This window comes from Salvia splendens, chromosome 22 (assembly GCF_004379255.2).
Source record: "Salvia splendens isolate huo1 chromosome 22, SspV2, whole genome shotgun sequence".
Lineage (NCBI taxonomy): Eukaryota > Viridiplantae > Streptophyta > Magnoliopsida > Lamiales > Lamiaceae > Salvia > Salvia splendens.
The window spans coordinates 22,940,619-23,001,566 of NC_056053.1; the positions used below are offsets into that span (position 1 = coordinate 22,940,619).

General features: G+C 37.6%; 4 protein-coding genes, 1 long non-coding RNA gene and 1 other non-coding gene across 6 annotated transcripts in view; 3 read left to right on the forward strand and 3 right to left on the reverse strand.

Moving 5' to 3' along the window:
• The window catches only part of LOC121786272 (protein ORANGE-LIKE, chloroplastic-like), a 2,646-nt gene extending 2,444 nt beyond the window's left edge, over positions 1–202 (forward strand). Inside the window, exon 8 of the mRNA XM_042184873.1 lies at positions 1–202. This exon is cut by the window's left edge and continues 138 nt beyond it. The gene's annotated coding sequence lies outside the window, so the exon portion shown is untranslated.
• A 666-nt stretch (positions 203–868) lies between these two features.
• Positions 869–2,969, forward strand: LOC121786273 (40S ribosomal protein S14-3). The gene is made up of 6 exons (XM_042184874.1): positions 869–967; positions 1,530–1,649; positions 1,773–1,818; positions 2,292–2,377; positions 2,474–2,603; positions 2,717–2,969. Exons 1-6 carry the CDS (start codon positions 965–967, stop codon positions 2,782–2,784), a joined length of 453 nt encoding a protein of 150 aa, XP_042040808.1. The 5' UTR covers positions 869–964; the 3' UTR covers positions 2,785–2,969.
• A 29,927-nt stretch (positions 2,970–32,896) lies between these two features.
• LOC121787041 lies at positions 32,897–33,929 on the forward strand. Its single transcript, XR_006047248.1, has 2 exons — positions 32,897–32,940; positions 33,636–33,929. It is a non-coding gene; the product is annotated as an uncharacterized LOC121787041 (long non-coding RNA).
• A 3,524-nt stretch (positions 33,930–37,453) lies between these two features.
• Positions 37,454–37,533, reverse strand: TRNAL-UAG. The gene has a single exon. It is a non-coding gene; the product is annotated as a tRNA-Leu (tRNA).
• Positions 37,534–37,815: 282 nt separating this feature from the next.
• LOC121786454 (protein trichome birefringence-like 8) lies at positions 37,816–41,319 on the reverse strand. The gene is made up of 4 exons (XM_042185100.1): positions 40,937–41,319; positions 38,828–39,217; positions 38,570–38,728; positions 37,816–38,367 (listed from the first exon to the last, which is right to left on the reverse strand). Exons 1-4 carry the CDS (start codon positions 41,287–41,289, stop codon positions 38,046–38,048), a joined length of 1,224 nt encoding a protein of 407 aa, XP_042041034.1. The 5' UTR covers positions 41,290–41,319; the 3' UTR covers positions 37,816–38,045.
• Positions 41,320–48,459: 7,140 nt separating this feature from the next.
• Positions 48,460–49,792, reverse strand: LOC121786515 (B3 domain-containing protein At2g36080-like). Its single transcript, XM_042185150.1, has 2 exons — positions 49,290–49,792; positions 48,460–48,790 (listed from the first exon to the last, which is right to left on the reverse strand). The coding sequence occupies exons 1-2, from the start codon at positions 49,741–49,743 to the stop codon at positions 48,717–48,719; spliced, it is 528 nt and encodes a 175-aa protein (XP_042041084.1). The 5' UTR covers positions 49,744–49,792; the 3' UTR covers positions 48,460–48,716.
• Positions 49,793–60,948: the final 11,156 nt, after the last annotated feature.

Genomic DNA, 60,948 nt, shown 5'->3' on the forward strand with positions numbered 1-60,948 from the left:
TGTTGTTGGTTGAAATGATATCAAGCTAACCCCATGATTCATGTATCACTGAAGTAGTGTGTTTTTGTTGCTTGCTAAAAAGTCATGTAATGAGTCCAAACATTCTCATATTAGTGACAACTACAATGAAGAAATGTGGCTAGTTTGCAATGTGGGGGTAGTTCCATCTCTTGATTTTTATTCCAAACGAGTTATTTTCGAGTTATGGATAATAGGAATATCTCAATTAAAACCTTTTTTTTGTCAATTGAATCTTACTTCGAAAAATCTACCGCTTAACAGCTTGAGTGTTTGCATCAATCACAACTAAATCAACAAACCACTTAACAAGATTATTATGGTATGAACTCAGTTTTAATATCCTTTTGTTTATCCTCTTATTCTCCCTTTATTTTATTTTATTTTTCATTAAGCTCTTGTCGATTTATACTTATCAATTTAAGGCTTATATCTATTTTTTAAGACTTCTTATTCTAGTAGTATTTTAAACAAGCGTTTGTCAAATTTAATTGATCAATTTAAGACCTATATCTATCTTTTTAAGTTTAGAAATGTGAATGGTTTCGGAAGATCCTCAAATTTACAATATTTTATAACAAGCTCTTGAAAAAAATGAAGATCACATATAATCTCTTTGATGTGAAAATATAAAAAATTTGTTCACACCGTTATTCTCTCCTTCAAATATTAATTTTACACGGTAACAAACGCAATCTATTTTGTGGTTTTATTTTATTTAAAAGATAATTATATTTTATTTTAAAAGTGATATTAACCCGAATCTAAAACATTTTGGAAATGAATAATACCGTCATGGGCAATTTGGTCATTTAAGTTGCACCCATTGTTCTAAACCCTAGAGGTATAAAATGGCGACGCTTACATCTCGACATTCTTCCCCAGCAGTCCTTCACTAGAGTTGTTCCAGAGCTTCGAAGCAGGCAAATCCACTCTTTGCGCAGCCATGGTATATCTGAAATTTGCTTTCATAATGTTGAACTCTTTTTCAATAGATGCTTTTTGATTCTTAAAGTTCTATTTAATTTCAGTTCTGCTTGTTTCGCTTGGATTTGAATGTTGCATATAAAAAACTTGTTCTTAGTGTAATCTGGATTATATAATCCAGATTTGTGTGAGCTAATGCAAAGTGTTTTTTCATGAAAACGCCTTCAATTGGATCAAAATTGCATCCATCGCTATAGTCGCTTCTGTCGTGTTACTGTTGTAATTGCCTTGATTAATTGGGGAAAAACACGGTTAGTGTACGGTGGTTAGAGTAAAATAAATGAACAAAGCAATTCTACATGTTGAATGATCTTTAGGTTTAATCTGATTTGGCTTGTTTGTTCTTGGAAAGAGTTTGTTATCCCTGATCTCCAGCTATTAGTAGTTGAATAGAATTCAAAATTTTAGCTAAATCATTCCAAATTAAGAGTTACTGCTTGTGGTTTACTTTAAATGCATTTTGTATTAGAATGAGATTTGACAGTATGTGACTTATTGTGTACTTATATATTTGGATTTTATAGTCGAAGAGAAAGACCAGGGAGCCTAAGGAAGATAATGTCACTCTTGGACCTGCTACCAGAGATGGAGAGCTCGTCTTTGGCGTGGCTCACATCTTTGCCTCGTTCAATGACACGTTTATCGTGAGTTTGTTTAACTTGAGTTTCATTTTAAATACATTTACAATTGTCTGGACTCTGAAGTATAATGTCAACTACTTAATTAGTAGTTTTTAGTATTATTAATGTGATGTATCTTATTTGCAGCATGTTACTGATTTATCTGGGAGAGAAACGATGGTTCGCATAACAGGTATTGTTTATATTGTTGAAATTTTGTTGCTTATACTGTCTTTGAGCCATTGCATTGTTACTTGCTATGCTTTTGAAAATTTTTGCATTTTTAGTTTTAATTAATGGCCCATTGTTGCGGACAGTGATAATATTTTTTTAAATCACTGTTAGCTTATGGCTCTAATTTTACTGGATCTGTATGCTTTTTACTGAAGTTAAAGTTAGACTGGTTTTGTCATCGAAGATGGCTAAATCATGCTTCTAGTTAATAAGTATCATGATTTAGCCAAAATTGAACCCTGGATGGTTGAGTTTCTTTGCGAGATTCTTTTATGTCCACTCTTTACAATGTTGTTGTAGATATTTCCTGATTTTATCAACCCACTCCTGCTATCTCTCACACACTAACTACTTATATTAGTAGGTGGTTTGGATTTGGAAAATACTTTTGGTTTTGATTCTGAATCACATTTCCCCTGTTTTTGGTTTTAGGTGGAATGAAGGTGAAGGCTGACAGGGATGAATCATCTCCCTATGCAGCTATGCTTGCTGCCCAAGATATTTCTCAGAGATGCAAGGTTCTTAGATATTCCATCTAAACTTGCTATCCACTTAACATTCCATGTCACCATATGTTTATTTACCGTTTCACTGATCCATTTGCAACATCTCAGGAACTCGGCATCAATGCTCTTCACATTAAGCTTCGTGCAACTGGTGGCAACAAAACTAAGACTCCTGGTCCTGGTGCTCAGTCTGCTCTCAGAGCTCTTGCCCGTTCTGGCATGAAGATCGGTCGCATAGGTATGTAATTTTTCCATTATCTGTGAATGTTGTGATACCTTTTTGCATCATGTTTTATTTTATTTAACTTGCATAGCAGTCGTTGACAACTGATGTGTTGTTTTACCTTGCAGAGGATGTGACTCCAATTCCGACTGACAGCACCCGCCGAAAGGGTGGTAGAAGGGGAAGGAGGCTATAATTTTGCTATTTGCACTCGCAGTTATTGTTTGTGCAATTTTATGAAGTGGATCGAGTTTGTTTTTCCTTCTAGTGTTTGAACAATTTGTAGTTCAACCAAAATTTGTTTGGTGTTTTTCTCCTCTGAAAAATTGAACAATTATGAGATAGTATATTTGCTGAAACTTGCTTAACATTTTTGCTAAACTTCTAGGTGATCTTATGTTTCCAGTTTAATTTACTTATTAATTTTGTGCACAATTTATTTGATGTCCTATCGATTTTGTGCACAATTTATTTGATTGTCCTATTTAAAGTTAGACGCCAGTTCAGTATCTTCATTCCACGATTTTGAATTCCATATTTTAATTATGCTGAGGTAATCATGTTGAAATAACATGATCAGATATAGCGATACGCCTTTATAATGAAAACTTGTGTTTGCATAATGAAACACTGATGTAATAGTAATAGTGATATAACGACGTGAATAAAATAATTAAGATATCCAGTTTGACTAATTTAAATTAAGGAATTTATGATTTTGATAATAATCATTACCTCGGGCAAAAAATATGGATCCATAAATCATATGAAATGATGTAAACTAATTTTTGCCGTTTTGAATTAATTTACTCCGTATAAATTTAATATTTAAACGTGGCTTAGTTACAACCCTTAATTTTAATTCCATGGTTCAACAACAGAATTTATATAGAGGTGTTGATTGGATTTGTGGGCTACGATTTATGCATCAAAATTAGGGAATTGTGATTGCAATTATGGCTGATGCAATTATTTCAATTCATGAAGAATATTCAGTTCTACATGATTATTTATGTTGGTAGTTGCTGCTCCTCCATTTAACACTGAACAGGGAAATATAGTGTCTAGGAGCTTCAATGGATCATGTTAGGAATTTGTCTTGGAGCTTCAATGGATCATTAATTATGGATCATAGGTTTCTTGCAGCCATAGATTGAAGCCAAAATGTTTGTTTCAGAAACTGAAAATTGATAACCTTTTTTAGATAATTATAGTTGGAGGAAATTTGATTCTTTACATAGTTGAAATCAAGCCATCTTTTGGATTTCTGCATAGATATATACAGAATTTAGTGTTGATCAGGTTCTAATGGTCACTTCCATCTGCATTACCCAGATTAAGTTGGTAATTTTTGATTGATCTTAGGTGAATAGGAGATATTCGTGCATGTGAGGTTAACTGTGATTGTTATTGTTTTGTAGGCAAATCCAAAAGTTGCACCTTATAGGAAAAGAATTACTACTATAGAGAATTGGGATGATATTTGTACTCCTTTCTCTCAAGATCGTGCAGATGGTCAAGGGTCGAAAACATTTCAAGAAAAATATTAATGAGGTTGACATTGAGGTTGATTCTCCTACCATTGGAGAATCACTTGATATGAATGTTGAAGAAGATAATGCTATGAGAGATTTGTTTATGAAGAATAGTAGTACCTTTTTTATTATTGTTCCTTTACCACTTGAGCAGGATGCAAATACTACTAATTTTATGTCTCTATGCGACCGAAGCAAAGCTAATTAAGAAAAAACAAAAAAAAAACAAAGAGCTAACAATACTAAAGGGGATGTCTTAAAAGACATAATTATGGAGGGGTATATTAGTTGATAATTAAAATGGGTCAATTTTTGTTGACAGCATCTCTGACAGCATCCACTGCACCTTGTGCCTTGGCCTGTGCTTGATTTCCAACCTGAAGCACAATTTTAATTAGTATAAAGAATAATAATACTACTAATTTATAAATTAAAATGCAAGAAAATATTAATACATCCTGAAGTGATTCCTTAGCGGATTGAGCAGCATTGCCAGCCTTCTCCAAGAGTTGGTTACCCTTTTCTTGGGCTTGGCCCTTGGCCTCACCGGCTTTGTAGCTGGCGCTCTCTGAGTTATTCATATTTTCTTGAATGAGAAGTTGTAAGAACAAAATAATATGTTATTATTGATGGTTTGATTGAGGGGGGTGTGCAACCTAGTATTTATAGGTCTTGAGATTAGCGTCAAACTCGTGGCGCCACATGTTAATATGCCAACGCCAATAATCCCAACCTTACTTCTCATTTTTGCTATCGATAGTTTGTTTTGAAAAGTCATTGTAAGGTGATCCGTGTATATATAATATATGCCAAAATTGGGGAAGGAGGTTTTGGTTAGAAATAAATGCCAAAAAAATTGAGAAAATTTTTCCAAACAGTAGATATATTTAATTTAGGTTCATAGATTATTGATTATAAAAACTATTAGTTGGGCATAATTGCAATTATATGTTGGTAGACTTTACGTATGTTACGTTAGAAACAGTCAACAGAGCCACTATGGGTTCCTACTTCCTAGTGTTTTGAATATTTCACATCGATATATAGTACTACTACAACAAATCTACAATACTACCATTAAACATTGATATTACAGATTAATAAATTATGGAAGTAGTGCACTTGATTTGGGCTCGATTCTCCTTCACACCAATTTAAGCCTTTTATTTTGATATACTCCTTCGGTCCCAAAAAATTAATAAACTAAATGTCATGGATTTTATTGTATAGTTGGTAAAGTAAGAAGGATAAAAAAAGTAAGAGAGAGGAAATGTAGTGGAATAATCGTTAGTGGGTTGTGGGTTTCACATAATAAATGACGTGTAAGATTATTATCCATTGAAAAACGTTCCATATTTAGACTTTGTCTAATTTTAGAGAACGTTCCAAAATGTGAAAACTAGTCTTTTTTTTGGGATAAAGAGAGTAATTTAACATATAGTATAACAATTTAAGTTCTTTATTCTAATATATTATAGGGGTATTAAATTACACTAGTAAAATGCAATGAATTACACATAATTTAAAATTTAACTGAAATTTGATTATATATGTTTCTCTATTTAAATAAAATTCTTGTAATTTATACTATAGAATAGCAAAAATTTAAACAAAAGGAAATAAAAGGGAATGGGCGAAATCTATAGCGTAAAACAATCGTTGAAAAAATTGATGTGGGGTCGTGTGCAAATGGAAAACAATGAGTTCTTAAACCTTGAAAAAAAAACCTTAAACCCTATTAAAATTAACACTCCACAGTCGGTCCGAGGCGCAGACATATCATATCTGATTCACTCAATTTGCGGCGGCGGCGCGTACCACAAAGTCTACCTAACATTCAGCGCGTGATTATGAATCATGAACCCTAGAAAATTGGTGCAGAATTGGGGTCAAACGGTAACCGGAATCGCACCTACACGGATAGAACTACTCGACGGAGAAGAGAGAGTGGGAGAAGAACTTAGCATTAATTCACAAGTATGAGCTTACAACTGAAATGGAAACAGCTTATATAGCCGCGTTTACCACTAACAAACTCAAATCATAGATCTAGATCTAACAAACTCTATGCTATGTGTTGATATCCAACTTCGCAACATACTTCTCTCGTGTGCATGCACCCATGCACACTCTTATTTCGTGTAACACCTCAGCATTTATTTAACACCTCCGAAACTCATGCATGATATGGAACTTTCATGTGTTTTCCCCTGTTCACGATATGATGTGTCTCCGCTTGATTTTGGGTGTTAGCGATTAGGCTTGTATATTCAGATACCGGAGTATGAAAAATTGGATACTCAAAACCCGAAATCTCTAAAATACCCTACCTGATACTGGATTAATTCGGGTATTTTACTAACTGATGCGGGTATCCGAACCCTACTAATTGGGTACCCGTAAACTTGAAATCATTGTGTTTCAAATTTATTCTGTTTTTTTAAATTATATTTGTGATGAGTATATGAGTTATTCAAATTAAAATGACACTTATTGATTATTATTCAAAGTATAAACTTCAATTTTAGTACATTAGTTTTGGTCCTTCGACCTTCGTTTGATTCCGAAGGCCGGCATATATACATATATACCCAAAACATGGAAAATCCTTACACCAATTACCCAAACTCGTTCCCGAATCCACCTGTAATTTTGGGTTTTAGATACCCAAAATCCACTGAGGTATCGAGTCGAGATCAGGTATATATACCCTAAAGCCCCAGAACTAAATTTGCAGCCCTATTCGTGATTATTTTTGAGTTTGAAGCATCCTAACGGGTAGAATAATTTTCAAGTTTGAAGCATTCCTAACGGGTAGAATATGAAGGATAAGTTAAACAAATGTGGGCTTATGTAGAATATGAAGGATATGTTAAAGGTGAGTTGGGTTTGGGCTGAAACTTCTAATATTTAAAGAAATAATATAGATCCTATAATTTTCGCATAATATAATAAAAAAAATAGACTCAGTTTTAATCAGGCAGGACTGAGTATGATTCTACGTGATAAAGGATATCACCTACACTAAATATAAATCTATTTCAATTAATTTAATAATATTAATACTCTCCCATTACCTTAAAAAAATATAAAGCTGACGGTGTTACACGGATGCCGCTACATTCGCAGAGTCCAATATGATCGGCACAGGTTCTTTATTGCTATCGCATGACAGTTTATTTCTTAATGCGTTTTCATCTTGTCAATATGGGATTCTGCCTCCCCGTGTATCTGAAGCGATAGCCATTCGCACTACGCTTCAGTATGTTTCTCAACACTGTTCTGGGCAAGGTATCATATACACAGATGCACAAGGGGTAGTCTTCTCCATTATGAACACATCACCCGATTGGTCCGAATACGGAGCCGTCATATCGGAATGTCAACAATTACTACTACAGAGACCTGATGTGGTAGTTACTACTTACTTGGATTCGTCGTTTAAACAATATGTTAGAACATATTCTAGCTCGTAACTCATTCCGGATTGTATCGTTGAATACTTTTAATCAATCCACCGTTGTTTCTTCAAAAAAAAAAAAACTATCTCTACTTTAATTTATCCTTTAAAATTATACACTTTCTATTTTAGGAAAGAGAATTTCTCTCTAATAAAGTACAACTCATTCCCTACTATATATTTGGATTATTTTTTCTTTTTATCTCACTCTTAATATATTAGTTATGTACTTAAAACTCGTTCCCTTTCAAAAGGATAGTGAGAGTATAAAATTGTAATTCTATATATCCAATTATTTATATTAAATTCAAACTAAAAAATATTACTCCCTTAGTCTCAAAATAATTGTTCACTTTGGTTCCGGCACGAGTTTTAAGAAATGTAAAGGAAAGTGAGTTGGAAAAATCAATACAATATGATCCCACTTTTGAATACTCCCTCCGTCCAATAAAAATATGTGCACTTTCCATTTTCATCTGCCCCACAAAAATATGTGCACTTTCCATTTTGACACCTCAATTTCTCCGCCAAACCTCTCCTCATTTCCAGCAGCAACGCACACCAAAAACGCCTCTTCTTCTCCGGGAACGCTTCCTCCTCGAGAACCAATCTCATCGCCACTTCTTCCTCTGCGAACAATGCCTCCACAGATTCTGCCACTCCTAGAATGTAACTGTAATTATGTCCATTTAAATGTTAAGTACAATTAAAGATCAAAGTAGGGTTTGCTATAATGTAACTGTAACATGTGATGCACAGCTGAAGGAAGAACTCAGCTTGTGCCGAATTTACACGGGACCCTATTGCCAGAGGGCGTATGGTAGGCGACGACGCACCACCACCGCAATAGTACTAATGAGGCTGCAGTGATAACAACTGATCACAATCAGCAGACTTCAGCTGTGGAAAATGGACTCAATTCGGATATGGAAATCGAATTTGAACCGTTAGATGATTCGGAAATTCGCATGTTGCTTGACTTGTTTGACATATCAAATTCTGCAATTCTGCTATAATAAGCTACTCCACTTAATTAGTAACAACAAATTAGTTGGTTGGGGATTGTTGTACTTAATTAAGTGTTTGTTTGTATTATCATTTGATCATCAAGTTTCATGCCTTCGTTTGTGAGGATTGTTTAGAGTGCGGTTTCTGATCAACTGTTGGATTAATGATGTTTGGATTCTCTTTTGATCATGTTTTTATTAGTGAGGATTGTTTGGAGTGGATATATGTTAGTAAATTGTGTTTAGTGTCAAATTAGTTATAAATGAATAAACAAGAAAAAATGTTTTGCCAGAAAGGACTTGAAATTTCATACTACTAGCTAGTTTATTTTTGTGTCCAACTCTATATCTACCATTCTTTAAAATTTGTTTGCTTTAGATAAAATTTTCCACTTATTGTCAAGAAAAATATGATACATTATTAGATACGTATAGCTTATTTTTGTAATTATTTTCCATCAGAATCGTATGAGTGGTCCGACACTGAGTGGGGTGCTTGTTGTGGATGAGAGGCCAAATTGATGGGGAAAAATTTAGAAATTGAAAACTATTTTTGTAATAACAAATTTAGAAATTTAAATTATGTCATTTTGAAGTATAATTAGTATAATTTTTTATTATTTATTTTTTGAAAATTAAAATAAATAAAATTGTTAATAATTAAAAATTATAAATTAAAATTAAGTGGTGGTATAAGTAGAGACATGAGGTTGTAGAAAATGCGGTTTCACACAAAATTTGAGAATAATCTTTTAACAGTTGATTTTACTCTTCTTCTTTTTTGTTTGTTTGAGAACAGGTAACTCATGAAAAAAGCCAATTGTTAATAAATGAGATTTTATGTAGTGTTGTTCATTTTAGGAAAAAGTTTCATTTTTAATAAGACAACGCAAAAAGAAAAATATTTCAGTTTAAATGGGATAAAAGGAAGTACTCCTTCTGTCCCATAAAAAATTGAGCATATTTAGTTATGTCAAAAGTTTTAAGAGCATCCACGTCCATGCTCTTGCCAACGAGCACGGGTGTGGGCCCGGGCCCACTTTTACTCCCTGCTCTTAGGCAAGAGCACAACACCCACATCCGTGCTCTTCCGCAAGGACAAGCTCAAGGGTCTCACTATTCTATTATTCAATTTAAATAAAAACATTTTCACAATATTAAAATTCATTAAAAATAACCGAAATAATATTACAAATTACAAAAAAATTAAAAATTACATAATTAGAATCCTAAAAAATAAAAAGTACATAATTAAAATCCTAAAATTTAAAAAGTACATAATTAAACGTCTAAAAATTAAAAATTACATAATTAAATTCATAAAATTAAAAAAACCCACTACTCGTGGTTGAATTTCACCCAAATGTGTTTGATTAGGTCTTCTTGTAGCTCAACGTGGGTTCGGGTATCGCGCATTTTGTGCCTTGTTTCGATCCTCTCACCCACCATCGTATGCACACCTCGGCGTGGGGGAGACCTCGCGGTTGAGCTTCCGGCTTCATCCTCGTCGTAAAAGCTAGCCGCCCTCGGTCCTTCGTCGGCTATAATCATGTTGTGCAAGATAATGCACGTGTACATGACGTCGACGATATTTTTCACGTACCACAGCCGAGACGGGGCCTTCACAATGTTGAATCGTGCTTGAAGGACCCCAAAAGCTCTTTCGACGTCTTTCCGAGCGGACTCTTGATGCTGCGCAAAAAGAACCCGTCTCGGGTCTTGCGGGTTGCTGAGGGTCTTCACGAAAGTTGACCACCTTGGGTAGATACCATCGGCGAGATAGTAACCCATGTGGTATGCATTTCCGTTAATGGTGAAGTCGACCGCCGGTGCTACACCATTCAACACATCATTGAAGAGTGGTGAAGAATAGAGCACGTTCAAGTCGTTGTTGGATCCGGCAACACTGAAATATGCATGCCAAATCCATAGGCGGTAGTCGGCGACCGCTTCAAGGATAAGTGTTGGGCCGTCGCCTTTGTGGCCGCTTAAGTGTTGCCCCCTCCAAGCAGTCGGACAATTCTTCCACCTCCAATGTATGCAGTCAATGCTGCCAAGCATACCGGGAAAACCATGGACTGTTTCGTGAAGACGAAGCAACCGTTGGCAATCATCGGTGGTGGGTGCCTGAAGGAATTCATCCCCGAAAGCTGAACGAACGCCCTCGCAAAAATTTTTAAGGTAAAGGGTTCCAGTGGACTCACCGACATGCAAATACTCGTCGAAGAGGTCAGCCGTTTGTCCAGTAGCAAGTTGTCAGATGGCACACGTACACTTCTGCAACGCTGAGAGACTTTGCCGACCGGCTGCGTCTGTACTTGTTTGAAAGTATTCAACACGGGCGGATAATGTGTTGACAATACGCATAAACAAACGTTTTGACATGCGAAAACGACGCCGAAAGTAATATTCCGGAAACCGCGTCTGGTCTGAAAAATAGTCGGCAATGAGCCTTTCGTTGGCTCCCTCACGGTCACGATGGTGTAGCGGCGAGTTGATCTAGTTGGTTGAGGAGGAGTGACGGGGGTATTCGATGCGACATAGGCTTCATAGGCGACACGATGTTGTTCATAATATTCTTGTTCTTCGCGCCCCGCTTCCGCAATGAGATGGGTGAAATCCATTTGAGGGTTGAAGTGAGAGATGAAGATGTAGATAAGTTGTACGAAAAAATATGAATGTGAGATGGATGAGAGATGATTTGATGTGAAAAATGGATGATGAATGTGTGTATTTATAGATGATTTTGGGGATAAAAAAATAAAAAAAATACAGAAAAACTGTCAAAAAACGGCCATTTTTTTGGGATTGTGAAAATATATTTTTTTTATTTTTTTGTATTATTTTCAATTTTTTTAAAAAAATTTGAATTTCCAACGGAAATGCTGTTGGCCAATCAGAACGCGCCACGTCAGCTGCTCGCTGGCACGGACGTGCTCGATGCATCGAGCAGCGCCGCTCCGGCGGCAAGAGCGCAGCGGCGGACAGCGGTGTCGTGCCGCTGGCACGGACGGACGGACAACATTGTGCTCTCCGCTGTGGATGCTCTAAGAAATGTAAAGAAAAGTGAGTAGAATAAGTTAGTTTAATATAAGTCCCATTTATATATATACGGTAGTTTTATAATAAAATGTGAGTGAAATAAGTTGGTGGAATGTGAGACCTACTTACCATTTATGGTAAAAGTGAAATATGACTCTTATTGTGGGACGGACTGAAATGACAAAATATGACATTGTTATTGTGGGACGGAGGGAGTACATTTTAATTAATAAGTATTAAGACAAAATTAAGGAAAAACAATAAGAGTGTGTTTGGGATCATGGAATTGGAGCTATGGAATCAAAATTCCAATTCCATTGTTTATAACACAAAATTGTATAGAATTAGAATTGAATTTTAATTGTAAAATTTTCAATTCCATGATTTTAATTCTATGGTTCAACAAAAGAATTCAAATTCCAACATTTTCAATTCCACGGAGCATCCACATCCGTGCTCTTGCCAACGAGCACAGATGTGGGTCCGGTCCCACTTTTACTCTCTGCTCTTAGGCAATAACAAAACACCCACATCCGTGCTCTTCCGCAAGGACAAGCTCAAGGGTCCCACCATTCTATTATTCACTTTAAATACAAATATTTCCACAAAATTAAAATCCATTAAAAATACCCGGAATAATATTACAAATTACAAAAAAATTAAAAATTACATAATTAAACACATAAAAAATAAAAATTACCCCCTTGGATGACTATTCTTCCGGCTCTACCCACAATGTTCTTTGGAGACCCCGTATCATCACCACAGGCGATCGAAGTTGCTCGAGGGTCATAGTTGACCTATCGGCCAAATTGAGTTAGGCCAAATCCCCCACAACGAGTTGGTGGGGGGTTGAGGTGGCACATAGGGAGCGAGAGCGGGGGCGGATGGAGTCGCGACCCGACGTCGATTGGCCGCCGCCTTCTTCCTTCCTTGCGGCCGGCGTTGGGAACTGCTCGGGCCGGCGTCGGGGCTACCCAAGTTAGCTCCGGCAAGTTGGCTAGCCACATCCTCGGAGCCGGCGTCGGATAGGGATACCGACCTCGACCGTTTGGAGGAAGAACTAGACGAGGATGATACGCCTCCCCTATACTTTAGATGTGTCCGCGTCTACTGCCAAATATTGAGGTACTTGAATGGCTTGTAGTTCATGGATTGGTAGGTCGCCAAGGCGGAACTGATGATGTCAAGCTCGCTCCGGCCGCTCCCCGCCGACCGCTCTTCCTGGAGTTAATACCCCTGGAACTTTTGGATTTCTTCGTTGGCTCTGTATATGGCATTGCGCACCATACTCTCGTTGCGCTCGATTGTTCCATCCGGCCGGTTTTGATTGTACCGGCGACAGATGCGCCACCAATAATGGTCACCGGATTGGTTCGTGCCAACCTCCGGATCTTCGGAGATTACCAAGTATGCTTTGAATAATTGCTCCATCTCCCCCGGAGTGTACATGGTGCGGACACCACGGGTAGGAAGAGGAGGAGTTTGAGAGGGGCCGCTCCCTCCCGCTCTAGGTACGGGTGGTTCGGATGTCCACTCGTATTGCCCTTCAGGGGCATCTTGGTCGTCGATCGGGTAAGGTTCGGGTGTCCACCCGTATTAGGGTCAAATTAGTTAAACGGGTCAGAATCTATCTCCTCTCTTCGCGACTGCCATTTTCTCTGTAGATTCGCCTCCTCCATCTCCGTTCAAATGATTCATCAGGTAATTATTCCCATCTAAATTCAGATTTATCACCACCTTCTTATGTTATGGTGTGTATCTTGGTGTTTCTGCTTTTGAATTTGCGAAATTGTATAATTAAATCTCCTTTTTTTAAATCTGCCAATTTTTTTTTTCAGATCTCGATTGTTAGCTACGGTTGATTGTGTTGAATTGGGCTTTATCTTAGCCGACGTTTTTTGGCTTTTGGGTTTCTATCTAGGGGTTTTCGGTTGAACTGCTGACTGTTTATACTTTTGCTTGCAATTATTTTCCTGATTTCTTGGCAATGTCTGTATACAAACCTATACTTCGGATGCGCCCGCGTCTCCTGCCAAATATTGAGGTACTTGAACGGCTTGTAGTTCATGGATTGGTAGGTCGCCAAGGCGGAACTAATGATGTCAAGCTCGCTCCGGCCGCTCCCCGCCGACCGCTCTTCCTGGAGGTAATACCCTTGGAACTTTTGGATTTCTTCGTTGGCTCAGTATATGGCATTGCGCACCATACTCTCGTTGCGCTCGATTGTTCCATCCGGCCGGTTTTGATTGTACCGGCGACATATGCGCCACCAATAATGGTCACCAGATTGGTTCGTGCCAACCTCCGGATCTTCGGAGATTGATAAATACGCTTTGAATAATTGCTCCATCTCCCCCGGAGTGTACGGGGTGCGGACACCATGAGTAGGAAGAGGAGGAGTTTGAGAGGGGTCGCTCTCTCTCGCTCTAGGTACGGGTGTCCACCCGTATTGCCCTTCGGGGGCATCTTGATCGTCGATCGGGTAAGGTCGGTAGCAACCCGGAACTTGCGAACCTTGGTTTGAGGAGGGGCCGAATATTCCGTTTCCGGACTAGGAAATGGTTGTTAACCGAACCAATCGGGATTCCAACCGTGGGAGCCGGAGGGGTGATCGCCGTTGGCCAATGGACGGCTGACACGTGGGCTGATCGTTGGCACGGACGTGCTCGATGCATCGAGCAGCGACGTGCCAGCGACAAGAGCGCAGCGACGAGCAGCGGGTGCCGCGCCGCTGGCATAGACGGATGATTTTCTCCGAATTCACTCTGCATCTATCTCCTCTCTTCGCGACTGCCATTTTCTCTGTAGATTCGCCTCCTCCATCTCCGTTCAAATGATTCATCAGGTAATTATTCCCATCAAAAATTCAGATTTATCACCATCTTCTTATGTTATGGTGTGTATCTTGGTGTTTCTGCTTTTGAATTTGCGAAATTGTATAATTAAATCTCCTTTTTTTAAATCTGCCAATTTTTTTTTTCAGATCTCGATTGTTAGCTACGGTTGATTGTGTTGAATTGGCCTTTATCTTAGCCGACGTTTTTTGGCTTTTGGGTTTCTATCTGGGGGTTTTCGGTTGAACTGCTGACTGTTTATACTTTTGCTTGCAATTATTTTCCTGATTTCTTGGCAATGTCTGTATACAAACCTATACTTCGGATGCGCCCGCGTCTCCTGCCAAATATTGAGGTAATTGAATGGATTGTAGTTCATGGATTGATAGGTCGCCAAGGCGGAACTGATGATGTCAAGCTCGCTCCGGCCGCTCCCCGCCGACCGCTCTTCCTGCAGGTAATACCCCTGGAACTTTTGGATTTCTTCGTTGGCTCAGTATATGGCATTGCGCACCATACTCTCGTTGCGCTCGATTGTTCCATCCAGCCGGTTTTGATTGTACCGGCGACACATGCGCCACCAATAATGGTCACCAGATTGGTTCGTGCCAACCTTCGGATCTTCGGAGATTGACAAGTACGCTTTGAATAATTCCCCGGAGTGTACGGGGTGCGGACACCACGAGTAGGAAGAGGAGGAGTTTGAGAGGGGCCGCTCTCTCTCGCTCTAGGTACGGGTGTCCACCCGTATTGCCCTTCGGGGGCATCTTGGTCGTCGATCGGGTAAGGTCGGTAGCAACCCGGAACTTGCGAACCTTGGTTTGAGGAGGAGCTGAAAATTCTGTTTCTGGACTAGGAAATGGTTGTGAACCGAACCAATTGAGGTTCCAACCGTGGGAGCCGGAGGGGTGATCGCCGTTGGCCAATGGACGGCTGACACGTGGGCTGCTCGTTGGCACGGACGTGCTCGATGCATCGAGCAGCGACGTGCCAGCGACAAGAGCGCAGCGGCGAGCAGCGAGTGTTGCGCCGCTGGCATAGACGGACGGACGGCTGCGCTCAACCGCGGTGGGTGCTCTTTTTAAAACACGCGGATCTATTAGGGTCAAATTAGTTACATCTGCTAATCCGAAACTGCTAGCTCCACTCGCGCGCTATCACTCATTGGCTTTCCTTTCACTAAGTTCCGAATTCTATACTGCTTGCTCACCTGGAAGATTTAATAAATGACCGGAAGAAGTTATCTAGTGCTCCATAATACTTTTAATGGCTCCATACTGTAGATCCGATCAACAAAAAGTGAAGGTAATTAGAAAAGTATGGTCTTGAATCCAGCTCATTTCACTTCACATGCGTGATATGTTTATGAATTGTTTGTGTTAGGATTGGCACACACAAGGCTTTCACACACTCAATAAGATCACACACACACTCACTGTTGTATGAGATCACACAATGCAGAAAACACACACACTCACACTTTGAGTATTGAAGATGATAATCTTGGAGAGAAAACTGGAAAACTCTTTATTGATTAAACTCTACTCTAAACTACATACACGGTGAGCTATTTAAAGCTCTATAATCAAGTAGCAACTGCTACTAACTAACTACAAGAAGAATCAAGAAAGCAAGAAGAATAACCGCTACATCTCAGCTAACTAACTGCTGCTCCAACGGCTAGTTCGGCTAGGTTGCTTCTACCTTCTCGGTTCAAGACCGAACTCCTTCCTCGGCTCAATACCGAACTCCTTCTCGGCTTACAACCGAACTCTTCCTTCTCGGCTCATTCCAGCTCAACGCCGAGCTTCCATACCGAGCTTCCATACCGAGCTTCCTTACCGCTGAGCTTACCGACTTCTGCCTTCTTCTTCTTCTCGGCTAGTTCCAGGCTAGTTCCAGCTCGGTAAGCCGAGCTTACCGAACTCCTTTCTAGCCGAGCTTCTTCCAACTGAAATGTGCACTCCATTATTACAATTCTCCACCTGAGGGCTCATCTCAGTTCTTGCACAAACATTGATCAATTTCTTGCAATGATCAAACTTGTCTCTACCTAGAGACTTTGTTAGCATGTCAGCCGGATTGTGCAAGGTGTTAATCTTAATCACCTTCACTCTCCCCTTTTCAATCTCATCTCTAATGAAATGCAACTTTATGTCTATGTGCTTGCTCCTTTCATGAAAACCCGGATGTTTAGCCAAGCACATAGCTGAGCTGCTGTCACAATGAATCACCATTGTCTTTTGGTCAAAACCAAAATCAGAAATCACTCCCTGAATCCAAAAACTCTCCTGTACAGCTGCAGTGAGAGCTATATACTCTGATTCTGTTGTTGAGAGAGCAACAACACTTTGCAACCCTGACTTCCAGCTGATTACAGTTCCAAACATGGTGAAAAGATAACCTGTTTGGGACTTTCTGTTGTCCAGGTTTGCAGCATAGTCTGCATCACAATAGCCCTGCACAACCTCCTCAGATTCACCTTCCCAGCCATTGAACACAATCCCCCAGTCCTTAGTTGACTTCATGTACCTCAATATCCACTTAAGAGCATTCCAATGCTCCTTCCCCGGGTCTGCCATGTATCTGCTAGTCACTGAGATAGCATGAGCCAAATCTGGTCTTGTACAAATCATAGTGTACATAACACTTCCAACCACACTAGCATAAGGGATAGCCTTCATCTCATCAGCCTCTTGCTTAGTTTTAGGGGCTTGTTCCTTTGATAGCTTAAAACTCTGGGACAGAGGAGTTGATGCAGCTTTTGCATTTTCCATTTTGAATCTCTGCAAAACTTTCTCAATATAGTCAGTTTGCAGCATCCACAGCTTCTTGCAGCCTCTATCTCTCTGAATATGTATGCCTAGGATCTTCCTTGACTCTCCTAGATCCTTCATTTCAAAGCTTGACTTCAGATCTTGTTTAACTTTCTGAATTTCTGTCATAGAAGGCCCTGCAAGTAGCATATCATCCACATAGAGTAATAGGTAGGCAACGGGAGTCCTGCCTGCCTTCTTGATGTAGATGCAATCATCATATTCTGACTTGGAGAAGCCAATCTTCTTCATCTGTGCATCAAACTTCTTATTCCACTGTCTAGGACTTTGCTTAAGTCCATAAAGACTTTTCTGTAACAGGCACACCTTGCCTTCTTCTCCAATCTTCACATAGCCCTCTGGCTGTTCCATGAAGATAGTTTCCTCTAGATCTCCATTGAGGAAGGCTGTCTTCACATCAAGCTGTTGTAGCTCCCAGTCAAGCTGATTCACCACAGCCAATAGAATCCTAATCGAAGTGTGCTTCACAACAGGTGCAAACACTTCATTGAAATCGATTCCCTCCTGCTGTGTAAAGCCTCTAGCCACCAGCCTTGCCTTGAACCTGATTCTGTCTTTATCAGTGGTTTCTACCTTCTTTTTAAACAACCACTTGCAACTGATCAGCTTCCTCTCCTTTCCATCTGTATTCAGCTTGGATTTGTCCACCAAAATCCATGTTTTGTTCTTGAGTAAAGACTCTATTTCCTCATTCATGGCTTCAATCCATCTTTCTCTATCTTTACTCTGCATAGCTTCTTTATATGTGAGTGGATCTGCACCATCAATACCTTCAGCTGCACACAGAGCATAATACACAACATCAGAGAACTTTGTTGGGGGCCTTGTTTCTCTTCTAACTCTGTCCCTTGCAAGCTGATAGTCTCTGATTGAGTCTGATATAGACTCACCAGCCTGGTTGCCCTGAGTTGGAGCCTCTTCTTTATCTGAATCAGACTCACTCCCTGAGTCAATAACTCCACCTGCTCCTAGACCAACCCCCACAGGCTCCACCTTGAAGAAATCACCCTCATCTTCATTGGAGTCCGGCTTATCTTTTAGGAATGGCATCTGATCCTCCAAGAACACCACATCCCTACTCACCAAGACCTTCTGCTTACCGGGCTCAATACACCAGAGCCTATACCCCTTAACACCTCTCTGATACCCCAGCAAGATACATTTCAGAGCCCTAGCTTCAAGCTTACTTTGCCTAGCATGAGCATAGGCCGCACACCCAAACACCTTGTATTTTGAGTAGTCACTATGAGCTCCATACCACATGTAATCAGGAGTTTCAGATTTCAGGGCAGTAGATGGGCATTTATTGATGAGATAGGCTGCTGTATACACAGCCTCACCCCAGAATCTGCTGCTCAAACCAGACCCAAGAAGTAGGCACCTCACCCTCTCTAGGATTGTCCTATTCATCCTTTCCACAACACCATTTTGCTGAGGATTACCAGGAACAGTCCGGTGCCTCTTCATACCCTTCTCTTTACAAAACAGATCAAACTCAGCAGACAAGAACTCTAGGCCATTGTCTGTCCTTAAGCATTTAACACTTCTACCCTTCTCTAGCTCAACCTCCTTACACCATATCTTGAACTTTGTGAGTGTTTCAGATTTTTCTTTAAGAATATATACCCACAACTTTCTTGTATAGTCATCAATGATAGCTAGATAATATTTTCCTCCACCAATTGAACACACCGGTGAAGGCCCCCAAAGATCACTATGTATGTAGTCTAAAGGGGCTGTAGAAGAGTGAATACCTGTAGGATAGGGTGCCTTCTTAGCCTTTCCAAGTATACATTGCTCACAGGGGTCCATCTTGTTGAAATCTCCAGAGATCAGACCCTTCTTGATGAGTTCTTTCAAGCTTCCTTCGGCTGGGTGGCCCAATCTCTTGTGCCATAGCATTATGGAATCATCTGACACTGCATTGCTTTCTCCATCAACAGCCTTAGCCTTCAGATAATAGAGAATATGCTCTCTGTCAGCCTCCATCATCACTGCATCTCCAGATTTCACAAACAATTTTCCTTGACTCATCAATATGGTGAACCCTTTCTGTTCCAGCATTCCCAATGAAATGAGGTTCCTCTTTACTTCTGGAATATACCTCACCCCAGTTAGGATCTTTATAGAGCCATCTTGTAGGCTTAGCTTTACCTTCCCTATTCCTTTGATCTGACAAATGTGGTTATTACCAAGAACAACCGTACCCGATGCTTCTTGAAGATCATGAAACCAGCTTCTATTGGGGCACATATAGAAGCTGCACCCCGAGTCCATTATCCACCTATGACTGACCCCACTATCACTGATATTCATGAGTTGAGCCGGGGGATCAGCACTCTCCACACAATCAGATTGATTGTGTCCCTCTGAGGCCATCTTTCTCTTCCATGCATGACAATCTTTCTTCAAATGTCCAGGTTTCTTGCACCAATAGCAGGCTCTGGTTTCCTTCTGAGCATCAGAACTTGAGGGTTTAGGGCCCTCAAACTTCTTCTTGAAGTTCTGCTTCTTGAACTTCTTCACATTCAAGGCCTCTGCAGCTTGTACATTGGAGCTTGCAGAGCCTCTGTTGGCTGTCTTCTGGAGTTCTTTGGCCATCAAGGCTGAATAGACTTCTGCATAGGTGATAGGTTTATCTCTTCCATAGATAATTGCATCACTTAGCTGGTCATACGAGCTAGGCAAGGCATTCAATGTGAGAATGGCCTTATCCTCATCTGAGATCTTGACATCAACAGATCCCAGGTCATCAATGATCTTGTTGAACTCCTCTAGCTGCTCAATGATGGACCTATCTCCAGAAAAACTATAAGCATACAGCCTCTTCTTGAGATACAGCCGGTTAGCCAAGGATTTGGCCAAGTAAACTTCATCTAACTTGTCCAAGATCTCCACCGCAGTCTTGGCTTCTTGAACTTCCCTCAAGACCTTATCTCCAAGGCACAGAATCACTGCAGAATGTGCCTTGAGCTGCATTTCCTCCATCTTTGCCTGAGCTTTTTCATCAAGCACTGGAGCCTTTCCTTTCTCCTCTGGTTTTGCAAGAACTGCCGCCAAGCCTTGTTGAATTAAAACCGCCTTCATCTTCATCTTCCACAGGCCATAATCATTCTTGCCTGTGAACTTTTCTGCATCAAGCCTTGCTGCCATCTCTGAAACCGTTTGATCCTCTGCAAATCAGTTTCAATATCCCATTCCCACAGACGGCGCCACTTGTTAGGATTGGCACACACAAGGCTTTCACACACTCAATAAGATCACACACACACTCACTGTTGTATGAGATCACACAATGCAGAAAACACACACACTCACACTTTGAGTATTGAAGATGATAATCTTGGAGAGAAAACTGGAAAACTCTTTATTGATTAAACTCTACTCTAAACTACATACACGGTGAGCTATTTAAAGCTCTATAATCAAGTAGCAACTGCTACTAACTAACTACAAGAAGAATCAAGAAAGCAAGAAGAATAACCGCTACATCTCAGCTAACTAACTGCTGCTCCAACGGCTAGTTCGGCTAGGTTGCTTCTACCTTCTCGGTTCAAGACCGAACTCCTTCCTCGGCTCAATACCGAACTCCTTCTCGGCTTACAACCGAACTCTTCCTTCTCAGCTCATTCCAGCTCAACGCCGAGCTTCCTTACCGAGCTTCCATACCGAGCTTCCATACCGAGCTTCCTTACCGCTGAGCTTACCGACTTCTGCCTTCTTCTTCTTCTCGGCTAGTTCCAGGCTAGTTCCAGCTCGGTAAGCCGAGCTTACCGAACTCCTTTCTAGCCGAGCTTCTTCCAACTGAAATGAGCACTCCATTATTACAGTTTGCTCAATTGTATATAGAGGTGTTGATTGGATTTGTGGGCTATGATCTTTTTTGATGGAGGGTTATAGGGTTGAGACGATTTATGCATCAAAATTAGGGAATTGTGATTGCAATTATGGCTGATGCAATTATTTCAATTCATGAAGAATATTCAGTTCTACATGATTATTGATGTTGATAGTTGCTGCTCCTCCATTTTCCTATTAGGTCAACACTGATGTTTGAAGTTTGAACAGGGAAATATAGTGTCTTGGAGCTTCAATGGATCATGTTAGGAATTTGTCTTGATGTTAGGAATTTGTCTTGGAGCTTCAATGGATCATTAATTATGGATCATAGGTTTCTTGCAGCCATAGATTGAAGCCAAAATGTTTGTTTCAGAAACTGAAAGTTGATAACCTTTTTTAGATAATTATAGTTGGAGGAAATTTGATTCTTTACATAGTTGAAATCAGGCCATCTTTTGGAATTCTGCATAGATATATACAGAATTTAGTGCTGATCAGGTTCTAATGGTCACTTCCATCTGCATTACCCAGATTAAGTTGGTAAATTTTGATTGATCTTAGGTGAATAGATATTCGTGCATGTGAGGTTAACTGTGATTGTTATTGTTTTGTAGGCAAATCCAAAAGTTGCAACTATAGAGAATTGGGATGATATGTGTACTCCTTTCTCTCAAGATCGTGCAGATGGTCAAGGGTCGAAAACATTTCAAGAAAAATATTAATGAGGTTGACATTGAGGTTGATTCTGCTACCATTGGAGAATCACTTGATATGAATGTTGAAGAAGATAATGCTATGAGAGATTTGTTTATGAAGAACAGTAGTACCTTTTTTATTATTGTTCCTTTACCACTTGAGCAGGATGCAAATACTACTAATTTTATGTCTCTATGCGACCGAAGCAAAGCTAATTAAGAAAAAACAAAAAAAAAACAAAGAGCTAACAATACTAAAGGGGATGTCTTAAAAGACATAATTATGGAGGGGTATATATGTTGAAAATTAAAATGGGTCAATTTTTGTTGACAGCATCTCTGACAGCATCCACTGCACCTTGTGCCTTGGCCTGTGCTTGATTTCCAACCTGAAGCACAATTTTAATTAGTATAAAGAATAATAATACTAATTTGTAAATTAAAATGCAAGAAAATATTAATACATCCTGAAGTGATTCCTTAGCGGATTGAGCAGCATTGCCAGCCTTCTCCAAGAGTTGGTTACCCTTTTCTTGGGCTTGGCCCTTGGCCTCACCGGCTCTGTAGCTGGCGCTCTCTGAGTTATTCATATTTTCTTGAATGAGAAGTTGTAAGAACAAAAGAATATGTTATTGTTGGTGGTTTGATTGAGGGGTGTGTGCAAACCAGTAGTATTTATAGGTCTTGAGATTAGCGTCAAACTCGTTGCGCCACATGTTAATATGCCAACGCCAATAATCCCAACCTTACTTCTCATTTTTGCTATCCATAGTTTGTTTTGAAAAGTCATTGTAAGGTGATCCGTGTATATATATGCCAAAATTGGGGAAGGAGGTTTTGGTTAGAAATAAATGCCAAAAAAACTGAGAAAATTTCCAAACAGTAGATATATTTAATTTAGGTTCATAGATTATTGATTAAAAAACTATTAGTTGGGCATAATTGCAATTATATGTTGGTAGACTTTACATATGTTACGTTAGAAACAGTCAACAGAGCCACTATGGGTTCCTACTTCCTAGTGTTTTGAATATTTCACATCGACATATAGTACAACTACTACTACTACTACAAATCTACAATACTACCATTAAACATTGATATTACATATTAATAAATTATGGAAGTAGTGCACTTGATTTGGGCTCGATTCTCCTTCACACCAATTTAAGCCTTTTATTTTGATATACTCCTTCGGTCCCAAAAAATTAATAAACTAAATGTCATGTATTTTATTGTATAATTGGTAAAGTAAGAGAGGTGGAAAAAGTAAGAGAGAGGAAATGTAGTGGAATAATCATTAGTGGGTTGTGGGTTTAACATAATAAATGACGTGTAAGATTATTATCCATTGAAAAAGTTCCATATTTAGACTTTGTCTAATTTTAGAGAACGTTCCAAAATGTTAAAACTAGTCTTTTTTTTGGGATAAAGAGAGTAATTTAACATATAGTATAACAATTTATGTTTTTTATTCTAATATATTATAGGAGTATTAAATTACACTAGTAAAATGCAATGAATTACACATATTTTAAAATTTAACTGAAATTTGATTATATATGTTTCTCTATTTAAATAAAATTCTTGTAATTTATACTATAGAACAGCAAAAATTTAAACAAAAGGAAATAAAAGGGAATGGGCGAAATGTATAGCGTAAAACAAGACTAAAGTCCCAATTTGGTCCTTAACATATTGCGTTTTTTTTATTTTGGTCCAAAACATTATCTTTTGAATTATTCGGTCCCTCACATTTGAAATCGGATCACATTTGGTCCATTTTGGACGGTTCCGTCAAATTTTTGACGGTTTTAATTACCGGGTCACAAATCCGTCACTAACTAGGAGAAACTGATCCGTCACAAATCCGTCACAAATCCGCCACTAATCCATCACTAAATTGTGAAACTATCCATGCGTTGTACAAAATTTACTCAATCTCGCATCGCGCGGCCAGCTCTGTGAAGTAGTTGACGCCTTGCCCTATTTATCTAAAGGAGGCGTTTTGCTCAACTACAAAACCATCGCCTCTCTTCTCCGCCGAATCGCCGATGAGAAGTCGCTCAAGGCGGGGAAATTGGTGCACCTCCATTGGAAGCTGACAAGATCAAAGCATCCCGACACTTTCCTTGCCAATCATTTGATAGAAATGTATGCGAAATGCGGCGATCATTCTAGGGCGCGGGAGGTGTTCGACAAAATGCGCGTGAGGAATTTGTATTCTTGGAATAATATGCTCTCTGGTTACGCGAAGCTGGGGATGGCTAAGGCTGCGCGGAAGGTGTTTGATAAAATTCCGGAGAGAGATTTCGTCAGTTGGAACACGATGATAATGGCGTATGTGCAAAGCGAGAGGTTAGATGAGGCTGTAAGGTGTTATTTGGAGCTGAGAAGGTCGGATTGTGGGTATAATGAGTATAGCTTTGCTGGGGTGTTGACGGTTTTTGTGAAGTTGAAGGCTTTGTGGTTGTTAAAGTAGCCGCATTGCCAAGTTTTTGTACTTGGATTCTTGACAAATGATGTTCTATCGAGTTCTGTGATGGATGCGTATGCGAAATGTGATGAGATGGGAGATGGGAGAAGGTTGTTCGATGAGATGAAATGGAGGGATGTTCTTTCATGAATGTGGTGAGATGGGAGAAGGTTGTTCGATGAGGTTGTTCGTGAGTATTAGTGACGAATTAGTGACGGATTTGTGACCCGGTAATTAAAACCGTCAAAAATTTGACGGAACCGTCCAAAATGGACCAAATGTGATCCGATTTCAAATGTGAGAGACCGAATAATTCAAAAGATAATATTTTGGACCAAAATAAAAAAAACGCAATATGTTAAGGACCAAATTGGGACTTTAGTCTAACAATATAGTATAACAATTTATGTTTTTTATTCTAATATATTATAGGAGTATTAAATTACACTAGTAAAATGCAATGAATTACACATAATTTAAAATTTAACTGAAATTTGATTATATATGTTTCTCTATTTAAATAAAATTCTTGTAATTTATACTATAGAACAACAAAAATTTAAACAAAAGGAAATAAAAGGGAATGGGCGAAATGTATAGCGTAAAACAATCGTTGAAAAAATTGATGTGGTCATGTGGGGCCGTGTGCAAATAGAAAACAATGAGTTCTTAAACCTTGAAAAAAAAACCTTAAACCCTATTAAAATCAACACTCCACAGTCGGTCGGAGGCGCAGACATATCATATCTGATTCACTCAATTTGCGGCGGCGCCGCGTACCACAAAGTCAACCTAACATTCAGCGCGTGAGTATGAATCATGAACCCTAAAAAATTGGTGCAAAATTAGGGTCAAACGGTAACCGGAATCGCACCTACACGGATAGAACTACTCGACGGAGAAGAGAGAGTGGGAGAAGATCTTTGCATTAATTCACAAGTATGAGCTTACAACTGAAATGGAAACAGCTTATATAGCTGCGTTTACCACTAACACACTTAAATCATAGATCTAGATCTAACAAACTCTATGCTATGTGTTGATATCCAACTTCGCAACATACTTCTCTCGTGTGCATGCACCATGCACACTCTTATTTCGTGTAACACATCAGCATTTATTTAACACCTCAGAAACTCATCCATGATATGGAACTTTCATGTGTTTTCCCCTGTTCACGATATGATGTGTCTCCGCTCTATTTTGGGTGTTAGCGATTAGGCTTGTATATTCAGATACCGGAGTATGAAAACTTGGATACTCAAAACCCGAAATCTCTAAAATACCCTACCTGATACTAGATTAATTCGGGTATTTTACTAACTGATGCGGGTATCCGAACCCTACTAATTGGGCACCCGTAAACTTGAAATCATTGTTTTTCAAATTTATTCTGTTTTTTTAAATTATATTTGTGATGAGTATATGAGTTATTCAAATTAAAATGACACTTATTGATTATTATTCAAAGTATAAACTTCAATTTTAGTAACCCACAGCCGAGACGGGGCCTTCACAATGTTGAATCGGGGCTTGAAGGACCCCAAAAGCTCTTTCGACGTCTTTCCGAGCGGACTCTTGACGCTGCGCAAAAAGAACCCGTCTCGGGTCTTGCACGTTGCTGAGCATCTTCACGAAAGTTGACCACCCTGGGTAGATACCATCGGCGAGATAGTAACCCATGTGGTTTGCATTTCCGTTGATGTTGAAGTCGACCGCCGGTGCTACACCATTGACAAACACGGATTTTGCATGTTTTTAAGGACTAGATTTGACTTATTTTAAATGTCAATCATGCAAATTATGTTCTTAAATTACATATGTTATAAATTTGGTATTTTTGACGTGTTTGTTGGTAAATGATAGAAAAAGATAGAAAAAGGTTAAAAAAGGGCAAAGTGCAGCAGCCTCTGTTCGAGCCCATTCTGCCAGCGATTTTGAAGTCCAGTCAGTACTTACTACATGCCATTCTCTTTGTCTTCGAAAGAGCTTCGCGTGGATATCTTGCATGTCTCAATCGGAGTTCTGTGGAGAAAGTTATGACAATTCTACGAACATTGCGCAGTGCAGTCAAAGCTGGCGGAAATTAGGCGAAAATTCAAGGAATGAAGAAATTATTGCCCAAATCCCTCCTTTTAATTGCAGATTCGAAAATATTATATTTTCAATTAATTGGAGGATACTTTTTACCATTCTAAATCTTTTTCTAGCTTATAAATACCCATAACCTAAATTATAATTTTCATCTCAGAGCCTCCAATCCTTCTCACTCTCTACAAATTCTTCCATTCCATCTTCCACACATAATTCATCCATCTTCCATTGGAGCGGAGCTCTGCAGATCCAGGCAAGAAAAGACTGAAGATTGAAGATTCAACCTTGGGTTTTATCAATTTCTTTCATGTCTTATACTTTTATTTTTGTTTTTACTACTTGTCTATGAGTAGTTAAACATCATTTGTAGATTTTTTGGTGAAAACTATTATGAATATGTTTTGATTTATTGAATTGAACCCTTTTCTAGCTCTTGTGATTGTTTTGCTTGTTCTTGTGCTTTTATTGTTCTTTTGTATGGCCAACTTTAGAACTATGTCCGTCTAACTAGATTAATCGAGAGATAGCTAGTTTTACGTGGTAAAAGGAACGAGTACAACACATAGGTTTATCTGCACTCGAGAGAGGGGACCGTTTGTGAGGGCTTGAGTCTTAGGAACTTAAGGAGTTGGAATCTAATCTATTGGAAGGAGACTTTGATAGTTAGAGTCTAATCTACTGGATAAATACACTCGAGAGAGGGCTTATTTGAAAATCGCGACTTTCCTAATAATCATGGAGACACGTAAAGGTAAAGGTTCTGTGAGATTAATCATCACTAGGTCGTAGTAGTTGGATCCTAAAACTCTACTTTCTTTAGCCTGCTTTGTATTATTTTATTTTTATATTTGCTTATATTTATGTCTAGTTTATAAAACCAAAACCCAAAACTCCGTATCTCTAGATAGTATATGACGCTTAGTATATGATAGCCAGTTGAAATCTTATTCCCTGTGTTCGATATCCCGATACTGACCTTTAGCTATACTAGTTCTACCCTGTAAACTTGAGGGTATTTTTAGTGCTAATAACTAGTGCATCAACCATTCAACACATCATTGAAGAGTGGTGAAGAATAGAGCACGTTCAAGTCGTGTTTGGATCCGGCAACACCGAAATATGCATGCCAAATCCATAGGCGGTAGTCGGCGATCGCTTCAAGGATAAGTGTTGGGCCGCCGCCTTTGTGGCCGCTAAGTGTTGCCCCCTCCAAGCAGTCGGATAATTCTTCCACCTCCAATGCATGCAGTCAATGCTGCCAAGCATACCGGGAAAACCATGTACTGTTTCGTGAAGACGAAACAACCGTTGGCAATCATCGGTGGTGGGTGCCCGAAGGAATTCATTCTCGAAAGCTGAACGAACGCCCTCGCAAAAATTTTTAAGGCAAAGGATTCCAGTGGACTCACCGACATGCAAATACTCGTCGAAGAGGTCAGTCGTTTGCCCAGTAGCAAGTTGTCGGATGGCACACGTACACTTCTGCAACGCCGAGAGACTTTGCCGACCGGCTGCATCTGTACTTGTTTGAAAGTATCAACACGGGCGGACAATGTGTTGACAATACGCATAAACAAGCGTTTTGACATGCGAAAATGGGGCCGTAAGTAATATTCTGGAAATCGCGGCTGGTCTGAAAAATAGTCGGCAACGAGCCTTTCGTTGGCTCCCTCCCGATCACGATGGATGTAGCGGCGAGTTGATCTAGTTGGTTGAGGAGGAGGGGCGGGGGTATTCCTACGACATAGGCTTCATAGGCGGCACGATGTTGTTCATAATATTCTTGTTCTTCGCGCTCCGCTTCCGCAATGAGATGGGTGATATCTATTTGAGGGTTTGAGTGAGAGATGAAGGTGTAGATAAGTTATACGAAAAAATATGAATGTGAGAGGGATGAGAGATAATTTGATGTGAAAAATAGATGATGAATGTGTGTATTTATAGATGATTTTGGGGATAAAAAAAATAAATAAAAAATACAGTAAAACGGTAAAAAAATCGCCATTTTTTTGGGATTGTGAATTTTTTTTTGGTATTATTTTTTATTTTTTTTTAAAAAAAAATTGAATTTCCAACGGAAATGATGTTAGCCAATCAGAACGCGCCACGTCGGCTGCTCGCTGGCACGGACGTGCTCGATGCATCGAGCAGCGCCGCTCCGGCGGCAAGAGCGAAACGGCGGAGAGCGGTGCCGTGCCGCTGGCACGGACGGACGGACAACATTGTGCTCTCTGCGGTGGATGCTCTAAGATATGTAAAGAAAAGTGAGTATAATAAGTTAGTTTATTATAAGTCCCATTTATATATATACGGTAGTTTTATAATAAAATGTGAGTGAAATAAGTTGGTGGAATGTGAGACCTACTTACCATTTATGGTAAAAGTGAAATATGATTCTTATTGTGGGACAGACTGAAATGACAAAATATGACACTCTTATTGTGGGACGAAGGGAGTACATTTTAATTAATAAGTATTAAGACAAAATTAAGGAAAAACAATAAGGGTGTGTTTGGGAATATGGAATTGGAGATATGGTAGGGGTGAGCAAAAAAACCGGAAACCGAATATCCGAACCGAACCAAACCGAAATTTTGAAATTCCGTTCAGTTTTTTCGGTTTTTCGGCTCGGTTAGGTTTTAAAAATAAAAAAATTTCGATTTTTCGGTTCGGTTCGGTTCGGGCGAAGAAAAAAACTGAAAAACCGAATTATATATATGTTCTATTAATTTAATATATTATATTATATATAATATATATATTCTTTTAATATATTCTACTATATAATATATATTATATGTATTATTAATTTTATATAATATATAAATATTCTATTAGTATATATAAAATAAAATAAAATACACATATATAAATATATATTTATATTATATTTATTTTTTTCAGGTTTTCGGGTTTTTCGGTTTTGTTCAGGTTTTTCGGTTTTTTAAGTTCGGTTTTTGGTTTTTCGGTTTCGGTTTTTCGGGTTCGGTTCGGTTTGGATTTTGAAGTAAATTCGGTTTTTCAGTTTTGGTTCGATTTTGACAAAAAACCGAACCGAAACCCGAATGCACACCCCTAAGCTATGGAATTGAAATTCCAATTCCATTGTTTATAACACAAAATTGTGTAGAATTAGAATTGAATTTTAATTGAAAATTTTCAATTCCATGATATTAATTCTATGGTTCAACAAAAGAATTCAAATTCCAATATTTTCAATTCCATGGGTTAAAACTTAGAGCATCCACATCCGTGCTCTTGCCAACTAGCACGGATGTGGGTCCGGTCCCACTTTTACTCTATGTTCTTAGGCAAGAGCACAACACCCACACCCATGCTCTTCCGCAAGGACAAGCTCAAGGGTCCCATCATTCTATTATTTAATTTAAATAAAAACATTTTCACCAAATTAAAATGCATTAAAAATACCCGAAATAATATTACAAATTACAAAATAAATTAAAAATTACACAATTAAAATACTAAAAATTAAAAATTACATAATTAAAATACTAAAAATTAAAAATTAAATAATTAAAATACTAAAAATTAAAAATTACATAATTAAAATTCTAAAAATTAAAAATTACATAATTAAACACCTAAAAAATAAAAATTACCCCCGTGGATGACTATTCATCCGGCTCTACCCCCAATGTTCTTTGGAGACCCCGTATCATCGCCACATGCGATCGAAGTTGCTCGGGGTCATAGTTGACCTATCGGCCAAATTGAGTTGGGCCAAAATCCCCCACAACGAGTTGGTGGAGGGTTGAGGTGGCACATAGGGAGCGGGAGCAGGGGCGGATGGAGTCGCGGCGCGACGGCGATTGGCCGCCTTCTTCCTTCCTTGCGGCCGGCGTTGGGAACTGCCCGGGCCGGTGTCGGGGCTACCCAAGTTAGCTCCGGCAAGTTGGCTAGCCACATCCTCGGAGCCGGCGTCGGATAGAGATACCGACCTCGACCGTTTGGAGGAGGAGCTAGAGGAGGATGATACGCCTCCCCTATACTTCGGATGCGCCCGCGTCTCCTGCCAAATATTGAGGTACTTGAACGGCTTGTAGTTCATGGATTGGTAGGTCGCCAAGGCGGAACTAATGATGTCAAGCTCGCTCCGGCCGCTCCCCGCCGACCGCTCTTCCTGGAGGTAATACCCCTGGAACTTTTGGATTTCTTCGTTGGCTCAGTATATGGCATTGCGCACCATACTCTCGTTGCGCTCGATTGTTCCATCCGGCCGGTTTTGATTGTACCGGCGACACATGCGCCACCAATAATGGTCACCAGATTGGTTCGTGCCAACCTCCGGATCTTCGGAGATTGATAAGTACGCTTTGAATAATTGCTCCATCTCCCCCGGAGTGTACGGGGTGCGGACACCATGAGTAGGAAGAGGAGGAGTTTGAGAGGGGCCGCTCTCTCTCGCTCTAGGTACGGGTGTCCACCCGTATTGCCCTTCGGGGGCATCTTGATCGTCGATCGGGTAAGGTCGGTAGCAACCCGGAACTTGCGAACCTTGGTTTGAGGAGGGGCCGAATATTCCGTTTCCGGACTAGGAAATGGTTGTTAACCGAACCAATCGGGATTCCAACCGTGGGAGCCGGAGGGGTGATCGCCGTTGGCCAATGGACGGCTGACACGTGGGCTGATCGTTGGCACGGACGTGCTCGATGCATCGAGCAGCGACGTGCCAGCGACAAGAGCGCAACGACGAGCAGCGGGTGCCGCGCCGCTGGCATAGACGGATGATTTTCTCCGAATTCACTCTGCATCTATCTCCTCTCTTCGCGACTGCCATTTTCTCTGTAGATTCGCCTCCTCCATCTCCGTTCAAATGATTCATCAGGTAATTATTCCCATCAAAAATTCAGATTTATCACCATCTTCTTATGTTATGGTGTGTATCTTGGTGTTTCTGCTTTTGAATTTGCGAAATTGTATAATTAAATCTCCTTTTTTTAAATCTGCCAAATTTTTTTTTCAGATCTCGATTGTTAGCTACGGTTGATTGTCTTGAATTGGGCTTTATCTTAGCCGACGTTTTTTGGCTTTTGGGTTTCTATCTAGGGGTTTTCGGTTGAACTGCTGACTGTTTATACTTTTGCTTGCAATTATTTTCCTGATTTCTTGGCAATGTCTGTTTACGAACCTATGAAATTGCGTGAGTTAGGATTTAGGACCCGAGAGATATGTTTTGAATTGAATATGATTTGGGATATGAATGCATGTGCTGAACATCTGATTGATTGAAGTTGCTCAAAAGCTAGTCATTTTATTATTGAGTAGGCCATAGTTATAGTTTCATAGTTGTGTTATGAGCTCTAAAATTCTTGTTCCAATCTCAAGGAGAAGTTGGAAGAACTTCCTTACATTCGTACTTTGCTAGAAACACAAATGTAAGGCATTTATGAGCATTCACTCTTTATGTTGAGTTATTTAACAAAACTTGAGATCATCCTGCTACTATGATTCTATTCGGTGGTAGCAGGTTTTTATATTTATTGAAAGTTGTATGCTTGATCAAGTGTTTAAAGTTTCATCTGCTAATCCGAAACTGCTAGCTCCACTCGCGCGCTATCACTCATTGGCTTTCCTTTCACTAAGTTCCGAATTCTATACTGCTTGCTCACCTGGAAGATTTAATAAATGACTGGAAGAAGTTATCTAGTGCTCCATAACTATGCGGCACGGATACGGATACGCGTATCAGTATCCGAAGGATACGGATACGCGGATACGGCTCTTTCCCAAACAACCCGATACGCGGATACGTTTTAACTATTTTTTTAATAAATAATAATAGTGCATAATAAATTACAAAATAGATATTCTAATGTTATTATACAAATAAAAATAATAAAATTACAAAATATTAAAAGCTAAAGTCAATTTCTTTTATGGTCGATTACACCACATCGATTTTTTGGTTATACTTATCCATATTACCAATAATATTGATCAAAATATTTATTTATAGTTACAAAATTAGACAAAGTTAATGGAGTAATAAATTGGCCCAAAAAATGAGCCCCAAATATACTCCTTTTCCATCGTGACTACTTCTTGCCCAATTCATTCTCCCATTTCCAATTTTCTTCAATCCCTAGTTGAGGCAATAGCGGCGCCTCCCCTTTCTTCTTCTTCTTCTTCATATCCGATTAACTGTCGATTTTGTTCCCAAATCGGATTGAAGTTCGTAAATTGAAAGTTGCGAAGTTCTTCGACAGAGATGGACGTTGATTTCGAAGAGGAGAACCTCAGATCTTTGCAGATAGAGGAGGATGAAGGCCCAATACGGCCCAGCTCGCGGATACGCCGAAGGATACGTATCGAATCTGAGGTTTCCCGGCCCAATACGGCCCAGCTCGCGGATACGCCCAGGATACGTATCGACGGTGTATCCGTCGCGTATCGGTATCGGATACGTATCCGATACGCGATACGGCAACAGGGTGGCGTATCGGTGTTATATAGCTCCATAATACTTTTCATGGCTCCATACTGTAGATCCGATCAACAAAAAATGAAGGTAATTAGAAAAGTATGGTCTTGAATCCAGCTCATTTCACTTCACATGCGTGATATGTTTATGAATTGTTTGCTCAATTGTATATAGAGGTGTTGATTGGATTTGTGGGCTATGATCTTTTTTGATGGAGGGTTATAGGGTTGAGACGATTTATGCATCAAAATTAGGGAATTGTGATTGCAATTATGGCTGATGCAATTATTTCAATTCATGAAGAATATTCAGTTCTACATGATTATTGATGTTGATAGTTGCTGCTCCTCCATTTTCCTATTAGGTCAACACTGATGTTTGAAGTTTGAACAGGGAAATATAGTGTCTTGGAGCTTCAATGGATCATGTTAGGAATTTGTCTTGGTGTTAGGAATTTGTCTTGGAGCTTCAATGGATCATTAATTATGGATCAAAGGTTTCTTGCAGCCATAGATTGAAGCCAAAATGTTTGTTTCAGAAACTGAAAGTTGATAACCTTCTTTAGATAATTATAGTTGGAGGAAATTTGATTCTTTACATAGTTGAAATCAAGCCATCTTATGGATTTCTGCATAGATATATACAGAATTTAGTGTTGATCAGGTTCTAATGGTCACTTCCATCTGCATTACCCAGATTAAGTTGGTAAATTTTGATTGATCTTAGGTGAATAGGAGATATTCGTGCATGTGAGGTTAACTGTGATTGTTATTGTTTTGTAGGCAAATCCAAAAGTTGCACCTTATAGGAAAAGAATTACTACTAATGAGAATTGGGATGATATTTGTACTCCTTTCTCTCAAGATCGTGCAGATGGTCAAGGGTCGAAAACATTTCAAGAAAAATATTAATGAGGTTGACATTGAGGTTGATTCTCCTACCATTGGAGAATCACTTGATATGAATGTTGAAGAAGATAATGCTATGAGAGATTTGTTTATGAAGAACAGTAGTACCTTTTTTATTATTGTTCCTTTACCACTTGAGCAGGATGCAAATACTACTAATTTTATGTCTCTATGCGACCGAAGCAAAGCTAATTAAGAAAAAACAAAAAAAAAACAAAGAGCTAACAATACTAAAGGGGATGTCTTAAAAGACATAATTATGGAGGGGTATATATGTTGAAAATTAAAATGGGTCAATTTTTGTTGACAGCATCTCTGACAGCATCCACTGCACCTTGTGCCTTGGCCTGTGCTTGATTTCCAACCTGAAGCACAATTTTAATTAGTATAAAGAATAATAATACTCCCTCCGTCCCATTGAAGATGACACACTTTCCTTTTTGGTTTGTCCCAATCAAGATGACACATTACTTAAAATGGAAATCCCTTTATCTCTACTTTATTCCCTCTCTCTTACTTTACTTTCTCCATTTAACATACAAAATAAAATTGCATAAAATCTCGTGCCGCCCAAGGAAGAGGTCATCTTCCTTGGGACGGAGGGAGTACTAATTTATAAATTAAAATGCAAGAAAATATTAATACATCCTGAAGTGATTCCTTAGCGGATTGAGCAGCATTGCCAGCCTTCTCCAAGAGTTGGTTACCCTTTTCTTGGGCTTGGCCCTTGGCCTCACCGGCTCTGTAGCTGGCGCTCTCTGAGTTATTCATATTTTCTTGAATGAGAAGTTGTAAGAACAAAATAATAGTATGTTATTATTGATGGTTTGATTGAGGGGTGTGTGCAACCTAGTATTTATAGGTCTTGAGATTAGCGTCAAACTCGTGGCGCCACATGTTAATATGCCAACGCCAATAATCCCAACCTTACTTCTCATTTTTGCTATCGATAGTTTGTTTTGAAAAGTCATTGTAAGGTGATCCGTGTATATATATGCCAAAATTGGGGAAGGAGGTTTTGGTTAGAAATAAATGCCAAAAAAACTGAGAAAATTTCCAAATAGTAGATATATTTAATTTAGGTTCATAGATTATTGATTAAAAAAACTATTAGTTGGGCATAATTGCAATTATATGTTGGTAGACTTTACATATGTTACGTTAGAAACAGTCAACAGAGCCACTATGGGTTCCTACTTCCTAGTGTTTTGAATATTTCACATCGACATATAGTACAACTACTACTACTACTACAAATCTACAATACTACCATTAAACATTGATATTACAGATTAATAAATTATGGAAGTAGTGCACTTGATTTGGGATCGATTCTCCTTCACACCAATTTAAGCCTTTTATTTTGATGTACTCCTTCGGTCCCAAAAAATTAATAAACTAAATGTCATGGATTTTATTGTATAATTGGTAAAGTAAGAGAGGTGGAAAAAGTAAGAGAGGAAATGTAGTGGAATAATCATTAGTGGGTTGTGGGTTTAACATAATAAATGACGTGTAAGATTATTATCCATTGAAAAAGTTCCATATTTAGACTTTGTCTAATTTTAGAGAACGTTCCAAAATGTTAAAACTAGTCTTTTTTTTTGGGATAAAGAGAGTAATTTAACATATAGTATAACAATTTATGTTTTTTATTCTAATATATTATAGGAGTATTAAATTACACTAGTAAAATGCAATGAATTACACATATTTTAAAATTTAACTGAAATTTGATTATATATGTTTCTCTATTTAAATAAAATTCTTGTAATTTATACTATTGAATAGCAAAAATTTAAACAAAAGGAAATAAAAGGGAATGGGCGAAATGTATAGCGTAAAACAATCGTTGAAAAAATTGATGTGGTCATGTGGGGTCGTGTGCAAATGGAAAACAATGAGTTCTTAAACCTTGAAAAAAAAACCTTAAACCCTATTAAAATCAACACTCCACAGTTGGTCGGAGGCGCAGACATATCATATCTGATTCACTCAATTTGCGGCGGCGCCGCGTGCCACAAAGTCAACCTAACATTCAGCGCGTGAGTATGAATCATGAACCCTAGAAAATTGGTGCAGAATTGGGGTCACCGAAGATAGGAACGGTAACCGGAATCGCACCTACACGGATAGAACTACTCGACGGAGAAGAGAGAGTGGGAGAAGAACTTTGCATTAATTCACAAGTTTGAGCTTACAACTGAAATGGAAACAGCTTATATAGCTGCGTTTACCACTAACAAACTCAAATCATAGATCTAGATCTAACAAACTCTATGCTATGTGTTGATATCCAACTTCGCAACATACTTCTCTCGTGTGCAGGGGCGGACGAAGAAAAAATTGGCTGTAGGGGCTGGGCTCCACTATATATATAAAATTGACAAGGATTTTAACGCGTAATTAATAAAGTAAGAGACAAAGAGAAAAATAGTTGAAACTGTGTCATAGATAATGGAACCTATAAATAATAAAGTAAAAGAAAAGGAGAAAAAAATCGCCAATCGCAATCCTAACAACTACTGTATAAAAAAATGCATATATATTTACAAACTAGTCCAAAATATATCTAATAAAAATAACAAAAAGACTATATCATTAACTAAAAAAAATAAAACTCAACTTCAAAATGACCATTGTTATAATTATTTTACAAGCTTGCAACTATTCTCTCAAAATTTTAAAAATAAGAGATGGAATACAAAATTAACAAGTTTAATAAATTCTTTACCCCACAATTTGTGTAGAATTTGAAATTTAATTCTCTAATGTCTCAAAAGGCTAAACCCTCCTTTTCAACGTTTTGTATGCCGCTGCTCTAATCCTTTGCTTTTTTTAAATTGCAACATATAAATTGCAACATACAAGTAGATTACTTAAATTTTATTAAGAAGACAAATTTAATTGAAAAAAGAACGAAATTGATAGCACTTTATAAGTTTGAAGTCTCTTTTCAAAAAGTAAAATACGTGTCAAAGTTATTAATGTGGGTCAATTTGACTTTTTTTATATTAGTTAATTTAATTTTAAATTACTCATCTTCTTTCTCACATCCAACAGCGCTATTGTTATACATTTTCTCTGTAATTTTTCATTTTTCCCTTCTTTAAATTTTCAGCCCCTTACAATCATTCGTTCCAAGAGAATTTGTTCTTCAGTAGCATTATTTGGTAAGGGCTTAATATCAATTTCCAAAATTTTGAAAAATTTAGAAGTAGAAAATTACAAAAAATGAAAATTGGGCAAGGGCTTAAGCCCTACCCTCTCACCATGTGTGTCCGCCCCTGCTCGTGTGCATGCACCCATGCACACTCTAATTTCGTGTAACACCTCAGCATTTATTTAACACTGACAAACACAGATTTTGTATGTTTTTAAGGATTAGATTTGACTTGTTTTAAATGTCAATTATGAAAATTATGTTCTTAAATTGCATATGTTATACATTTGGTATTTTTGGCTTGTTTGTTGATAAATGATAGAAAAAGATAGAAAATGGTGGAAAAGGTCCAAAGTGCAGCAGCCTCTGTTCGAGCCCATTTTCTTAGGATGATGTAAATATGATAAGCAGAATAAAAGGCAAAAGTAAAAGGATATTAAAAGATTTAAAAAAGGGAAGATATTAGAACAAAATAAATAATTTGACAAAGGATATTATTAAAATTTAAAAAAGAAAAAAATAAATAAATTGACAGCTGTGGGATTTGAACCCACGCCCTTTCGGACCAGAGCCTAAATCTGGCGCCTTAGACCACTCGGCCAAACTGTCTTCGTTGTTAACATGTTCAATGTAATTGTTTATATTCAAAATATAGTTTAAACGGTTTGTTGATTTAATTGAGATTTTAATGATAAAACCTCAAGCCGCTAAGGTGGTGGATTGTTCCGAGTCAATACAAAAAAATCAGAATAATTTTTTATTAAAAACTCAAAATTATCCATTAACATTCTTTATAAAATACTACAAAAATAGGAAATGGCCATACTAGTAAAAACTGCTGGAGCAACTATATACAATTAATTTGGAATAAAATCAATACATGGTGTCATAATGTCCACACAGTGAGTCAGTGAGAAAACATAATTTTGAATTAAATTCCTAAAATTAATTAGAAACACATAGTATTTCCCTTCCTTGAAACAATAATACAATGCCAAATCCTGTGATGCTTTATCCATTCCTAAAATTAAATTAACTTAACTTGTTGTTAAGTTAGCTCATTTGATGCTTTATGCTCTTTACATACACCAACACTAAAATGCGCATTTTTTTCAGCCAGATCATGTTCCGAATCCCATTGCCAACAGCCGAGCATACAGAAGTAGGTTCCACGTGTCCGGAACTCCGGGCAGGCACCAGTGGCTGCAGTCCTGTGGTGCCCGGCCCGCAGTTCCCGGCTCACGGTTGCTTGATGGGTGCCCATCTTTTCTCATCTCTGTCATATATGTTATGTTCAATATCTCAACCCTGTTTTCCCCTGCATCTTGTCCGAATACCTCCTGGATTATTCTGTTGTTCATCGGCTCTGCCTCGAGCTTCGAATAGTCCGTCTCCGGCTCTTTGCTCGTGTTGCAGTAGCCACCTTTGTTCCATTCTCCGTCCCTACCAAGTTAGTTTAGACGTTTCTTTTTAGTATGCGATTTAAGAATATGTAACCTCTTTTTAGTATGAGATTTAAGAATATGGTTACATGGACAGAGAATAAAGTACTACTAACAAAAACTAAGATAGTTGACTTTTTGCAAAAAGATGAAATGACTTATTTAAATTGAAACATTTCGAAAAAGGATACGAATCAATTCACCTGAAATGTACGGGTGAGTAACTTCTAAAGAAGACATGAGATTTCCGAGGCTCCAATCTCTGTGTCACAAACGTCTTTAAAGTGTTGAGGGATCTTCGAAAAGCTTCCATCACATCCATGGTCATATTCACATGTTCCTTTTCTTGAAAATAGTGCCCACTGCCCTATCAAAAGGCGTTAGTCGGCAAATGTTACAGACCAAACATGAGAACTTATCCTAAAAGACTAGTCTGACAGGAGTATGTAACATATACTTACGAGTGTAACGTTTTGCCTTTGTTCCACCAATGTCCCGCGCTGAACATGAGGACGTCGGCGCCAACCCACTTGGTCGAGAACCAGTGGAGCTTGTCTATCTTGATGGCGCCCCGGACTTGTTCCGGGGCGTCTTTAGGTGGGCGAATGATCGACACGAGGTAAGGCACTCTAAAATATTGGAGTGAGAGATTGTAGTCTTGGAATTTTATGGAGAGGAAGCCCTTGTGCTTGGTTATTGGGTTGCCGTTTTCTTCATATATTGTGGACTCATTGGAAACACCTTGTGCAAGCATGCATACTAGAGATTCCCATTGGTTTCGGCCGATGGAATCGCCGGCGAAGACGATTTGCCGGCCTCGGCTCCGCTCTAGAAAGTCCTTGGCATCAAACCTGAGGAAATTATGGGGAAATTTGAAACAATTAGCTATTGTGTTTGATGAAATATAATAAGTTTTCATTTTTAAAATTAATTGGTGGCAATAGAAGAGACCCAAAGGTATTTAAGTTGATCTTTTTTAATTGCCCTTCGTATCTGAATTCTTTGTATTTGTTAATACTTGAACAAAACTATACTGTCACCTTTGTAGGCATATTCGGCTCGAGCATGGAGGTTACTCGGATAGCATGTTAGATTTTACGAGGCTAAGTACAATCTTATTCACTAAAACAAACCTAATATGTGAAATTTTGAATGGTGAACAACCATATCCTAATAAGTTTTATTCAAAAACAAAATTATAATAGGAGTAATGGCTCACCACTATTTAAGTTGATATTGTTTTTTAGAGCTTCAAGTTTACGTGTATCACAAACAGAGTTCAATAACTATCATTATTGTTTGACCTATTTTGTAAGTCAACAACAATAATATATTTAGTAATATTATTACTACTCCACATACAATATCTAATAATCACTATACTGATTGAATTGTCAATTCTAACATCACTAAATCTCCTTTTTCTAATACAATGTAAAAATGACCATGTCCACCATTTTTCGTTTCAAAAAAAGAAGATGCTTCCTCAAGGCTTAAACACTACTTTTTTCAAGATGTAGGGCTACATAAAGATCAAATTAGCTGTTTTATATTATCTTCAACAAAAGAAACCTAAAAATTACACTACTTACACTATAAAAAAAAAAGGAAATTCCATTTGCAAACATGACATTTGTATGAAAAAAGTTTGGCATCGAATAACTACAAATATGAGACATCATATGACCCTCCTGCTTTATGGGCTGAAAAAGGGACAAACTCACCAAGCATGAAACCTATGCACTTACCATGTCTCAATTTTATATTTACAGTACAAAAGCACCACTCTTTGAAATTTTATAATACTAGATCTTATTTTATCATTTCATATCTGTGATTAAAATCACAATTACATTTTTCTATTACATAAAAGTGAGTCTCATTCCATTAACTTTTTTCATTCACTTTATTTTACAATTCTTAAAACCCACTCTCGGTCAGAATATGCCATTACATCGCCTACGGGTGGAGTATATAACACAAGAATTAAATGGACTTAATTAAATGAAACAACATAAAAAGTCTTCAAATCTCCTTATAATGAATTGCAAAACAAGAAGTGATACATCATACACTCCTTCAGTCTCATAAAAAATAATCTTCTTTTTCTATTTTGATCCACCCTACAAAATTTTTCTACTTCTGTTTTTCGAAAAAAAATGTTCTAGGTCTCATTTTGCTCTAATAATATCTAATCACTTTCTCTTGTCATGGCTCTTTTAATTTACTAATTTCACATTAAAACTCTCCAAAGTCTCTATTTTTATGGGACGAGGAAGTAGCAATTAGCAAATAGTAGTAAAAAATTACAACCAAATCCACATGCATAGCCTCTAAAAGTGTGTAATAAAATAAATAAAGAACAATAAAAAAACACTAATAACAAATTACATGCATTATATTCACGCAACAAGCAAACGTTTAGACAACGAAAACTTAAGCTTTCTAATGATTCGTCACCAAACCCCATAAATGTAATCCAATGATCACAGAATCAAACCTCATATTCTTCAAACTCCATCTCCAAAAATCGATTAAACTAATAATTAATTAAATAAATAAATAAATACCTCGGAATATCGCATTGATGAGGCTGCCATCGCCATTTCTGGTAATCGGAATCGCGCCTGCCGTTGCGCACGCAGCGGAAACCCGGATCCAGAAACGGGCAGTTCTCAGTGTAGGTCCGACCCGGCTGGGTTTCGTCCCAAACCCACTTCCCGTAGCTGTAATCGCACGTTTTCGGAGGCGGGTTTCGGGGCAGGATTCGGGTCAGGAATTCGATGGTGAAGAGAGAGAGCGGCTGCGACTGCGTGAGGCGGCTGCAGGCGACGACGGCGGCGAGGATTAGGGAGGAGATGATGAGCAAGTGGGCGAGTTGTTTGTTGGGGTGAAGAGAGAGAAAATGGAGCTTTTGTTGCATGGAGGGCAGAGAGAAAGAGAGGAATGGAGGAATTTGGGTTGAAGAACGTCAAGCGCGGGGAGGAATAACAATTTATGGCTGTGATTCGGTAATAAATTTATGGAATTATTATTTCATTTTAGTAGAAAGGAATATTTTATTTATTCATCTTGCCCTTAATTGCCGGTAATAAATTTATGGAATTATTATTTCATTTTAGTAGAAAGGAATATTTTATTTATTCATCTTGCCCTTAATTGCTTGGGTCTATCCCATTATAAAGTGTTCGTTGACTCTTAACTAATTTATGTTGGACTAAATACTACCTATTCCTAACTGTTTGTTAAAATACGAACTTTTGAAACAATATTAATAAAATAAGAGAAAAAATAGGAAAAAGTAATAGAGTCTTTGTTAGCGGATTTTATGATCCTTTTCTTAAAGTGAAAAGTTTCTATTTTTTAAAGAAACAAATAAATTCTTCTCCTATTTCTTAAATACGAAGGGAGTGTAAAAATTGTAAGGAGGTTAAATATGATACGGAGTACGTAGTTTAGTAGTAGATGATTGAAGTCACTACAAAAAAACGCTCATTAGTGACAAAATTAGTAACGGCAAAAAACAACTCAAGAACTAGTGACGGATGAATGACTAAAATTCGTCAGTCACTAATTAGTATCAGATAAGTCCGTCACTAATATGTGGCAGCCACCTACTTTTCGTCATTGAGTGGGCTAGTTGCTTTGGTGACGGACAAATCCTTCACTAAAAGTTTTTAGTGACAAGCTTGTTTTTTACGGATTCGTCGGTAACTTTATCCTTCAATAACTATGTTTAGATAAGAAATTTTGCTGATTAGTGACGGATAATTCCGTCACTAAATTGCGAGTTTTTTTTGTAGCGAGTGTAGTTTATCTGGTTGGTAAGACGTTTCTTTTCTGTAATAGGTTGGAGGCACAAATCATCATAGTAGTACTATTTTTTATCAATTAGTAGTTTCTAAAATTATGAAACAAACTAGAGTTTGACCGAATTTCATGATATTATAGGCAGTTTGACCTGATAAATAAATTACCTAAATAGGTATATTAAGAAATTAGTGGAGTACTACCTATGATTATGTTTTGTACTCGCTCCGTCCCATAATAAATGTCACACTTTCTTTTTTAGTTTATACCACAAAAGATGTCACATTTATTTTTTGAAAATAGTTCTTCTTCACATTAATATAAGTATACTATTTTCTCTCTTTCAATGACTCACAATACAACATCTACTAAAATTCTGTGTCATTCTCCACCTATGTTATCTATTATGGGACAGAGGGAGGGAGTACTAAATATACAAAATCTAAATTTGAGTATATAGAATGTCACAAATCTGTATAATTCATACCGATCTTCTAATATAGTATACTCGGTATATAAAAAATCTAAATTTTTTTACATAAATAATAGGATAAAAATGTGTATATAGAGATAGATACTATAAATATCACACAGTTTTATAGCCCACGGCGAAAGTGCCCTATATATTATAGTATATATGTAGAAAAATGATAGTAATTCATTATTTTCATAAAATCCTGACCGTAGATTTGGTATCTTCCTATGAAAATGACGAGATTCTGGTGAAATCTGGATTTTCATCTATTTATTTATTTCTATAGCGATATTTTAAATTAAAGTAGCTTTCTTTTCCTTTATTAATACATATTAATTTATGTTTAGAGTAGAATTTTGTTTATCAATTCAAAATATGAGAATCGATCTGTAAACAACTAAATATTAGAGTAAAAGATGCAATTTTAATTAGAAAAGTCGTCAAACTCTAGGTTTCATTTCAAAATATTCCAAAACAATTCTCTTTTGGCCAAAATAATTACAAACTATTATAAATGACTTATATAACTAAAAATATAAGATCCAAAGCAATATAAATGACCATTTCTTAATTTTTGTATATTCTCTACATTTTTTAAAATTATATGTGGCATATATGATCGAATTCAGTGGAGAGTTTAATTATCAGTAACTAGCTATAGTAGAATTAATATTTGAATTAACATGCTATTGTATACGACAATACTCCAATTATCAACGTCGTATAGAGGGAATATAGCACGAAAGTCGACATAAAATTAAACGATACTCCCTTTGTCTGTCAGTAGGAGTCCGATTTCTTAGTGACGCGAGTTTTAAGAAATTTTAAGAAAAGTGGATGGAAATAATTCAGTGAAACATGAGTCCCAATTATTTATATTAGTTTTCAATGAAATGTGAGTTGAATGAGTTAGTGGAATATTGATTAATAAGAATCGGGACTCCTATTTCGCGAACGGAGGAAGATGCTCCTAAAGTTGGAATAATTTACCTCTCTATGAACAATCTTTGATATGTTGATTAATAGTGAGTATTGTTATTCTCATTCCATCACTCCTAGCTAAAAATTTGGCTCACCTTCACAAGATTTGACACAGCATAAATTAAAAATTGTTTTTTTTTTCAATTTGACCTCCTATTTATTTCAATAGCAAACAATAATCAAGTCATAAGCTCTATAGAGGCAATGCAATGGGAATTAGCCTTTCCATTTCTTGTTAAGCCATAACTTTTAATTTTATTTTTCTTTCCTTCGATGATATGGCAGCCATAGGCTTTTTTTTAACTAGTATCACACCCGTGCTATACACGGTCCATTTTATTTTCTTCAAAATATGAAATATTGATTTGAAATAAAAAAATAATAATATTATTTGGGTTAAAATCATAAATTATTATAAATGTATACAATAGTACTTTTGATAAAAGTAGTAAATTTTATTGGTGTATAAACATTACTTATTCTTTAGAAACTATTTTATAAAAAATTAATATTAAATAATTTAATGATTCTAAATTCTAGCTATGTCATTTTATTTTATTTTTGTCTGGAATAATATTTATTTGTACTATTTTATTAAATACAAATCAGTCTATTTACACAAAAAATACCTATAACTTATCATTTAATGTTTTACTTTTATTATATTGACTATGCAAAATGTCTATTTTTCATTATTGTCACAAAATTTAAGAGTCTTCCATACATTAATTATTACATAAAATTATTCCAATGGCATTCAAAATCAAAACAAAAATAATCATGATATAATTTTAAAATAATTCTAACATCACCAAATTATTTCTCACTGACTTTAACCTTAAAATGGTCTTAGATGTACAACGTTTTTGCAAGTTTGGGTACATAATACTTTTAGTAGGTCCTCAAAATATTTGTTGTATCCGAAAAGAAGATTAAAATGTGTTTACAATGAAATTATGGAATCATTCTAGTATATTGTTTGTAGTAAAATTATGAGAATTTACTAAATGAACATTTTATTTAAATAAACTACTTTATTGTCGAACTATTGAGTGGAAACAATTTATTTTTCCAATAGTATAGCACATATTCACAATTAAATATTTTTGCAAGTAAATTAAATTGAAGTCACACACATAATTCTTGACAAATTCTTCAAAAGAATTTCCACTTTTACTTTTCCTAATTATCAAAATTTTAAAACTTTTTCACTTTCTCAATTTTGATAAAAAAAAATAATAAATTGTGTAAAGATGAGCATGTTTTAGGGATTTCCTAATCCTCTTAAGAATTGTTCGAAATATATAGATAAAAAAATTTAACCATATACTGGCGATATTCTAACTATTACAATTAAAGGAAAAACAACCGTAATTGGAATGAAAATTACAATGAAAATAATAAAAAATTAAACTATAAATCGAGTCGAGAGAAGACTTCTTTCCACAAGACAAATTATGTTGTGCTAGGCACCGACAAAGTTGATGGAGCTCCGAGAATCAAGCAATGAAGCAATACAGTGATCCTAAAATACACAACAAAATGTAAAGAGTTTGAGAGATGAGGGAGAATGCTTTTATTGGTGTGTAATCCATATACAACTTGATGCTTTTATAGGCACAACATAAGAATATAGAAAGACATGAAATTAAAACACCATAAACAATAAATTAATAAATTAAGGTAATGAATGTTATAAGAAATGAAAAGCCAAAGGGTTCCCCATGATCACATTCCGTTACTCACGCCATTTGATAGAGTGTGAATACAATAAGAGTAAAATTGAAATGGAGGAATGTGGATTGTTAATGAGCTTATTATTTAGGGTATTAGTTACTGGTATTTTAGTTTTAAACGTTTATGTAGATGAGTTATAATTATTTGAACTTTCAAATAATAAAAATAAATTTAATTGATATATAAATTTTTAATTAAAATAATATTATTTTAAATTTTTTCAAAACTCCCCTTTTATATATGGAGTTATAATTATTTGACCTTTCAAATAATAAAAATAATTTTAATTGATAGATAAGTTTTAATCTAAACACTCTTCACTTTATTGCATTAATTAATAGAAACACAAATTATGAAGCGGATCATTAATGAATTTAATTTTTCTAGTGACAACCTATTGAGTCTTAAGAAAATATTTTAGCAACGGAACAAAATTTGGTTTTAAACTTTTCTTTAATTTAATTAAGTATGATGTATTAACCTTCATTTAATTTAATTTAATTAATCTTTCTAATTTATATTGTTGAAACTAAAAAGTAGAATCCCAAGTTGGAATTTCTTTGATCTATAATCTTCTTTATTATACACTTCCTAGTCGAGCTTCATTTCATTGCAATACAGTGACTCTATACACTAAAAACCCAAACCCCGAAACCTAAATCTTAAACCCTTAGCTTTAAAATATACTAAAAAAAAACTTTAAAATATACTCATCATGACCAACAAATGAGCTAGATATTAATAAAAAATTTCCTCCGTCCCAATTCAATTTTACTTTGTTGATCACTTATTCTATTTTGGAGGTTTTAGATCTATATTCGATATCTTACACTGGATCAGCCTACTTGATAATTCTTACTGATAGTAGATGTTTTTTTACATTTTAAATTCAAAAGCACCAATCAATTTGAAGATCCTCCCTTGCCAGATTGCAAGATCCATCTCCAAGTTGACATGCTCTCAAAGCTTGAAACCGTCCATATCTAGTAATTATTATGCTAACGTCACTCAATTTTGGAAATTGAGGCTTACTAACTTCAAACATTTGTGTGCTTGAAATCATCTTAACATGGTATGCATGATTTGTAACTGGATTGCGAGGCCGATTTTGCCTCACGAGAAAATTGCGTATACGAAAAATACCCCCTTCCCTAATTAGTGCACCAAACCTTGCGTGTAAAATTCGTGGAATAGTTGCTTGAATCCTATGCCCTGAACACAAAAAAGTACATAGCTAATGATTTCATATAACTTGCAAAAACATAACTAAAAAACACAAAACAACATACCATTCGATCGTGAAGCACACATTCTAAATGCACGATATTGGTTTTGTCTTTAGGAGCGGCAACTTCATAGACATGGATACAATAGACTTTGATAATCGAATTAGTTTTTGTTAGTTGTAGATCATCGAGCAAGGTGTGGAATGGTTCCATGGTATCAACCTTGCTACTCGTGTGAAGAACAAAAAGATGAAGTTTGAGCTGTATAAGGTGAGTATGTATACGTGGATAGATCAAATGTCACATTTATAGAGCAAAAAATGAACCATGAGGCTCTCTTCAAACTTTTCACATTCTCCACTTAGGTTACCCTAATACTAAAACAAAAAAAATATTATTAATGTTGGTTCCAATCGATTATCTACTATTAAATTGGGGGTTATAGAGAGAATGAAGGGTGTGTTGTAATAATTATTATATTTAATGGTTTGATAAAGATTAAAATAATTTAATTAATAATCTTTCTCATGGCAGTAACGGCAGCACCGCTTGCAAATCTTTGAAAAATTTGGACATGGATTTCAATAGGATACTTTAATTACAAATTTTGCAACTACGCTAATAATGGTGCAATAATCACCCACTTAATCCCATTTATATGAAAAGTCAAATCTTTTTTTTATAAGAGAAATTAAATTGTAGGTTTCTTTTTTTTTTGCATGTGCATAACTAAATGTAGCTAAAATATTAGATTGTTGTAAACGGTTGGTATAAGATGTGCATTTGGTACACATAATGATGATGGGAGTTATTTTTTGTGCAATTAATATGCAATAATGACTAAAATGCAATAACAAATGATTTAATGGAAGACAACATCTATATAATAGTTTTTAATCGTAAATGTCTAGATTATAATATTTAAATTATATATTTAAGCTTAAATGATAATTCCATAAATACCCCAAAACTCCGTACAGATAATAAGTACAATGATATGATCCACACTTTTCGAGTCTTTTATTGAATTAAATAAAGGGGTGTATATTTGACAGGCACCTGGACCAGGTGGTATAATTGTAGAGACTCTATTAATGATAGTGAACATGAATAGTCAAGTCCTATCTCCCTTATCTACTTACTTGTACATATGCATTAATATGAGGGGCGATTTTTAAAATAATTTATTTAGATGGTATAAACAAAATGTTAGTCCTAAACTTTTAAAAGCTAAAACATAACGAAATTTGATTTAAAGAAATTACAATAGATCCCAACGTAAAACTTAATTATGTTGACTTCCCCACTTTAATTTTATCTCTACTTTTTCAAGCCATTTTCGAAGTCAATAGAGTGAGTAAATCCTGATTTAACACATTATTTTCTAAATTCAAACTGCTGATCATATGTCTAAGACTCTAGTTAGACTTCACATTACATAGGAGGTTTTTGGTATGCTAGTAAGCATGATATCAATAAGTCAATTCATATCAAGTTTAACAGAGATATACATTGCAAGTTTGTGAAATTGTCAATTCTTGTGTTGTTGTATCACATTTCACACAATCATAAATTCTTATAGCACTGTAATTTACACTGTTACAAAACTTACAATTCCACTAGTTACGATATTGCAAGAACTTAAAATTTCGTAAAATTCAATTAAATCGAATATATCTTATAATAATAATAATAATAATACATGAGAAAAGATGAAATGATGTGAATGCATTGAATGTGTATTTATTTGTTTGTTCACACGAGGATTACTTGTTCAACTGTTTTTTAAGATTACTTGTTCAATTTGACAACTAGCTAGCTACTATCCATGAATTGATATACTGAGATCGTGTATGATCAGAAATAATTCATCTAAATTAAAGGCAGTAATTATACAATTCCCATCTATATAGCAGAAATTGTGACTGTTTGATTAAGGGAAACAACAATTATTAAATCAAACTAGGAAATTGTACCAGTCACGTCTCCACCAACTCTCTAACTAGTGACTTAAATATTTGCCGAATCACACACGCCTAAGCTTACCGTGTGACCGGTTCGACGATGGCGCGAGTACTACTCATGGTATGGCTCTTCCCCTGAACCCGAAGTTGGCTCCTCTTAGTCCCATTCTAAGTTCACCCCGAATAATCTCAGCCTCTTCGAATTCCTATTTCTCTCTTTTTCGGGATTATCTGCAATTAATACAACATGTATCGTTAGATTAACTTGATGCAACAATTCGCTGAGATTCAATCATTCATACGTTGTTGGCCAACGTTCATTACACATAGGAGTATATTTTTACATACTAAAATAAGAACAAATATTTCTAATTAAAGAGTAATTAAACGATAAATTGATGGAAAATTCATAAAATCTAGTTAAATGCTAGTTAGCTCGCAATTATAAATCAGACTGGGAAATTTGAATTTGATCGCAATTATAATACGGTGAAAATTTTAATAAAATTATACTAGCATCCGTTAAATCATATATGGATGCTACCGTTAACAAATTAAATATATCATCGTCAACGCATAAAAAAATTGCAATTGCTTGATTAAAAAACATTATTATATTTTGCCACGAGATCCAAATTTCATAAATTTCTCACTAGTCTTTAAAACTGTGGGACCGACCAAAATTCATGATTTTTCCGCCGCTTAAAAATAGGGTTTTCAGAGTGGTTACCAACTTGAGGGTAAAGTAGGCCACTCCAGCCACCGCGATTTGGCGGTGGAGGGGCATCGGCCTCTTGCCCGCCCCTCCGGCGCCATCCGATGAAGAGGCGACCGAGGTCGTCCGGATGGCGCGCGAAGACGACAACGTCTCCAGCATCGAGCCTCTTCTCCTTGACGAAGCGGCTCCACCCCTTCGTCAGCACGTAGCTCTGGCTGCTGTTCCAATACGAGTACCGGAACCGCCACGATTTCCCGGCCTCGTCCTCGAACCCCAGCAGCAGCCCTCCGCCGCCGCCGTTGTTCATGGGGAAGTACCTCTCCGCGTGCTGCTTCGGTATGACGAGGCGGTTGAGCTTGCCGACGTCGCTCGGCGTCAGCGGCTTCTCGAATAAGGCCTCTTTCGAGAGGTCGATTTTGGCGGCGGCGGTGGAGATGGGAGGAGAGAGCCAATGGTTTGTTGGCATTTTTGAGAAGTGATGAAAATGGAAAAAAAAGAGTGGAATTTAAAGAATTTTGAATTTGAATAATTAATTGTCCAAACAGTGAATTTCTCCTTTTTCCCACTGGCTAATAATTTGAGTATTTTATTGAAGGTATTATTTGAGAATGAATAGTCAAAAATATTTGTGTGGTGGTGATGTGTGGGAATTTATAGACTACAGTGATAATTCAGTTTTTTTAACTATAGGTTTGTGGATTAAAAACTGTTTGAACAGAAGGAAGTGGTTTGTAACCATAGGAATGATTGGTCAGGTATGGTACATTTATTTTTGTTTATTGTTGGACCATAATTCAATAAATGAACCATAATTTTGTCAATTCCTATATACGGAGTACTATATAAGTATATATGATAAAACTAATAATTTCATAATATAACCATATTTACTGTTTGTTTTTACAGAGGGTTTTTTAGGAGAAAGGGTTTATAATTTGATGTTGATAATAATTACATTGTATAAATAATAATGTGAGTATGACATACCAATAATTTAAATACGTACGCGAATATAATTAAAATGCATTATAATTAATCATAACCATAGTCTTCGCCATTTCAATTGTTCAAAATTTATTGATAAGCAAATCTGAGATACTATTTTGCATATATATACTTTAATTTACGATGATTGGATAATCTATTATTAAAACTCCAACTAGAAATGTCACCAATTCAATTTATGTAGTTAAACAAATATTCTTTCCATACTTATACACCTTTAATTCACAAGGATACTAGAGCCTAAAGAATGAAGAAAATATATATAAAAAAAATTGGTATTGAATAGAAGATATAGAAGATGAGATAAGATTTAATATCGCAGATAATAAATCGAGACCGTTTCTGAAATTGCATTCGTGTTTGATTTGTGATCTCATCTCTTTTTATTATTTTAATCTTTGCTTCTGTTACCTGTCACATAATCAATAGCTTCACACCCCCTGTCTATTATTCTTTATTTTTCTGCAATGGAATTGGTATTTTTATTGGTATTTTCCTGTCAAATAATTGGTATTGACCGGTTCAAAATTAAAGAATTAAAATCAAACATGAATCTTTATATCCCCAGATTAAATACTTTGGCCGGTTGGCCCTAATTAATAACAATGGAATTGGAATTTTTATTGTAGGTTGTGAATGTTAAATCCAAAAACTGAATCTTAAAAAACAAAAATTTATGTTAAAAGAAAAGAAAAATAAGATGATTGATAGTTATGGTGGTGGCTGAAGAGGGTGGAGTTGAAGGAATGGTAGCGGTAAATTAGTGGGAAGATGAATACGTAGAAAGATAAATATAAGGTTGTGCAATTGGAGTTAAGGGTAGCAGACGATAGCCCATTTTTGTTTAATTTTAAGAGGACTACTAAAATATTAGTAATTGATACAAGTGTAAAATTACTATATAATGTGATACTACAAATGATGTGAATTGCGAATTACTCCCTCCGTCCCCTAAAGTTTGTTCCAATTTGACCCGACTCAGATTTTAAGAAATTGTTTAACTTTGTATTTAATGAAGGTGTATAGTGGAATAAGGGTCCTACATTTAGGAGATTGATAGTGTATTTAATGTCTATTTTTGGTAAGATTTCAAGTGGGACAAACTTTATGGGACAGACTAAGATGGGTAAAATGAGATAATCTTTGAGAGACTAAGGGAGTAGTACATAATTAGACGTTGGGAGGAAAATCAATCATAATTGCAATAATGATAATAATATGTTTTTTTAGACTTGCAATTCAATTTAATACGCATTATTTAATTGTTCAATTGAAATTTCCAATTATTTAGTCGAATCAATGATTAATTGAAATCTTAAATTCAATCAAATGAATCTAAAATTAGTAGGAATCTCAATTGTTCCAATCAATTGAAAAGCAATTTACTTCTCAACTATATATAATATCAATTGAAATATCTAAGTGACAGGTTGAAGTTAAAATCAATTAAAATTCTTATTTGTATACTTCTGTCAAAGATCATTGGAATTGAAGATCAATTGGGGCAAATTAAATCGGTAATCAATTGAAATTATCCAAATAAAGCAATAATCAATTTAAATTAATACTAGTAGTATAAAATTAAATCATGAGACTAGTTAGTGGCTGAGTGTTTATTGAATGATTATTATTATACACATATAGATTTTGATTTCAATTTCCAAATTAGTAACTGAATTATTTTATTATTTTATGACTAGTTTAATAGTAATACATGTACTAGTATTTATTTGAAGTTACTGAGAAAATGAATCCGTGAGCTTTGATTTTTATGAATTTTGTAAAATTAAAAATTTCAGTTACATCTTTTAATGCATTAGAATCAAGCTAAATATAAAACTAAACAAATGATGTTAAATTTGCGTTGAAGGGAGCGGTGCTCACATAAATTATGTAGCATATCATTTTGCACCATGAGAAATGATATGCTACATGTCTTGTGTAAGCATATTATGTGAGCATCATCCTTGTTTTATACTCCATATTTACAGTTGTTTTGTCTTGTTTTATGTATTTAGTTTAATTTTAATACAAAATTTTTTTATTAATATTTTTATTTTATAAAATTTATAAAATTCAAAAGCTCTGTTTATTTATTTTTATTTTATTCATTTATTCCAAGTAAAGAGAAAATGTTAAATCGAGATTTAATTTTTATTGTAGTGTAATGCAAGTAACTTCACAAGAAGTTATCAAATTGTAGTAATTTATGTAAAAGAATGTTATTATAAAATGGTTGTTTTAGTTAAACTTTAAGTATCGCATATATACTAAACGCGACCTAGTATAAACATAATTTTTTTTATAAATTTTATTATAAAATAAAAAATGTCAATAATATTTTTTAATAAATTAGAATCGAACTAAATATATAAAATAAAATAAATAATGTTAAAAGTGCATCGAACTAGGGTAATAATTCAATATAGATTGGTTAATAAATGCATAAAAGAACCGAATACAAATTTTTTCTGCAAAAGGGCTATTTAGTGAAAACACTACAACACTCACAATTAAACTTATTATATTTAATGTTTTAGAAGCTGTAATTATTTTTATATCCTTTTATGGTTCATAGCATTTCCATTTCCATTTCCATTTCCATTTCCATTTCCATTTCCATTTCCTATTCCTATTCCTAGTAAATGACTAAAATAAATGATACAGGTATATTGGGTGAAGTATTATTATCAGACAGTTCTTAGGAAAGAGTGCTAGAAATGACAAAAATAGATGGGACGTCAGAGATATAGTTGACCATATTCACATTTTATTCATCAATCATCATTTTTCTTTATTTATTAAACGGCACTGAAACTTTTTGTCTTTGACAGGAAAAGTGCATTTTGTATAGTAACTAACTTTATTTCTCCCTGTGTATTTGTTCTATTTTATGTCATTTGTATCTCTTGTAAATTTGTAATCATCCTTGCACTTTTTCGGCTCTCTTATACATCCATTTAATCTCCTTTGATATTTCATAAATACAATCGAATTTTTTCTCTGTTTCATCCCTAGGAGGGATAGAGGGATATTTTAACAACTTCAAACAATAAATAATGAGAAATACATAGAGCAGAAACATCACAAAGCAAACATGGAACATTTTTCATAGTAAAATTGAAATTTGAAATAACTCATGGGCTATCTGAATTTACTTACTTTAACTACCGAAATTGATATTTTTGGTGTTTCTTTTTACATTCATAAAGGTGTGGGGACCTTGTGTAGTTGAGTTTGGTCTTTTAATTAACCATTGCAATTTCTTTTTCTTTTCATTACAATATAATTTTATTTATATATAAAATGTTAAATATCTATACTCCTTCCTTCGGTCATTAAATATTCTAATTTTACTTTTTCGTCCGTTCATCAATAAGTACCCCCATTTTATTTTTAATATTTTTGGCAAGTGAATCTCACATTCCACATCCTCATTATACTTACATTTTATAAAATTCGTGCTCACACTAACTGTGACTCCTATTGTGGGACGAAGGGAGTATATAACCAATATAAAGTATGACCCACGTTCCAAAAACTTGTTCTATTCACTTTCTTTAATAAAGTCAAATAATTTTTTAAAATTCGAATTAGTCAAGAATAGGACATTTATTTCTGTACGGAAGAAAGTACTATTTTTCCTATAGTAAAATCCACATGTCATGATCCAAAACAAGGTGTTTCAATATAGGAGATGAGGGCTCCAATAATGAACCCTAGATACAATGAAACGAAGAATCATTGTTAGTTCTTGAATCATGAACTACTACTCAATTGTGTTAAATATTCAAAATATTTCAATAATGTCAGCAAATTGGAAGCTGGATTTCAAGAATTTACACAAAGTAACATCAAAACAATCAACATCATGCTAACTTCTTGATATTTCACATTGTTTCTTGATTCTTAAACAACACTAGCTCTTTTCCCCTAGAAAATCCTGAAAATTTGTCCCTTAATTCAATTTTCGTCCGTCCCTAAAAATTCGTCACCTTTCACTTTTACCTTGTTTTTATAGTGGACCATGATGGTTGGACGAATTTTTGATAGTAATAAATGCGGGTAAAAAAATATAGATCACGACACAAGGAATTACGTGGTTCGATTTACTGAGGTAAATCTACGTCCACGGGAAGAAAGGAGGGCAAGATTGTATTGCTTGATCTGGTTTACAGCTTACAAATACAGACTTGCTATATGATATTTGATGTCTAGAGAGCTTTTTTCCTCCTGGTCTATCTGATCTAAGTTCTATTTATACATTGAACTAAGATCGTGGCTTGCATCACCACTAACTAGGTCATGGCTTGCATCACCACTAACTAGGTAGTGGATGTCGTGGAGGTCATGAGATCCTGCATGGGTCCACTATCTCTTTGTTTGGTCCGCTATCCTGCATGAGATCCTGCATGAGTTGACACCACTAAATAGATCGTGTAGTGGAGGTCGTGGAGGTTCTGCATGAGTCCACTATCTCCCAGTTCGGTCGAATACTGAGACCGAACTGCTGAACTATTGCCGAGCAGCTTTTGCCGATCTGAGAGTAGAGCTTGATTGGTCGGCTTTTACCGAGCTGTAGGCTGGGGCCGAACTCTTTGGTAATGCCGAACTGATACTCTTCCTTGGGCTTTGGGCTGATGGGCCGTCACTGCTATTGGGCTTGTTTAGTACGTACCCCATCACTACCCCCCCCGAAAAGCGAAGTGAATCACTTCGGCGAAGCGAGTCACTTCGGCATTCTGGATAAAGGTACGGGGGAGGCTGACGTTAGGGGACGTGCCTTGCGCGTGACTGCATTAAATGCGACAGTAAAATCCGGCCGTTGAATCCTGAAAAGGTGGGATTCGAAACGGTGCGATGATTTTGAAATCTTCTCCGAATCTGATAAATACGTCCTTTCTTCATCATTTGAACACTTTTGCTATTGCTTCTTCTGCATTCTCTCTCTTTTGCGTAAAAATTTCCTTCCGCTTTCAAGAATTTCTTCAGAATTTCTTCAGACTTTCAAAGAGTAAGAACCATGTCTTCTTCTTCTTCTTCTGAGTCAGGTAGCGGTAGGAAAGGGGGTAAGGGGCCTTCTAGCCGGAAAGAATCCGGGGAGAAGACCGTAGAGTATTTTCACAGCATCTTGAGTAAGGATACTGTGATATCCCTACACGAAAAATATTTTTTTCCTGGGGGGAAGGTTGCGATTCCCGACGACCTTCATAGGGCTGACTCGCCGCCGGAGGGTTACGCCACCGTTTATGAAGCCGGCTTGGAATGCGGGCTTCGTTTCCCTCTTCCCCCTGCCTTTGTAGAGCTGCTTGATTTTTTCCAACTCCCTTTAGGTCAGGTGACTCCGAATTCTTGGAGGCACTTATCGGCCTTTGCTGCCGAACTGCGTAGGCTAGATAAGGATCTGTCTCTGAGGGCAATCCTTAATTTTTTCCAGTTTAAGAGAAAAGGATCTTGGTTTTACTTGATCCCTTTACAGCCTTTTAGGGCCTTCTGCAAAACTAAGTGGCCAAAGTGGCAACATCGCTTCTTTTTTTATAATAGGACAGCGGCTCCGGGCTTTCCCTGGAGAGGGCCGAAGTCCGTGATTCCTCATCCTCGGTTAGAACCGTTGAACGAGCTCGAGGGCGAGCTCAATAAGATTCCTATGATTAGGAAGCAGTACCTGGAGTCTGAGCTCGTCAAGGGCGACTTCGTGTTCGACTCCTCGTCTTCGGACGAAGAGACTGAGGGTGAGGACTTCTTTTTTGTGCCTTACTGCTTTTGTGGCGAAAACTAACCTTGCTTTCTTGCTTTTTGGCAGTGAACTTGCTAAATAAGATTAGCCACAAATCCTCCGAGCTTAAGGAGCCGGAGAAACAGAAGGCTACCAGCTCGGCGCCTGATGCCGAGAAGAATCCGAAGAGGCAGAAGACCTCTTCTTCGGATCCAAAAAAGCCGGAGTCCACTTCGGCAAAGGGGAAGGGGAAGACCCAGAAGCCCCCAAGAGCGCCGGAGAGAGACATCGTCTTGGCGCCCCCTTCGGAGCATGTCTGTGAGCCTTTTGCATGGCCAACGGACTTTGCCGAGGTAACTTCTCTTCTTGATTCTTTGGCTTTGCTTCTTTCCTATGTTTTTTTGGTGGCCCCTCTGTTGACTCTTTCCTTTTTCCATTTTCAGAGGAATAGCATGCTCAGCAAGCTCGTCGCAGTCGAACTCTCTAAAGCGTCCAGCGACTATGCTGAGATGCAGAGGAAGTTGGCGGCTGCTCGTCACCAGGCCGAACAGGCTAAGGCAGACTTTGAGAAGGCCAGAGCTGCTAGGATCTCGGCCCAGGATGAAGCCCAGTTTGCCAAAAACCAGCTCGTCATCCAGCGAGAGCAGACGAAACGGAGGGATGCTGCCGCCGTGGTTGCCCAAGGGGAGGTTCTCCGTGCTTTCGCGGAGAAACTCTTTCTGAGCAATCAATTTTCGGCCTTTGTCGGTGATCTGCTGAAACTGATGACCGATAATGCCGAGCAGGGGCCCGAAGTCGTCCTGCCGCTATACGGCCGAGAGATAGCAGCTCGTCTCCAGAGTCTGCCGCTCCTTGAGGAGCTTGCTTCGTCCTCGGTCCTGCTTTCTGCTGACCGAGTTCGTAGTTGCCGAGCTGACCGGGACGAGAATATGGAGGCTATCTTTGCCTCCTTAGGGCCAGTTTCACCCGCTCCAATTTTCCACGGAGAGGGTGAGACCGAGCAGCTTGATCAGCAGACCGGAGACAGGCAGGCCGAGCAAGAGGTGCTGCTGATCGGTGATGGGGGCACCGAGCAGGCTGGGGGGAGCAAGGAGGCCGAGGCTGAAGCTGAGGCAGACAAGGAGAAGGAAGCTGAACCTCACCGAGGAGCCGGAGACGAAGCTGGCGGAGTATGATTTCGTCTCCCTTCTCTTAGTTTAGTTTCTTCCTTCTTGTAAAATGGCCTTGAAGCCCTCCTTGTGTAAAAAAAAAAAAAATTTCTTATGAATGAAAAAATTCTTCTTTCTACACTTGTGTCTTCGTATAGCTTTTCGTACTCTCTTTTACTCCTATTGTGGTTTACTACCTGCTCAGTAAAATGAAATGCCGAACTGACATAGCTGCTTTGTATTCTTAACTCTTAAGGAGCTGGAGGTACTTCACTGGAAGCGGCTGTACTCTTCCGCTTTAGACGAAGCTGAGAAAAAAGCCATAGCTGACCAGATGAAGAATGACGAACTCTTGGCTTGTTTAGTGAAGCTGGAGGCCGACAATAAGGACTTAGAGTCCGAAAAGAAAGATCTGGAGGCCGAGCTGAATACTGCCGTCGCTGAGAGGACTGCGTATGAGGATTTCATCTGCAGGCGCGGGGGAATGACCATCTCTGAAGTTCAGGAACGAGTTGACGAACTGTGGGAGGAATATCATGTACTCCGGAGGAACAATGCGCTGGAGAGCTCGGCTTGCCAACAAGTCGTGAAATCATTGCGGCGCTGGGCTTCTCGGTACGACATCATTCTTTCCCGGCGTCCCTCAATCGAGAGATTCCTTAGGCATTTCCCGCCAACAGATGGTCGCACTCCAGCTCGAACCTCTGATTCACTTGCTCAAAACCCTACTCCAAGTCAGCAACGAACTCAGGAACAACCGGAGACGTCAAGACGAGGACGGACTGAAGTTCGCAGAGGAGCGGTGACTATGAGTGAGCAAGATCGGCAAATGATTCGTGAAGAGACTCTTCGCCGCCGAGGTGCTAGAGCTTCCCGGGCTCAGGGAAGAGGCGGTAGGTCGATTAGAGCATCTCGTCGACCTGCTTATTCTTCAGCTGCCCGGAATGGCCGAACTCGGCTTCACGAGGATTTTGTGAATAGATGGCTCAACTTTAGCAACCATGGACAGTAGAATAGTCCTTTGTAATGGCGTAACGCCTTCTCGTAGGGCAGCAGAATTATATGCCGAACAAGATTTAATAAATGAAATTTTCATTTCGCTTCTATCACTGCGTATTTACAGCTCAGCGAAAAAATTTCATCGTGCTCGTCCTCGGTCTTATGAAGTAAACTTCTTTGACCGGACTCGTCCTCGGTCTTATGAAGTAAGCTTCTTTGACCGGACTCGTCTTTGGTCTTATGAAGTAAACTTCTTTGACCGGACTTGGTCCTCGGTCTTATGAAATAAACTTCTTTGACCGGACTCGTCTTTGGTCTTATGAAGTAAACTTCTTTGACCGGACTCGTCTTTGGTCTTATGAAGTAAATTTCTTTGACCGGACTAAGCTTGTGTCCTAATTTGGCGAGTTTTATCGCTCGGATCGGACTTTCCCTTGTCCTAATTTGGGGATCGGACTTTCCCTTGTCCTAATTCGGCGAGTTTTATCGCGTGGATCGGACTTTCCCTTTGTTGCAGTTCGTTTCAGACGAACTGCTTGTTTCTTAAGCTGAATTGTGGTCTTGTATCCTCCTTAGAAGCTTGGACTCACAATCGTTGGCTTATATATGTTCTAAAAAGGGGATCAGCCTTCGAAGAACAAGATACCTCAGTAACATTTGTAAGAGACGACACGCACATAGACAGACAAAACGCACATAGACAAATAAAAAGGACAAACAAGATTTTAAACTTTTATAAAACAAGCACAAAGAACAAGTAAAAAACAAAGAAAGCACATACCTCTAGGACCGAACTAGACACAAGACTGACTGACCGGACTGTCTCTTACAGATGGAACTTCTTGAGGTTGGAAATGTGCCATGTTCGGGGTACTTGTTCTCCTGACACGTGAGTCAATTTGTAAGACCCTTTGCCGAGGACTTCTGACACCCGATATGGACCTTCCCATGTGGGTTCGAGTTTGCCCAGCTTTTCTGCTCGGCTTACTTCGTTGTTTCTCAAGACGAGATCTCCCACTTGAAATTGCAGCTTTTTCACCCTTTGGTTATAATACCGGGCTACTTGCTCCTTGTACTTGGCTGCTTTTATGCAGGCCAATTCTCTTCTTTCTTCGGCAAGATCTAGTTCGGCTCTCAGTCCGTCCTCATTCAGTTCTGCTGAGAAATTAAGAGTTCGGGGACTGGGTATGCCGATCTCAACCGGAATCACGGCTTCAGTGCCGTACACCAGACTGTACGGAGTTTCACCGTTGGAGGTTTTGGGTGTAGTTCGGTAGGACCATAGGACTTGAGGGAGATTTTCTACCCATTGTCCTTTGGCTTGTTCTAACCGAGCTTTTAACCCTTTCACCAAGATACGGTTTGTTACCTCCGTTTGTCCGTTTGCTTGTGGGTGGGAGACCGAAGTGAACCGCTGTTGAATATTCAGCTCTTGGCACCAATTCTTGAATGTCTTGTCGGTGAACTGAGTCCCATTATCCGAAATGAGGATGTGGGGTATGCCAAATCGGCACACTATGTTCTTCCAGACGAAATCCAATGCCTTCGAGCTCGTTATCGTAGCTAATGGTTCAGCCTCTACCCACTTTGTAAAGTAATCCACGGCAACGATAAGGAAATTCATTTGTCGAGGAGCTTGTGGTAGTGGTCCTACTATGTCTATGCCCCATTGCATAAAAGGCCAAGGGCTTTGCATAGCATATAGATCGGTCTGCGGCATCCTTGGGATATTTGCATGGATTTGGCACTTCGTGCATGTCTTGACGAGCTGCACTGCTTCTTGTACCAAAGTTGGCCAATAATATCCCCATCTCAGAACTTTTTTAGCTAAAGCTCTAGCTCCGATGTGGCTACCGCAAGATCCTTCATGAACTTCTCTAAGGATGTAGTCCGTCTCTTCTGGCCCTACACATCGCAATAACGGCTGAAGGTAGGACTTTCTGTATAGGACTCCTCCATGAAGTTCGTACCGAAGTGCTCGGCATGTGATTTTCCGAGCTTCTCTCTTATCCTGGGGCAGTTGTCCTTGATCTAGATACTGTAAGATCGGCGTCATCCAGTTCGGCGAGCTGGCTACTGAATGTACCTCAGCTTCATCAATGCTTCGGTGCATCAATTCCTCCACCTTTGAGCTTGGATATGAGGCTAACTTACTTAAAGTATCTGCTCGGCTGTTTTCCGCTCTGGGAATGCGGATTATCCGAAAATAAGAGAAACTTCGGCTAATGCTTTGCGCTTTGTCCAAGTATTTCCTCATCCTCTCATCACGGGCTTCACTTGTACCCAACAGGTGATTCACTATGACTTGTGAATCACAATGGATTTTGAGAGACTTGATAAATAGACTTTGCGCTAGCTGGAGTCCGGCAAGGAGAGCTTCGTATTCGGCTTCGTTATTAGTGGTTGGGAACAAGAACCGAAGTGAATAAGTTACCTCGTGTCCGTCGGGAGCGATAAGTAGAATACCAGCTCCACTTCCCGTTTTATTCGAAGCTCCATCTACGAATCCGCTCCAGCAATCCGGCGGCTCTACTTCGGATTCCAGGGGCTGTGCTAGTTCGGTATTGGCAGAATTTTTCTGTTCGGCAATGACAGGGATTACTTGATCGAACTTTGCCTCTGTAAGAAAATCTGCCAAGGCTTGTCCCTTGATGGCTTTCCGAGGTAGGTATTCGATTGAGTGTTCTCCCAACTCTATGGCTCATTTGGCGATTCTGCCTGATGCTTCTGGCTTGGTCAAAACTTGCCGAAGTGGCAGATCGGTTAATACGCATACCTTGTGAGCATAGAAGTATGGCCGCAG

Coding starts and splice junctions, on each gene's coding strand:
- LOC121786515 (XM_042185150.1), bottom strand. CDS start 49,743: ATGCCAACAAACCATTGGCTCTCTCCTCCCATCTCCACCGCCGCCGCC. Junction 48,791..49,289: donor CCTACTTTACCCTCAAGTTG/GTAACCACTCTG, acceptor TATTAATTGCAG/ATAATCCCGAAAAAGAGAGA.
- LOC121786273 (XM_042184874.1), top strand. Junction 1,819..2,291: donor AACGATGGTTCGCATAACAG/GTATTGTTTATA, acceptor TTTTGGTTTTAG/GTGGAATGAAGGTGAAGGCT. Junction 2,378..2,473: donor ATATTTCTCAGAGATGCAAG/GTTCTTAGATAT, acceptor GCAACATCTCAG/GAACTCGGCATCAATGCTCT.
- LOC121786454 (XM_042185100.1), bottom strand. CDS start 41,289: ATGCAACAAAAGCTCCATTTTCTCTCTCTTCACCCCAACAAACAACTC. Junction 39,218..40,936: donor CATCAATGCGATATTCCGAG/GTATTTATTTAT, acceptor TAATTTCCTCAG/GTTTGATGCCAAGGACTTTC. Junction 38,368..38,569: donor TACTCACCCGTACATTTCAG/GTGAATTGATTC, acceptor CTAACTTGGTAG/GGACGGAGAATGGAACAAAG.